General features: G+C 41.0%; 2 protein-coding genes across 4 annotated transcripts; both read left to right on the top strand.

Moving 5' to 3' along the window:
- The first annotated feature begins 15813 nt into the window (after positions 1-15813).
- Positions 15814-67470, top strand: LOC136675509 (bromodomain and WD repeat-containing protein 3-like). 2 transcript variants are annotated; one of them, XM_066652067.1, is made up of 44 exons: positions 15814-15928; positions 16121-16186; positions 16268-16326; positions 30806-30835; positions 31344-31403; positions 31684-31834; positions 31913-32011; positions 32181-32341; positions 32995-33216; positions 33584-33684; positions 34854-34924; positions 35006-35106; positions 35206-35246; positions 35448-35549; positions 35776-35929; positions 36050-36184; positions 36602-36730; positions 37497-37722; positions 46578-46745; positions 46981-47164; positions 47409-47499; positions 47739-47864; positions 48519-48586; positions 50117-50336; positions 50632-50748; positions 50835-50942; positions 51362-51486; positions 51804-51886; positions 52153-52264; positions 52334-52395; positions 53467-53622; positions 54067-54187; positions 54408-54533; positions 54633-54702; positions 54879-54932; positions 55611-55736; positions 55826-55978; positions 60829-60998; positions 61245-61423; positions 61579-61719; positions 61955-62101; positions 62274-62543; positions 62956-63087; positions 64280-67470. In XM_066652067.1, exons 2-44 carry the CDS (start codon positions 16150-16152, stop codon positions 65587-65589), a joined length of 6498 nt encoding a protein of 2165 aa, XP_066508164.1. In that variant the 5' UTR covers positions 15814-15928; positions 16121-16149; the 3' UTR covers positions 65590-67470. The 2 variants fall into 2 exon arrangements, with proteins under 2 accessions (XP_066508164.1, XP_066508163.1); XM_066652066.1 differs by having other exon boundaries at positions 62271-62543.
- Positions 67471-68974: 1504 nt separating this feature from the next.
- Positions 68975-70724, top strand: LOC136675924 (retinol-binding protein 2-like). Of its 2 annotated transcripts, none has more exons than XM_066652736.1 (4): positions 68975-69047; positions 70214-70392; positions 70468-70569; positions 70671-70724. In XM_066652736.1, the coding sequence occupies exons 1-4, from the start codon at positions 68975-68977 to the stop codon at positions 70722-70724; spliced, it is 408 nt and encodes a 135-aa protein (XP_066508833.1). The 2 variants fall into 2 exon arrangements, with proteins under 2 accessions (XP_066508833.1, XP_066508834.1); XM_066652737.1 differs by having other exon boundaries at positions 70214-70404; positions 70480-70569.
- The last annotated feature ends 327 nt before the right edge of the window (positions 70725-71051 follow it).

The raw sequence follows: 71051 nt of genomic DNA, 5'->3' as shown, positions 1-71051 counted from the left end.
TAAAAATTATTATCACTGGAGTAAAAGACTAGCCTGGTCATAGTGAGGCCTCTGGTGGTAGACGTATCACTAGGGTAACAAAAGGAAAAGAGTAGCCTGCTCATATCAAGGCCTCTAATTGTTAGACGTACTTTTAGAGTAACAGGTCTGGACCGTGTGAAGGAGTGCTAGTGTTAGGTACAGGTTACCTAAGTGAATAAATAGATAAAGGGAGGTGAGACATTGTTGTTGGGGCTAAATTTATCTGAGTCACTAAATCAAGTAAGAGAGCAAGATGGGATCCCAGTTAACAATTTTTTGTTTTTAATTATACTATATATATATATATATATATATATATTATAAGATTCACACTGCGACTCTTTTTAGTCAGATGAGCTAGGATTGTGGCACTGATAGTGTAACATATGTCCCATTGCGGATAAGATATTTCGGATTCCTGACTACTGGGAACCTCAGTGTGAAATATTTAAATGAGATCAAGGACAGGGTGAAACAACCACCCGTGAGGTGCCCACGAGTGGTGATTAAACACTATGCAAAAGAAAAGAAAAAAGTACCTGTGGGGTGCCCACAAGCGGTGATTAAATATTTGAAAAAAAAAAAAAAAAAAAGGGAAGGGGGCAAAACCAAACCAGTGTCTCAGTGTTCCTTTTTCCAACCGATCCTGACCTCGATGCCGCCCCGCCCAAAAGAACCACACCAGAGAACAACCAAGCTGCAGCAGCACCTGAGCAAGTGGCAATGCAACCACCTCCACCCACCGGAACACCAGGCCTCAGTGGATCCGCATCCAGCACCCGGCCACTATGTCAATCTGCAGCAGGAAATCGAAGTGTTGGACAGAGAGCAGGAGGGAATCGGATACTGGACTGAAAAGGACATGATAGAGTTACCTCTGATCTGTCCGACCCCCTACAAGTAGGAGGACGGAAGTTCAGAGAAGAATTTGAGGATTTTTGCAAGTCATGTCACCCGACTGAGAACGAGATAAGGAAAAAAGAAAGAAAGAAAGCGGGTAGACACTTTGGTTCAAGCAAGTCGATGATGGTAAAAGCAAGTTGATGATGGTAAAAGCAAGTTGACGACGGAAAACAGCAAATTGACGATGGTACAAGCAAGTTGTGCCCCCGCCCCCAACGTTTCACGTGAAGGAGACAGAGGAAGAGGACAAAGGAGGGGTCGAGGGCAAAACAGAGGAAGAGGATTTGCAGGCAATGGGCCAGTTTTCCAGCCAAACGTGTTTCGGAGAGATACATGGGTGAATCGGTGCTACAATTGTGGCAAACAGGGACATTTTGTCAGAGACTGCCCGGAGTAATATGCTCAGGAGGAAGAAAAGCCAGAAACAGCACACTGCAAGAAGTGATGGGCGGTGGAGAGGAGATATATATATATATATATATATATATATATATATATATGCATTTAGCATGACGTATAGATTTATTTATATAGACTGTATGCAAACATGTCTATATAAATTAAAAAAAAAAAAAAAATCCCCTATTTTGCCGCATAGAGGCCATTGCGGGACAAAAAAGCGGGATTCATTTGATTAGGTGATTCGGTTGAGTCATTGGTTTGATTCAGATTGAATCACTGAGTTGATTCAATGAGGTGACAATTTGATTCATTTGAACCTTACATTTGAGTCATAGGTTTGATCCAGATTGAATCACTGAGTTGATTCATTGAGGTGACAGTTTGATTCACTTGAACCTTGCATTTGTTTCATTTAAGTTTATGATACTTTGTTTCAAATTTCAACTTGTTGAAATTGATTCATTAATTATTATCGAATTTGTTGAGTTTGGTGATGTTTTGATTGACTTTTATTCTAAATATTTGAGATTTTAAAATTATTATTAACAATGAGATTCATCTTATCCCCAGTTTGATTAATGGTTACCAGTTATTGATATGAATTGAGTCCTTATTGATTCGAGCCAACCAATTAGTTTAATATAAGATCTGATTTAACATGTTTTAGAACATGTTATAACTGAGAATATAATATATATCACATTTTGATTAATAAATTTATATCACACGAGTCAACATGAGTCAACATGAGTCACATGAGCAAAAGGAGGGAATGATAAAATATGATAGCCAGGCATTGTTATGCACCCATACTCTCTACATTCACCCAAAAGTTTTGTTCAGCATGCCTCACGTGTGCACAAAACACACACAGGCACAAACAACCACTGTCACAACAACCTATAGGTCACCCCCCAGCGACAGAGCCATTCCATTGGCAGATTGATTTTGTGGAACTAACACCAGCAGAAGGGAAGCGGTTTCTCCTGGTCTGTGTATGCATGTTCAGTAAATGGGTTGAAGCTTTCTCCACAGGTATTCAAGATGGCGAGGCAGTAGCCAAAACATTCCTCGGAGAAATAATCCCCAGATGGGACCTGCCACAACGCGTCTCGAGTGATAATGGCACTCCATTTGTACATACAGGCCTAATTAGTCTAACTAAGTACCTAGAAATGGGTACCGCCGATGCTGGGGCAATAGAAAGGGTTAATGGAACCAAAAAAAAAAAAATGATCTTGCAAAATGACACAACAAACAGGCCTTAATTGGGTCAAGTGCCTCCCTCTGGTCCTCTGGCAAAGCAGAACCAGACCACAGAAAATATCTGGTCTTAGTGCCTTTGAGATAGTGTTTGGCAGGTCTCCCAACACGGGGTTAGGTCCACCTCCACTTGATAATCAGTTGCTTGACCCACTCTCTCACAATGTATTGCGTCTCGAGATGATTCTGTCCATATCTAAGCAGGTGAAAGCAGTGCTGCCGCAACCAGCCGACCAGCCCTTCCACGACCACAAGCCAGGTGACTGGGTGCTGATACGAGACCTCAGCAGACAAAGGTGGAACCAACCCAAGTGGACTGGACCACACCAGGTGCTCCTAGTGACCCACACGGCCGTGAAAGTGGCAGGATGAGGGACGCGGGTGCATCATACTCACTGCAAGAACGCTCCAACCTCACCTGAAGAAACAACAACCTTAAGAGTACCCCAAAAGGACGAGAACGTGAACGAAACTTTGTCTCATCATGTTCAAGCGAGATACCAGCTCGTGCAGATCACAAAGGACCTGATGAAGTAGATAAAGACCTGGGGCTGGAACATTTGTTTGATGAAGATAATCTGTAAAAATGATTGATTAAGAATCAAAGGAGGGAATTGTGATGGAAATTTGTTTATATAAATGATTCATAATCAATAGAGATATTTAATATTTAATCAGCAATGGCCACGCATGTTTGTGTAAACTGAAATTGTTTTATTCCTAATTCTCTGTGTGAGACCGCAGACTTGTGTGTGTTTCAAATAACATATTGACACCTCCCTTTGTCTCCAGACCAAGGAGATAGAGGGGGAGGCACAGGCCACGTCTGGAAAGGTGTGGGGGAGATGGGAGGTGGGAGATGGGGGAAACAAATGGTGGGAAACTCTGAGTTTTGGGAACAGGACACAGCGAAAGATGACTGAAATGTAAAAGAGCGAACAGATGGTGTACTTCAAAGGGTTTTCCATGTATAAAAAGACGCTGATCAAAAATGGTCAGCAGAGAGGTGAAAAACAGCGTTGCGCGCACGTCCCTCTCTCACGTTAATTAATAAATGCTGTCTCACTTGATGCCGACTCAGAGACTCAAAGAGCTGTCTTATTTTCTGTCATGATTTTTCCACCACACCAGAGAAGCGGAAGATTTCTTGGCAAGAATTGTGGGTGATTTCATATTAAGTTTTTGCTGGGAGCAACTTATGACGTGCTTCTAACACTGCAAAATCTTGGACAGTGGATAGGTGAAGACCCTAGTTGTGGATTATGTACAGGGGTTGGCACACTGAAGCATATTCTATCAGCTTGTAAAGTTAGTTTGTCACAGGGTCGGTATACATGGAGACATAATCATGTGCTAAGGGTTTTAGCATGTTTTTTGGACAGCAAACAACTAGAGGTTAATGTATTGACGAGTAGCTGTAGTAATAAAATAGTTAGGTTTGTGTGTAAGGGGGGAATGTTTTTCGAGAACATGTGCAGACTACAAGTATTGGTAAATGGGGTGAAGCACAAGATTAGAAATTGCTGATGGATAAAAGCTGCAGGTCCCAAAGTGCATTGCGTTAACTACACTGAGGCCAGACATGGTGTGCTATTCTGAAAGTAAATGGATAGTTTATTTCATAGAGTTAACAGTTCCATTTGAAGATGCAGTAGATGAAACATTCGAAAGGAAGAAGCCGAAGTATGCAGACTTGGTGGCTGAGGTGAGGGAACATGAATGGCACGCACATGTAAGATCGGTGGAGATAGGTGTTAGGGGATTTGTAGCCAAAACGTCTACATCCCTGCTTGAGCAGTTCTGCATCAGGGGCGGGGAAATAAGAGCAGCTGTGAAAGAGTTATCAGAAACAGCTGAAAGTGGTTGTGGATAAGGAGAGCACAGATTACATGGGGAAATGCACTGTAGAGATGCTATTGGGATTGTTGGTGATGTTGCATGTAAAGTTTACATGGAACTGGTGGCGCTGAGCACGCATTAACAGTGTCAGTGGGGCTAGGTACAGCCTTAGTCACCAGGGAGGCCAGTGTGGATTTACGGTTGTTGATGGTAAAGGGTAAGGTAGGATTGTAAAACTGGCTTGGATTGGGGTGGGTCTGGGACACCAAACTTCACTGTTGAGCCTTCTGGAGGTTGTGGGCTTAATTCAGGAAAACACCAAAGAGAGGAGGTGCCTACCTGATGACCCCTGTGAAGAGCTAGTGGGCCCAATGAGTAACTGTAATTGTTACGGACAGCTGGTTGCTGATCCGATCATAAACGGTCACAACAACCATAGTGTTGAGGTTTAGGATTCAACAGGAATTTTGGTGACTGCAGATAGGAAGAGGGTGTGGTGGGCCCTATGTGAAGCTCTAATGTATTGGCATAGGATATTTTACATCTTATCTTGTGTAAAATTATAATATCATTCATTCATTGCCTGTAACTGCTTATCCAGTTCAGAGTCGCGGTGGGTCCTGAGCCTACCCGGAATCATTGGGCACAACATACATTCACTCACACACACACCCACGAATATATTTTGAGTCACCAATCCACTTACTAACATGTGTTTTTGGACAGCGGGAGAAAACCAGAGCACCTAGAGGAAACCCACCTGGACACGGGGAGAACAAACCAAACTCCTCACAGACAGTCACCAGGAGCGGGACTTGAACCCACATCCTCCAGGTCCCTGAAGCTATATGACACAGCCGTATGGACATATGTTTATAATTATTATTAATCGCAAGGGGATATGGATGACATTTAAATTCTACTTTACTGGCTAGCTATCACTAAACTAGCATGCTAACTGAAAGAGCAACTAAGGTTGAACTATGATTATAAATCACAATTAATAATCAAAGTATTAATTAAATACAGGGTGGGCCATTTATATAGATACACCTTAATAAAATGGGAATGGTTGGTGATATTAACTTCCTGTTTGTGGCACATTAGTATATGGGAGGGGGGAAACTTTTCAAGATGGGTGGTGACCATGGTGGCCATTTTGGATCCCCATTCCCATTTTATTAAGGTGTATCCATATAAATGGCCCACCCTGTACATTGAATACATTGTATTCAAAGACCAATGTTTTAAAAGATGTTATTTTCGTACTTACAATATTTGTGAGAGTCTGTGTATCGATCCAGGTGCATGCACAGTCACACCCAGCAATTCTATATGCCGCTTCTAAATTTTATTTACCCCCAATGATAAATGATGCTAAATAACACTACCTAACATTAACTACAGTAACCAAAAATAGACCTGTTTACTCTTATTTTTCACATGAAAATACCAATTGTAAAAAAGTTGAGAGGACCAATAAAGTGTCCAGACAGTAAAACAAAATGTAAGAAACTCTTATCTTTGCAAGGACATCTTGTCCTAACAAACATAGAAAAATGCCACCCCACACACAAAAACAGTGTTCATTAATTACACTAAAAACATAATCTAATCTGTAAATGCAACCAAATATCTTTTTAACCAAATATCAATTCAACTTCTGTTTGAAATAATAGTAATGAAATAATAATAATAATAATAATAATAAATACATTGTGGCAATGTAGCTAACTTCCTCATGGTGATAGCTCATTCCTATGGTGTCAAAAAATGGTCAAAAAGATTTTGTGAAACAATACTCACAAATGTAACGGACTTTGTAACTGCATTTGAGCAACTACATACACGTAAAACTAAAATCCATAAATGTACTGGAATGCACAAATTTAAAACAACAACAACTTCAATAATAATTTAAATTCACAAATATGAAAAAAAGATTTGCATTTGTAAATCAAATGTCGTGAATGTGTGTGTCACGCCTTCGTCCTGTCATGTCTGTTGTCCCCGGCCATGTGCTTTTAGCACATGGCTATGTTTTGTTTATGTCCTTGTCTCCGCCCTCGTCCCGCCTCCTCGTCCGTGTCATGTGTTAACCCGTCCTCGTTATCTGTCCAGGTGTGTCTCGTTTGTGTCTGTATTTAAGCCCTCTTGTGTCACGTCCTGTTTGTACGTACATTTCTCCTTTCACATTTCTCATGTCTAGTCGGTCGTGTTTTCGAGTCTGTCCGTCTGTCTCCACAGCTTCTCCGTGTCTGTTTCCCTAGTCGTTGTTTCGTGTCGTAGTTTCTTTTCCTCTCTCGTTCCTTCGTTTTCTCTTTAGTCTGTCAGTCCCGTTTGCACTGTTTAGCTTCCCTTGTTTAGTTTAGCCTGGTTAGCTCCCTGTTTGTTTTCGTTATGTTAATGTATCTTTGTTTTGTTATTCTCCTTTATTAAAAAGCTGTGTTTTAGCGAGTGCGTCCGCCTCCCTCAATCCGCCCCTCGTTCCTGACAGTGTGAATCAGTACCTTCTCAAATGGCTTAAAATGTGCAAGAGCAAACCTTTTTAAGGTTTCAAATGTTTTTGAATGTGGTGGAAAAATCCACACATCCACCTTCTCTGCTGTGTGTGCGAATCTCTTTTTGCAGTTGCGGATTTAAGACCCTGTTTTGTTTGCCAATTGATGGACCAATAGGAAAGCTTTAGCTGGACCAATCAGATCATGAGGTTTATTTAACCAATCGGAACACTAATTTGTTGCTGTCAGCCATAGCGCTTTTCCAACAAATGAACTCTGGTTCTTGAATCAGTTCCGTTCCTGATTCTTGGAACCTTGGTTCTTTCCATTGAACCTATTTTGTTCAATAAACTGCTGCTGGAATTTTACATTCCACCTTAAGAATCCAGCCACATATATCTGGGGCTTCCTTTTGTCAGTGGGATATACTGTTATTCCTATTCATTAGGCTCTATGAGTCTGTGTGTATTGTCTGAGTGTCTGTGTGAGACTGACAGTTAAATGTCAGTGTTTCGGAAAGTTCTGCTATAGATTTCCTGCAAGAAGACGATGTCCTGTTTGAACAAGCGTTATATGAAAACCGTACCCCACATTAAAAAACTAATCACATGGTACAAGAGAGAACCCTTCGGCAATTGATTTGGTGCAACTTTGCAGATTGAGCAAGAATTGTTTGTTTTATGGCAGTGTAAAAACAAACAAGCGTTTTAAAAAATGTTGTGCACACCCGATCAAAAAATACATTGAAGTCTATGGGGCCTGGGACCCTCCCTTTTAAAAATTCATCCTTAAAAAAATTCCACTTAAAAAATGCCCATTTAAATGAGACTTCCACCTTAAATAAATGGCCACTTCAAATAACCCTTAAAACCTTAAATGACAGTCCATTTTATATATATATATATATAGCATTTGATCTCTCCTGTTCATTCTTTATTTACACATTACGGCCATGTTAAACATTAATAGTTAGAGGAGGGAGTGAATATTTTTAATCAGACAAAACTCCATTTGTTTTAGCTGAGTGTGTTTGGAGCAGCACATTCAGCTGGAGGTGGGACAGTGGGCTCCTGTTGTGCGGCACATAGACACAGCCAAAATCTCATTCTCAAACAAACTATTCAATTAAATCCAATTAATCTGCCATTGTCATTTTTTTCCAAGAATGAATGTTTTATAAAATGAATAAAAACATAAAAAAATATGAAAGCTGGAACTATCCACTTTCAATTGGAGTAGTATAATGTGAATATTAATTAATTACAAACATACATTGCATGCATTGTGTTATGGACATGACATATTGGGCAATAGTAGGTTCTGAAAAGCAATAATGGACTTACAAGGTCACAAAACCCCGAAGTGTCAAATATTGAATGAGGTGTCAAATTCAATCTTAGGACCCTCTTGTGGACGATAAAAAGTATTGCATGATATTGTCATTTTCCTCAGTTGAGAAGCCCCGTTAGGTTTTATTTTATCTTCATGTGGTAATTGATAAGTAATGACAATAGCAGATAAATTGGATTTCACTGAATAATTTGTTTGAGAATGACATATCATGTCACCTGAACTATCATTGTTTTAGTTTATAAACACATAGTTGTAACGTGTAAATAAGGAATGAACAGGAGATCAAACGCTTGTGTCAAGCCTATGTCATGTCTGTCTGAAAATAATTTTTAAATTGAGGGTATGGATTATAAAATTGAGGGAACGAATTAAATCTGTATATAATATTTTTCCACAATAAGACTTTAGGGGCTCCAACTCAATATTATTATATATATTATTATGTAATATTGGTTTGGGTGAGTTGTTCATTTTTGAGTAAGTAGACTCAAACTTACTTAGGAATCTGTTGGGAAACACAGCCCAAATTAGCTGATTCAGATTTGTGTTAAATGTGTTGGTGTCCAAAGCTCTGCAGTTCTGTGTGTAGCATTGTGACACAGGAATCTGTCTGACCTGACCTAAATCTGACAATGTTTCCCAACTTATAAGCATGAAAACCTGGCTTTGGTTCAGTTTCCACAAAAGAATCATGTCATTGTTTAAAGCATGTATGTATAGATACATTCTTTCCTTAAAATATGCTCTCCTACTTTCATCACTCTTCTTTACACTTTTTCAATATGCAGCTCTCCTTACTACCCATCAGTGTATCATAACGATTTTGAAGCTGTTATTTTTAGGTAAAACGCTACATAGTATTGCTTTAAATAAGACAAGACGTTTTAAACATTGGTGTCATTGTGTTATTTTAAATACAGAAAACAATATTTTATCCATAACCGGGCATACAAATATTTCAGCTCACTATCTTTTAAAATAACACAATGTGGTGTCCCCTAATAAACACACTGATTTGTCTAGGTAAACTGATTATTTTATCTGGAACCTCAGTTGAATTATTTTTGATGTGGAAAAAATAGGAAATATTAACTGTTAAACATATATATATATATATATACTGCTGTCAAATGCTGCTGTATCTGTAGCAGTAAGGTGAAGAAAAATCACCCATCACTTTCAATGAGAGTTCACATGATTTTTCAAGTTCTGCATGGTCTCAGAAATTTATTACATGAAACGGTTACCAATATGATACCTAAGACATTGTGTGCATATATGTAAAATGTACTGTTTTAAGATCAAATGTTGTTTGTATATAAGGTACAGATAAATTTAGTGTGATTTACATGGTCACTAACATACCGTCAGATGACGTAACTGCAATATGCAAAAGAACAGTATATTTAGGGCTGGTGAGGGTAAATATATGTTCAATAACTGGTCAGAAGATGGTTTTTTTTTCCAGTAGCTGTAAAAATGTGGAAAAGTGTCAATTGCTGGAGGGCGCTTTGAACTGAACTGTAGGAGCAATTGCAAATAAACAACTTTGTCGCTCGGGAGTTTCAAACGGCAAATGGAAACGTTTTCGCCAATAGCGGCCGTGGGATCTGTGATTGACAGCCAGCTTCACCACTCGTTGATTTGTTTCGGTTTAAAATTTTGTCGCTTGACTATTTGATCCAATCAGATACTGGAGGTGAGTCGGAGAGCGTTCCTGGCTGCTGATTGGCTTCGGAAGACGCAAATGATCTGTGAGCTCGGGGCTATAGAATAAGAGCCGCGACTAGTTTTTAATGTTTTATTAGGGGTCCAAGCACTGCAAGTGCTGGAGCCCTATTGTTTTTGTTCTGTTTTTTCTGCTTTTTTTTTTTTTTTCTTTTTTTTTTTTTTTTCTTCTTCTTTTTCTCCGATGAAACGCGATGGGCAGCCCAAACCGTAGGTCCTACAGACTTGTCGTTTGGTCAACTGGTAGTAAACCCTCCCGCTACTCAGGCGCAAAAAATCAGCCCGATCAGCCTGATGGTGGCGCTATAGTGACGCGTTCCGCGTCGCTCCCTATATCTCCTACCCCGTGTGGCGTAGAGACGAAATTCTTTTTTTCCCTGATTCCTCAGGTCAGACCCTACAAAAAAGCCTCAAGAACCCATAAGCTCCGCCTACTTAGATTTTGAGCTAATTTGCATAATATGCAAAATCGCACACATTTTTGAGCACGAACTAGTCTCTGGTAATGTACCCAATATGGACATCTGTGGTATCAGCAGAATCCTAAGAACCTGAACTTTAATAATTATCCAAAAAAAGTTGGAATTTCATCACTGCTTTGCTTCCAGACTCCGCCTAAATACAGGGGTAGAGCTCGCATTCCAAAAATCAGACAAATACAGCCATAACTCGCAAACGCTTTCTCCAAATGTTACGATACTTCACATGCTTGATCCCTATAAGGGCCGGAAGACATGAGTACTTGGTTGTGCAACTGCAAGCCTAGGGGGCGCTATAACAACAAAAAATTTGTTACGTTTCACAGGATTGTCCCATTGACATGCCGCTTGGTATGCATGTAGTGTGTGATGAGCTGACTTAGATTCTATGACGATGATGTCATATTCGAAAAAACGTGTCCACCATCGGCCAATCAAATTTCAGCAGCTGTTTCATGACCTTAACAAGGTCCTATCATCATGACACTTGGCCCCACTTCCTGAGCACATAAAAAGTTTCATAACTATAGCCACTAGGGGGCGCAATTCAATTTTTTAACATGCAAATATGGAATATCTCAGCGAAATATAAACATATTGACAAGCAGTTTGCTTTATTTCATACTCTGCAAATTGCCTTACAACTTTGCAATTACATCTATTGTCAAAAAAGGCATACTTTATCCACAATAGTCAGGTATGTGAAAATGGAGCTTTTCGCACTCCTCCCTGGAAATTTGTCTTATCAATAAACAACTGGTATTTTTGAAGTCTGTATAGACTGTAGGTAAATAATTATCAAAATAATCTAGAACTTTTGACACGCTGTTGTGGCAGTTATTTAACAAATATGCATGGGCGGGCCTCAATGCACTCTTTGAGCTATAACTACAACAAACTTCACCCAAATCAAACACAACTTGGTACACATATGTACGTCATTACTCTGAAGTAGTGTGCCAAATGTGACCACATTGCATAGAAAGGGGGCGCTACAATTAGACAGCAAATGGTTGCACAGGTTAATAATTGATTACACCGCCACCTAGAGATGCAGTACCAGCACAATGAGATAGATATATTCTGAACATCATGGAAAAGGACCTTGTGCATTTTCATAACATATGCCTAAAGCATTTTTGAGTTATAGCTGTTTTTTACGTGATGTTTCAACGGCAAGCTGCACATCTCTATTTAAGCAGAGGCTGCAATCACACAGTAATGAAAGTTCCACATTTTTTTGATAATTACTAAAGTTCAGGTTCTTACGATTCTCATGATACCACATATGTCTATATTGGGTTTTGATCCAAGGACTAGTTCTTGATCAAATATATGTCCGTTATATCTCATTTATACCCACACCTGCAGACTCACTATACCCTCAGCCCCTCCCTCTCCTTCTCACACACAAACTCTCACCTCTCCCCCTCCCCTCCCCCCTGCCAGTCAGAGAGGGCCAGAGGACAGAGACAATTGAAAGCATATCTAAACAAATCAACAATAACATCATGACTGGTTCCTTATTTTTGTTTCAGTGTCCAAGTTTTCAGCTCCACTGTCCGAAGGAGCACTTTACAGAAAGTGGTGCACCTCTTGCTCTGCATACTTTCATTGCTCCCTTTCACATGTGCTTCAATGGTCAGGACACACACACAGCAGATATGCTACAAATGTATGACCTACTGTCTCTGCCTTTTTTATCTATAATGTGGACCAACAGAGTATGTGTGTGTAACTGTGTAGACAGTGAGTGGAAACAGGTTTTAAAATTATCCAGCAGCACTGTTCTGTCTGATCCACTCATGAGAGCACAATAAACACTGACATAGCATCACAATGTCAGTGTCACTACAATGCTGAGATTGTATGAGCAACTGTGTCTGAATTTATGTCTATAAGTTTGACCAATAAAATATATGTATCTCAGTGTGGACAGTGAGTTGACACAGGTGTTAAAATCTCTAGCAGCACTGCTGTGTCTTATCCACTCATAAGAGCACTACAAACACTGACCTATCACCACAATGTCAGTGTCACTGCAGTGCTGAGAATTATCCACCACCCTTATTAAATATACTTTGTGGATGTCCTGAACATTGGGTCAGAATCCAGGGTGAAATTCCAGATTCAGTTCTGTGCTCTGTGCTGTCTCTGTAACCCAAGCCCCATGTTCACCTGCCTGCAGACCAGAAATTCACCCACTCATCTACTACCCCTTCTTCTTACAATCCAGAGCACCAATGATCACATTTTAAAGCACTACAAAATCTATATTAAAGTGTGGCTCCTGTATCAGGAACTGTCATATGCTACGCTCCTGCTCTGCAAAGACTGCTCGCTTTCACCCTGCTCTTCAATGGTCTGGACACCCATACCTCCATACAGCAGGTATGACTCAGGTGTTGGCATTTTAAATCCCTCAGCATCACTGCTGGACAGAGAGTAGTCCACAACCAAACACTGCCAGCAGAGAGTGTCTTCTGTCCACTGATGACTGACTCGAGTACAAGCTACTCCACATCATATCTGCTGTTTGGGGGTCCTAAACATTAGGGTGAGAAACCAGAGTGCAACTCCAGAGTGACTTCTGTGCTCTATGCTGTCTCTGTCATCCGCTACTCCTCCATCTCATGCTACACCTCCAAAGAGATGCCAGAACAGCATGGAACACCTTATAAACACTACACAAACTTCCCCAAAAGCCCCTATTATCTCAGGACAGCTCATATTGCGGCTATATTTTCTTCTTTTTTTTTTCTTTTTCTCCGATGAAAAGCGATGGGCAGCGCACAACGTAAGTCCTACACCATGCCGCCCCTGGACTTGTATTATGCTTTTTAATTGTACACAGTTCAAAATGATAAATGATAAAATATACAGATATTTTTTTTCTTCTGATACTGTTTTCAGTCACAATTTCTCTGATATGTTCTTATGAGTGACTTAAAAAAAAGTCACTCATAAGAACATATCAGAGAAATTGTATGTATATATATATATATATATCCTGCTCTGATTGGACATAAAACAATACATTTGATGTTCAGTTAAGTTGAATAAAATTTCCTGTGTTTAACATTATCTGCTGGTTCACTATGTTCCGGAAGTTACCGTGTCTATGTTTTATCTAAGCATGAGCTGAACTTTCATGGATGTATGAGCGAATTGTTAATGTGACGTGTTTCTGATGATCAGCTGTTAATGATCTGTGCTACCCTTAATCGACTATTAACCTTATCAGTTCTGTTTCAGGCTGAAGCTAGAGCTTCACTCACTTCAGTGTCACTGGGTTTATTTCCCTGATACATCCATTTAATTGTTCTGAAACACTGCAGTATCATTTTCTGTAATTAGAATATGCAGTAATTTGCTCAGCTGTAAAGGCAGTGATTTGATGAATGTGGCAAATAAAGTAGTTTTTTAGTGTTGTCTATATAAAGGGCTCAGTGAGCTTTGGAATAATTTCTTTACTGAGAAAATAAACGTTTTTGTTTGTGAATGTTGTATTTGAGCTGTGTTTTTGTGATTGGTTTTTATAATAAACCTGTAATAACGGAGAAGACCATGTGTTTGTGAAGAGTCAGTTCTGATCTGTTCCTGAACACCGTGGCCTGGAGAGAGTGCTCGATGGCCTGAAGATCTTGGACACAACTGTTCAATCCTGAGGATTAGGGCTGAATAATTAATCATTATAATTATACACAGGAAAAGATGTAAAATATCCTATGCCAATCCAATAAAGCTTCACATAGGGCCCACCACACTCTCTTCCTACCTGCAGCCACAAAATTTCTGCTTTTTGAATCCTACATCTCAACACTAAGTTTGTTGTGGCCATTTAAGATCTGATCAGCAACAAGCTATCCTTAACAATTACGGTTAGTCATTGAGCCCAGCCCATGAGTACCCAAACCACCCACTTTATCACTAGCTCTTCACAGGGGTCATCAGGTAGGCATATCCCCTCATCAGTGTTTTGTTGAATTAAGCCCATGACAACTCCAGAAGGCTCAACATTGAAGTATGGCTCCCAGACGCACGCCCACTCCAATCCGCTTTACAGTCCTACCTTACCCTTTAACATGAACAACCATAATCCACACTGGCCTCACTGGTGACTAAGGCTGTACCTAGCCCCACTGGCACTGTTAATGCGTGCTCAGTGCCACCAGTTCCATGTGAACTTTACATGCTATATCACCAACAATCACAATAATACCTCTATAGTGCATTTCCCCAAGTAATTTGTGCTGAATGGCCAAACGTATGCTGTCCACCTGAGAGGAAACATGAACATCTCTTAAATGACTGCGTTTAAATTATAATTTTTTAAACAATAGTTTTTATTAGACTGAATGGAGCATAAAATTGTTTTGGAAAAAAATCCTGGTTAACATTGTCATAATTCATGCATGAAAGGGTTAAAAACTGCTATTTTATTTAGGCTTCCACAATAAGTGACAACTTCATAGAAACAGTCACATTAAAATAAACACCACCTTAAAAAGTTTACCATTATATTTTGCCAGTCACATTAAAACATTTAAATGACCATTTTTCCAAGGTGGATTTTTTAAAATGTTGATTTATTTTTAAGATTTCAGTCAGAATAATGGTCATTTTAAGGTTTTAAGGATTATTTGAAATTGTCATTTATTTGAGGTGAAAGTCTAAATAAAATGGGCATTTTTAATGTGGATTTTTTTATTAAGGTGGCAGTCAAAATATATTGGCTTTTTAAGCTTGTGGCATTTTAAAGGTAGCATTAGATAGATTGTTCTATAAACGTAACACCATGGGATCATATTTGAAATACATAAGTTGGATCGCAAGCAACTCAAGTTGGTATAGTTTTGTGGTTCTAGGTTGAATAATATAGGAGGAGCAGCATTTTACATTTTGAGCGCAGAACATAAGAAGAAAAGAAAAAAGAGAATAATAATAAGATTTCGAAGAACAGTAATTTGGCTTTGACAAGCCAAATTAATAATAATATATAAGATGAATAAAAACAGTGTTTTTCAAGTAATATAATAATAATAATAATAATAATAATAATAATATAAGAAGATGAGGAATAATAATAATAATATTAAAATATAATCAGAAAAGTAATGACAACATAGTGCTTTTCAAGAACTATAATAAAATATAAGATTAGGAATAACAATATATTGCTTCTCAAGCACTATAAATGGATTTGCATTTCCTGAAGGAAATACATTGTGCCTGAAAAGAGCTGGAAGTGTGTGAGAAAGACTGTGTATTTGTGGGTGTTGGGGGTATAAAACTGGTCAGACCCGGAGTCCCGCACATTGACGGGCCAGTGACGTCATCGACTTGCTCGCTGGTCGACCTTGTGAGATTCGGAGCTGAATTCGGATTTAAATCGGAGAGATGGAGGCCGACGCGGCGGTTCTGTTCCTGAGAGCGAAGGTGAATTGTTAAGGATGTAGATTTTTACACCACGGCATTTAATGTGTATTGTCTTTGTTTGGGGGACTTTTATTTCCCCACCCCCTGTTTCCTGTGTTGTGTGTAGCTGAGGCCTGCTCCAGGGCCGAGACCAAACTGAACAGAATTTCACTTTTCTGCCGAAATCTCTCTGAAATAAACTCGGTTTTACAGGAATAATTTCCCGAGCCGCAGCCGAGAATATGGACAGGAGTAGGGCGGTTTCTCCGCTGGAGTCGGGTGAGTTCAGGTTGTTTCAGAGATAAATCGACGGTGTTTAATAAACCCGGTTTAAATCCCGTGTTTGTGTTGCTTGTGTAGAGCTGTATTTTCTCATCTCTCGGTTCCTGAGCACCGGACCCTGCCGGACCGCGGCACAGGTGGGTTGTGTCTGTGTAGGTTTCATTAAATTGTTTATTGTGGAGTATGTTTGGTGCTGGACTGTGTGGGATTAAGGTGTGTGTGTGTGTGTTTTTTTTTTTTTTCGAGTGAGTGACTGTGTGTGATTAATATGTAGGCAGGTGTGTTATTAACGTGTGTGATTTAGATAGGTGTGTGATTAAGGGGTACGTGTGTGTGTGTGATTAAGGTGTAGGGGTGGGTGTGTGAGATTAAGGTGTGTGTGTGTGTGAGAGAGAGAGACAGTGATTAAGGTGTAGGTGTGTGTTATTAAGGTGTTGGGATGTGAGTTATTAAGGTGTAAGTGTGTGTATGATTAAGATGTGTGTGATTAAGGTGTAGGGGGGTGTGTGTGTGATTAAGGTGTAGGGGGGTGTGTGTGTGATTAAGGTGTAGGGGGGTGTGTGTGTGATTAAGGTGTAGGGGGGGGTGTGTGTGATTAAGGTGTAGGGGTGTATGTGTGTGATTAAGGTGTAGGGGTGTATGTGTGTGATTAAGGTGTAGGGGTGTATGTGTGTGATTAAGGTGTAGGGGTGTGTGTGTGTGATTAAGGTGTAGGGGGGTGTGTGTGTGATTAAGGTGTAGGGGGGGGTGTGTGTGATTAAGGTGTAGGGGGGGGTGTGTGTGATTAAGGTGTAGGGGGGGGGGTGTGTGATTAAGGTGTAGGGGTGTATGTGTGTGATTAAGGTGTAGGGGTGTATGTGTGTGATTAAGGTGTAGGGGTGTATGTGTGTGATTAAGGTGTAGGGGGGTGTGTGTGTGATTAAGGTGTAGGGGGGTGTGTGTGTGATTAAGGTGTAGGGGGGTGTGTGTGTGATTAAGGTGTAGGTGTGATTAAGGTGTAGGGGGGTGTGTGTGTGATTAAGGTGTAGGGGTGTATGTGTGTGATTAAGGTGTAGGGGTGTATGTGTGTGATTAAGGTGTAGGGGTGTATGTGTGTGATTAAGGTGTAGGGGTGTATGTGTGTGATTAAGGTGTAGGTGTGTGTGTGATTAAGGTGTAGGGGGGTGTGTGTGTGATTAAGGTGTAGGGGTGTATGTGTGTGATTAAGGTGTAGGGGTGTATGTGTGTGATTAAGGTGTAGGGGTGTATGTGTGTGATTAAGGTGTAGGGGTGTATGTGTGTGATTAAGGTGTAGGGGTGTATGTGTGTGATTTAAGGTGTAGGTGTGTGTGTGATTTAAGGTGTAGGTGTGTGTGTGATTAAGGTGTAGGGGTGTGTGTGTGTGATTAAGGTGTAGGGGTGTGTGTGTGTGATTAAGGTGTAGGGGTGTGTGTGTGTGATTAAGGTGTAGGTGTGATTAAGGTGTAGGGGTGTGTGTGTGTGATTAAGGTGTAGGGGTGTATGTGTGTGATTAAGGTGTAGGGGTGTATGTGTGTGATTTAGGGGTGTGTGTGTGTGATTAAGGTGTAGGGGTGTGTGTGATTAAGGTGTAGGGGTGTATGTGTGTGATTAAGGTGTAGGGGTGTATGTGTGTGATTAAGGTGTAGGGGTGTGTGGGTGTGATTAAGGTGTAGGTGTGTGTGTGATTAAGGTGTAGGGGTGTGTGTGTGATTAAGGTGTAGGGGTGTGTGTGTGTGATTAAGGTGTAGGGGGGTGTGTGTGTGATTAAGGTGTAGGTGTGATTAAGGTGTAGGGGTGTGTGTATATGTGTGATTAAGGTGTAGGGGTGTGTGTATATGTGTGATTAAGGTGTAGGGGTGTGTGTATATGTGTGATTAAGGTGTAGGGGTGTGTGTATATGTGTGATTAAGGTGTAGGGGTGTTTGTGTATATGTGTGATTAGGGTGTAGGTGTGTGTGTGTGTGATTAGGGTGTAGGTGTGTGTGTGTGTGATTAGGGTGTGTGTGTGTGTGTGTGTGTGATTAAGGTGGTGATTAAGGTGTAGGGGTGTGTGTGATTAAGGTGTAGGGGTGTGTGTGATTAAGGTGTAGGGGTGTGTGTGATTAAGGTGTAGGGGTGTGTGTGTGTGATATTAAGGTGTAGGGGTGTGTGTGTGTGTGATTAAGGTGTAGGGGTGTGTGTGTGTGATTAAGGTGTAGGTGTGTGTGTGTGATTAAGGTGTAGGGGTGTGTGTGTGTGATTAAGGTGTAGGTGTGTGTGTGTGTGTGTGTGTGTGTGATTAAGGTGTAGGTGTGTGTGTGATTAAGGTGTAGGCGTGTGTGTGTATATGTGTAATTAAGGTGTAGGGGTGTGTGTGTGATTAAGGTGTAGGGGAGTGTGTGTGTGATTAAGGTGTAGGGGTGTGTGTGTGTGTGTGATTAAGGTGTAGGGGTGTGTGTGTGATTAAGGTGTAGGGGTGTGTGTGTGATTAAGGTGTAGGGGTGTGTGTGTGTGTGTGATTAAGGTGTAGGTGTGTGTGTGTGATTAAGGTGTAGGTGTGTGTGTGTGATTAAGGTGTAGGTGTGTGATGTAGGTGTGTGTGATTAAGGTGTGTGTGTGTGTGTGATTAAGGTGTGTGTGATTAAGGTGTGTGTGTGATTAAGGTGTAGGGGTGTGTGAGATTAAGGTGTAGGGGTGTGTGTATATGTGTAATTAAGGTGTAGGCGTGTGTGTGTGTGATATTAAGGTGTAGGCGTGTGTGTGTGATATTAAGGTGTAGGTGTGTGTGTGTGTGTGATTAAGGTGTAGGTGTGTGTGTGTGATTAAGGTGTATGTGTGATTAAGATGTAGGTGTATGTGTGTGATTAAGGTGTAGGTGTGATTAAGGTGTAGGGGTGTGTGTATATGTGTGATATTAAGGTTTAGGGGTGTGTGTGTGTGATATTAAGGTTTAGGGGTGTGTGTGTGTGTGATTAAGGTGTAGGTGTGTGTGTGTGATTAAGGTGTAGGTGTGTGTGTATGTGTTATTAAGGTGTGTGTGTATGTGTGATTAAGGTGTAGGTGTAGTTGTGTGTGTGTGTGTGTGTGTGTGATTTAGGTGTGTGTGTGATTAAGGTGTAGGTGTGCGTGTGTGTGTGAGTGATTAAGGTTTAGGTGTGTGTGTGTGAGTTTAAGGTGTAGGTAGGCGTGTGTGTGTGTCATTAAGGTGTAGGTGTGTGTGTGTGATTTAAGGTGTGTGTGTGTGTGATTAAAATGTAGGGGTGTGTGTGATTAAGGTTTGTGTGTGTGTGTGTGTGTGTGTGTGATTAAGGTGTAGGCGTGTGTGATTAAGAGGTGTGTGTGTGTGTGTGTGAGATTAAGGTTTAGGGGTGTGTGTGTCATTAAGGTTTAGGTGTGTGTGTGTGTGATTAAGAGGTGTGTGTGTGTGAGTTTAAGGTGTAGGTAGGCGTGTGTGTGAGTGATTAAGGTTTAGGTGTGTGTGTGTGTGTGTGTCATTAAGGTGTAGGTGTGTGTGTGTGTGTGATTAAGGTGTAGGTAGGTGTGTGTGTGTGATTAAGGTGTAGGTAGGTGTGTGTGTGTGATTAAGGTGTAGGTAGGTGTGTGTGTGTGATTAAGGTGTAGGTAGGTGTGTGTGTGTGTGAGTGATTAAGGTTTAGGTGTGTGATTAAGGTTTAGGTGTGTGTGATTAAGGTGTAGGTAGGTGTGTGTGTGTGAGAGTGATTAAGGTTTAGGTGTGTGATTAAGGTTTAGGGGTGTGTGTGTCATTAAGGTTTAGGTGTGTGTGTGTGTGATTAAGATGTAGGGGTGTGTGTGATTAAGGTTTAGGTGTGTGTGTGTGTGAGTAATTAAGGTTTAGGTGTGTGATTAAGGTTTAGGGGTGTGTGATTGAGGTGTGTGTGTGTGTGATTAAGGTGTAGGTATGAGGGATTAAGATGTAGGGGTGTGTGTGTGTGTGTCATGTGTGTGTGTGTGTGAGAGATTAAGGTTTAGGGGTGTGTGTGATTAAGGTGTAGGTATGAGGGATTAAGATGTAGGGGTGTGTGTGTGTCTCATTAAGGTGTTTGTGTGTGTGAGAGATTAAGGTTTAGGTGTGTCTGTGAGTCATTAAGGTGTTTATGTGTTTGAGAGATTAAGGTTTGTGTGTTTGTGTGTGAGAGAGATTAAGGTTTGTGTGTGTGTGTGTGTGATTTAAGGTGTAGTTATGTATGTGTGTGATTAAGAGGTGTGTGTGATTAAGGTGTAGGTAGGTGTGTGTGTAATTAAGATGTAGGTGTGTTTGTTATTAAGGTGTGTGTGTGTGTGTGATTAAGGTGTATGTGTGTGTGTGATTAAGGTGTATGTGTGTGTGTGATTAAGGTGTATGTGTGTGTGTGATTAAGGTGTATGTGTGTGTGTGATTAAGGTGTAGGGGTGTAGGTGTGATTAAGATGTAGGGGTGAGTGTGATTAAGAGGTGTGTGTGTGTGTTTGTGATTAAGATGTAGGTAGGTGTGTGTGTGATTTAAGGTGTAGGTAGGTGTGTGTGATTAAGGTTTAGGTGTGTGTGTGTGATTAAGAGATGTGTGTGATTAAGGTGTGTGTGTGTGATTAAGGTGTAGGTAGAGGTGTGTGATTAAGATGTAGGTGTGTGTGGGTCATTAAGGTGTAGGTAGGTATGTGTGTGATTTAAGGTGTAGGTGTGTATGTATGTGTGAGTGATTAAGATGTAGGTGTGTGAGTGATTAGGGTGTAAGTATGTGTGTGTGTGTGATTAAGGTGTAGGTATGGGTGTAGGTGTGTGTGATTAAGGTGTAGGCGTGTGTGTGTGTGATTAAGGTGTAGGCGTGTGTGTGTGTGATTAAGGTGTAGGCGTGTGTGTGTGATTAAGGTGTAGGCGTGTGTGTGTGTGTGATTAAGGTGTAGGTGTGTGTGATTAAGGTGTAGGTGTGTGTGTGATAAGGTGTAGGCGTGTGTGAGTGATTAAGGTGTAGGTGTGTGTGTGTGTGTGATTTAGGTGTATGTGTGATTAAGGTGTGTGTGTGTGTGTGAGATGAAGAGGTGTGTGTGATTAATGTGTAGGTAGGTGTGTGTGTGTGATTAAGATGTAGGGGTGTGTGTGAGTGATTAAGATTTAGGGGTGTGTGATTAAGGTGTAGGTGTGTGTGTGATTGAGCTGTATGTCTGTGATTAAGGTGTAGGTAGGTGTGTGTGTGTGTGTGTGAGTGATTAAGGTTTAGGTGTGTGTGTGAGAGATTAAGGTGTAGGTGTGTGTGTGTGTGTGAGAGAGAGACAGTGATTAAGGTGTAGGTGTGTGTGATTAAGGTGTTGGGTTGTGTGTTATTAAGGTGTAAGTGTGTGTATGATTAAGGTGTAGGGGTGGGTGTGTTTGTGATTAAGGTGTAGGTAGGTGTGTGAGATTAAGGTGTATGTGTGATTTAAGGTGTAGGGGTGTGTGTATATGTGTGATTAAGGTGTAGGGGTGTGTGTGAGATTAAGATGTAGGGGTGTGTGTATATGTGTGATTAAGGTGTAGGTTGGTGTGTGTGAGTGATTAAGGTTTAGGTGTGTGATTAAGGTTTAGGGGTGTGTGTGATTAAGGTGTAGGTAGGCGTGTGTGTGAGTGATTAAGGTTTAGGTGTGTGTGTCATTAAGGTTTAGGTGTGTGGGTGATTAAGGTGTAGGTAGGTGTTTGTGTGTGTGATTAAGGTTTATGGGTGTGTGTGTGATTAAGGTGTAGGTAGGTGTTTGTGTGTGTGATTAAGGTTTATGGGTGTGTGTGATTAAGGTGTAGGTAAGTGTGTGTGTGAGATTAAAAGGTGTAGGTAGGTGTGTGTGATTTAAGGTGTAGGTAGGTGTGTGATTAAGGTGTGTGTGTGTGTGATTAAGATGTAGGTGTGGGTGTGTGTGATTAAGATGTAGGTGTGGGTGGGTGTGATTAAGATGTAGGGGTGTGTGTGTGATTAAGAGGTGTGTTTGATTAAGGTGTAGGTAGGTGTTCGTGGGTGTGTGATTAAGGTTTAGGGGTGTGTGATTAGGAGGTGTGTGTGTGTTTAAGGTGTAGGTAGGCGTGTGTGTGAGTGATTAAGGTTTAGGTGTGTGATTAAGGTTTAGGGGTGTGTGTGATTAAGGTGTAGGTAGGCGTGTGTGTGAGTGATTAAGGTTTAGGTGTGTGTGTCATTAAGGTTTAGGTGTGTGGGAGATTAAGGTGTAGGTAGGTGTTTTTGTGTGTGTGATTAAGGTTTATGGGTGTGTGTGATTAAGGTGTAGGTAAGTGTGTGTGTGATTTAAGGTGTAGGTAGGTGTGTGATTAAGGTGTGTGTGTGTGATTAAGGTGTAGGTATGTGTGATTAAGATGTAGGTGTGGGTGTGTGTGATTAAGATGTAGGGGTGTGTGTGATTAAGATGTAGGTGTGGGTGGGTGTGATTAAGATGTAGGGGTGTGTGTGTGATTAAGAGGTGTGTTTGATTAAGGTGTAGGTAGGTGTTCGTGGGTGTGTGATTAAGGTTTAGGGGTGTGTGATTAGGAGGTATGTGTGTGTGTGTTTAAGGTGTAGGTAGGTATATGTGTGTGTGATTAAGGTTTAGGTGTGTGTGTGATTAAGGTTTAGGGGTGTGTGATTAAGGTTTAGGGGTGTGTGATTAGGAGGTGTGTGTGTGTTTAAGGTGTAGGTAGGTATGTGTGTGAGTGATTAAGGTTTAGGTGTGTGTGTGTGTGAGTGATTAAGGTTTAGGTGTGTGTGTGTGATTAAGAGGTGTGTGTGTGAGTATAAGGTGTAGGTAGGCGTGTGTGTGTGTCATTAAGGTTTAGGGGTGTGTGTGTGTGATTAAGGTGTAGGTGTGTGTGTGATTTAAGGTGTATGTATGTGTGTGTGATTAAGGTTTAGGTGTGTGTGGGAGTGATTAAGGTTTAGGTGTGTGTGTGTGATTAAGAGGTGTGTGTGAGTTTAAGGTGTAGGTAGGCGTGTGTGTGTGTTAAGGTTTAGGTGTGTGTATCATTAAGGTGTAGGTGTGCGTGTGTGATTTAAGGTGTGTGTGATTAAAATGTAGGGGTGTGTGTGATTAAGGTGTAGGTGTGTGTGATTAAGATGTAGGGGTGTGTGTGTGTGTGATTAAGGTGTAGGTGTGTGTGAGATTAAGGTGTAGGTAGGTGTAAGTGTGTGTCATTAAGGTGTGTGTGTGTCATTAAGGTGCAGGTCTGTGTGTGTGTGATTAAAGTGTAGGTTGGTTGTGTGTGTGATTAAGGTGTAGGTGTGCGTGTGATTACGGTGTAGGTTGTTTGTGTGTGTGTGATTAAGGTGTAGATGTGTGTGTAATTAAGGTGTAGGTAGGTGTGTGTGTGTGTTTGTGTGTGAGATTAAGATGTAGGTGTGTTTGTCATTAAGGTGTGTGTGTGATTAAAGTGTAGGTAGGTGTGGGTGTGTGTGGTGAAGATGTAGGTGGGTGTGAGAAAGGGGTGTGTGTGTTAGATAACGGTGTGTGTGATTAAGGTTTAGGTGTAGGTAGGTGTGTGTGATTAAGGTTTATGTGTGTGTGTGATTAATGTGTAGGTAGGTGTGTGTGTGATTAAGATGTAGGTAGGTGTGTGAGATTAAGGTGTAGGCGTGTGATTAAGGTGTAGGTGTGTGCGTGTGATTAAGGTGTGGGTGATTAAGATGTAGGGGTGTGTGGGTGATTAAGGTGTAGGTGTGTGTGATTAAGATGTAGGGGTGTGTGTGATTAAGAGGTGTGTGTGATTTAAGGTGTGTGTGTGATTAAGGTTTAGGGGTGTGTGATTAAGGTGTGTGTGTGATTAAGGTTTAGGGGTGTGTGATTAAGAAGTGTGTGTGTGTTTAAGGTGTAGGTAGGTATGTGTGTGAGTGATTAAGGTTTAGGTGTGTGTGTGATTAAGGTGCGTGTGTGAGATAAAGGCGTGTGAGTGATTAAGGTTTAGGTGTGTGTGTGTGTGAAAGAGGTGTGTGTGTGATTTAAGGTGTAGGTAGTTGTGTGTGAGTGATTAAGGTTTAGGTGTGTGTGTGTCATTAAGGTTTAGGTGTGTGTGTGTGATTAAGGTGTAGGTGTGTGTGTGTGATTTAAGGTGTATGTGTGTGTGTGATTAAAATGTAGGGGTGGTGTAGGTGTGTGTGATTAAGAGGTGTGTGTGTGTGATTAAGGTGTAGGTAGGTGTGTGTGAGTGATTAAGGTTTAGGTGTGTGTGTGTGTGATTAAGGTGTAGGTAGGTGTGTGTGTGAGATTAAAAGGTGTAGGTAGGTGTGTGTGTGATTTAAGGTGTAGGTAGGTGTGATTAAGATGTAGGTGTGGGTGTGTGTGATTAAGGTGTGTGTGATTAAGGTGTAGGTAGGTGTTTGTGGGTGTGTGATTAAGGTTTAGGGGTGTGTGATTAGGAGGTGTGTGTGTGTTTAAGGTGTAGGTAGGTATGTGTGTGAGTGATTAAGGTTTAGGTGTGTGTGTGATTAAAGTGTGTGTGTGTGTGTGTGTGATTTAGGTGTGTGTGTGTGATTTAAGGTGTAGGTAGGTGTGTGATTAAGAGGTGTGTGTGTGTGAGAGTTTAAGGTGTAGGTAGGCGTGTGTGTGTGTCATTAAGGTTTAGGGGTGTGTGTGATTAAGATGTATGGGTGTGTGTGTCATTAAGGTGTAGGTGTGTGTGTGTCATTAAGGTGTAGGTGTGTGTGTGTGATTAAGGTTTAGGTGTGTGTGTGTGATTAAGGTGTAGGCGTGTGTGATTAAGAGGTGTGTGTGTGTGTGTGAGATTAAGGTTTAGGGGTGTGTGTGAGATTAAGGTTTAGGTGTGTGTGTGTGTGATTAAGAGGTGTGTGTATGAGTTTAAGGTGTAGGTAGGCGTGTGTGTGAGTGATTATGGTTTAGGTGTGTGTGTGTGTGTATGATTAAGGTGTAGGTGTGTGTGTGTGTGTGTGTGTGGTTTAAGGTGTGTGTGTGTGTGATTAAAATGTAGGGGTGTGTGTGTGTGTGATTAAGGTGTAGGTGTGTGTGATTAAGGTGTAGGTGTGTGTGTGATAAGGTGTAGGCGTGTGTGAGTGATTAAGGTGTAGGTGTGTGTGTGTGTGTGATTTAGGTGTATGTGTGATTAAGGGGTGTGTGTGTGTGTGAGATGAAGAGGTGTGTGTGATTAATGTGTAGGTAGGTGTGTGTGTGTGATTAAGATGTAGGGGTGTGTGTGAGTGATTAAGATTTAGGGGTGTGTGATTAAGGTGTAGGTGTGTGTGTGATTGAGCTGTATGTCTGTGATTAAGGTGTAGGTAGGTGTGTGTGTGTGTGTGTGAGTGATTAAGGTTTAGGTGTGTGTGTGAGAGATTAAGGTGTAGGTGTGTGTGTGTGTGTGAGAGAGAGACAGTGATTAAGGTGTAGGTGTGTGTGATTAAGGTGTTGGGTTGTGTGTTATTAAGGTGTAAGTGTGTGTATGATTAAGGTGTAGGGGTGGGTGTGTTTGTGATTAAGGTGTAGGTAGGTGTGTGAGATTAAGGTGTATGTGTGATTTAAGGTGTAGGGGTGTGTGTATATGTGTGATTAAGGTGTAGGGGTGTGTGTGAGATTAAGATGTAGGGGTGTGTGTATATGTGTGATTAAGGTGTAGGTAGGTGTGTGTGAGTGATTAAGGTTTAGGTGTGTGATTAAGGTTTAGGGGTGTGTGTGATTAAGGTGTAGGTAGGCGTGTGTGTGAGTGATTAAGGTTTAGGTGTGTGTGTCATTAAGGTTTAGGTGTGTGGGTGATTAAGGTGTAGGTAGGTGTTTGTGTGTGTGATTAAGGTTTATGGGTGTGTGTGATTAAGGTGTAGGTAAGTGTGTGTGTGAGATTAAAAGGTGTAGGTAGGTGTGTGTGATTTAAGGTGTAGGTAGGTGTGTGATTAAGGTGTGTGTGTGTGTGATTAAGATGTAGGTGTGGGTGTGTGTGATTAAGATGTAGGTGTGGGTGGGTGTGATTAAGATGTAGGGGTGTGTGTGTGATTAAGAGGTGTGTTTGATTAAGGTGTAGGTAGGTGTTCGTGGGTGTGTGATTAAGGTTTAGGGGTGTGTGATTAAGGTTTAGGGGTGTGTGATTAGGAGGTGTGTGTGTGTTTAAGGTGTAGGTAGGCGTGTGTGTGAGTGATTAAGGTTTAGGTGTGTGATTAAGGTTTAGGGGTGTGTGTGATTAAGGTGTAGGTAGGCGTGTGTGTGAGTGATTAAGGTTTATGTGTGTGTGTCATTAAGGTTTAGGTGTGTGGGTGATTAAGGTGTAGGTAGGTGTTTTTGTGTGTGTGATTAAGGTTTATGGGTGTGTGTGATTAAGGTGTAGGTAAGTGTGTGTGTGATTTAAGGTGTAGGTAGGTGTGTGATTAAGGTGTGTGTGTGTGATTAAGGTGTAGGTATGTGTGATTAAGATGTAGGTGTGGGTGTGTGTGATTAAGATGTAGGGGTGTGTGTGATTAAGATGTAGGTGTGGGTGGGTGTGATTAAGATGTAGGGGTGTGTGTGTGATTAAGAGGTGTGTTTGATTAAGGTGTAGGTAGGTGTTTGTGGGTGTGTGATTAAGGTTTAGGGGTGTGTGATTAGGAGGTGTGTGTGTGTTTAAGGTGTAGGTAGGTATGTGTGTGAGTGATTAAGGTTTAGGTGTGTGTGTGTGTGTGAGTGATTAAGGTTTAGGTGTGTGTGTGTGATTAAGAGGTGTGTGTGTGAGTATAAGGTGTAGGTAGGCGTGTGTGTGTGTCATTAAGGTTTAGGGGTGTGTGTGTGTGATTAAGGTGTAGGTGTGTGTGTGATTTAAGGTGTATGTATGTGTGTGTGATTAAGGTTTAGGTGTGTGTGGGAGTGATTAAGGTTTAGGTGTGTGTGTGTGATTAAGAGGTGTGTGTGAGTTTAAGGTGTAGGTAGGCGTGTGTGTGTGTTAAGGTTTAGGTGTGTGTATCATTAAGGTGTAGGTGTGCGTGTGTGATTTAAGGTGTGTGTGATTAAAATGTAGGGGTGTGTGTGATTAAGGTGTAGGTGTGTGTGATTAAGATGTAGGGGTGTGTGTGTGTGTGATTAAGGTGTAGGTGTGTGTGAGATTAAGGTGTAGGTAGGTGTAAGTGTGTGTCATTAAGGTGTGTGTGTGTCATTAAGGTGCAGGTCTGTGTGTGTGATTAAAGTGTAGGTTGGTTGTGTGTGTGATTAAGGTGTAGGTGTGCGTGTGATTACGGTGTAGGTTGTTTGTGTGTGTGTGATTAAGGTGTAGATGTGTGTGTAATTAAGGTGTAGGTAGGTGTGTGTTTGTGTGTGAGATTAAGATGTAGGTGTGTTTGTCATTAAGGTGTGTGTGTGATTAAAGTGTAGGTAGGTGTGGGTGTGTGTGGTGAAGATGTAGGTGGGTGTGAGAAAGGGGTGTGTGTGTTAGATAACGGTGTGTGTGATTAAGGTTTAGGTGTAGGTAGGTGTGTGTGATTAAGGTTTATGTGTGTGTGTGATTAATGTGTAGGTAGGTGTGTGTGTGATTAAGATGTAGGTAGGTGTGTGAGATTAAGGTGTAGGCGTGTGATTAAGGTGTAGGTAGGTGTGTGTGTGATTAAGGTGTAGGTGTGTGCGTGTGATTAAGGTGTGGGTGATTAAGATGTAGGGGTGTGTGGGTGATTAAGGTGTAGGTGTGTGTGATTAAGATGTAGGGGTGTGCGTGTGTGTGATTAAGAGGTGTGTGTGATTAAGAGGTGTGTGTGATTAAGAGGTGTGTGTGATTTAAGGTGTGTGTGTGATTAAGGTTTAGGGGTGTGTGATTAAGGTGTGTGTGTGATTAAGGTTTAGGTGTGTGTGTGATTAAGGTGCGTGTGTGAGATAAAGGCGTGTGAGTGATTAAGGTTTAGGTGTGTGTGTGTGTGAAAGAGGTGTGTGTGTGATTTAAGGTGTAGGTAGTTGTGTGTGAGTGATTAAGGTTTAGGTGTGTGTGTGTCATTAAGGTTTAGGTGTGTGTGTGTGATTAAGGTGTAGGTGTGTGTGTGTGATTTAAGGTGTGTGTGTGTGTGATTAAAATGTAGGGGTGGTGTAGGTGTGTGTGATTAAGAGGTGTGTGTGTGTGATTAAGGTGTAGGTAGGTGTGTGTGAGTGATTAAGGTTTAGGTGTGTGTGTGTGTGATTAAGGTGTAGGTAGGTGTGTGTGTGAGATTAAAAGGTGTAGGTAGGTGTGTGTGTGATTTAAGGTGTAGGTAGGTGTGATTAAGATGTAGGTGTGGGTGTGTGTGATTAAGGTGTGTGTGATTAAGGTGTAGGTAGGTGTTTGTGGGTGTGTGATTAAGGTTTAGGGGTGTGTGATTAGGAGGTGTGTGTGTGTTTAAGGTGTAGGTAGGTATGTGTGTGAGTGATTAAGGTTTAGGTGTGTGTGTGATTAAAGTGTGTGTGTGTGTGTGTGATTTAGGTGTGTGTGTGTGATTAAGGTGTAGGTGTGCGTGTGTGTGTGTGATTAAGAGGTGTGTGTGTGTGAGAGTTTAAGGTGTAGGTAGGCGTGTGTGTGTGTCATTAAGGTTTAGGGGTGTGTGTGATTAAGATGTATGGGTGTGTGTGTCATTAAGGTGTAGGTGTGTGTGTGTCATTAAGGTGTAGGTGTGTGTGTGTGATTAAGGTTTAGGTGTGTGTGTGTGATTAAGGTGTAGGCGTGTGTGATTAAGAGGTGTGTGTGTGTGTGTGAGATTAAGGTTTAGGGGTGTGTGTGAGATTAAGGTTTAGGTGTGTGTGTGTGTGATTAAGAGGTGTGTGTATGAGTTTAAGGTGTAGGTAGGCGTGTGTGTGAGTGATTAAGGTTTAGGTGTGTGTGTGTGTGTGTGATTAAGGTGTAGGTGTGTGTGTGTGTGTGTGTGTGTGGTTTAAGGTGTGTGTGTGTGTGTGATTAAAATGTAGGGGTGTGTGTGTGTGTGATTAAGGTGTAGGTAGGTGTGTGTGTGAGTGATTAAGGTTTAGGTGTGTGTGATTAAGGTGTAGGTAGGTGTGTGTGTGTGTGAAAGTGATTAAGGTTTAGGTGTGTGATTAAGGTTTAGGGGTGTGTGTGTCATTAAGGTTTAGGTGTGTGTGTGTGTGTGATTAAGGTGTAGGTAGGTGTGTGTGATTTAAGGTGTAGGTATGTATGTGTGTGTGATTAAGATGTAGGGGTGTGTGTGATTAGGGTTTAGGTGTGTGTGTGTGTGAGTAATTAAGGTTTAGGGGTGTGTGATTGAGGTGTGTGTGTGTGATTAAGGTGTAGGTATGAGGGATTAAGATGTAGGTGTGTGTGTGTCATGTAGGTGTGTGTGTGTGAGAGATTAAGGTTTAGGGGTGTGTGTGAGTCATTAAGGTGTTTATGTGTGTGAGAGATTAAGGTTTATGTGTGTGTGTCATTAAGGTGTTTGTGTGTGAGAGATTAAGGTATAGGTGTGTGTGTGTGTGTGTGATTTAAGGTGTAGGTATGTATGTGTGTGTGATTAAGAGGTGTGTGTGTGTGTGATTAAGGTGTAGGTAGGTGTGTGTGTGTAATTAAGATGTAGGTGTGTTTGTTATTAAGGTGTGTGTGTGTGATTAAGGTGTAGGGGTGAGTGTGATTAAGAGGTGTGTGTGTGTGTGTGTGTTTGTGATTAAGAGGTGTGTGTGTGTTTGTGATTAAGAGGTGTGTGTGTGTTTGTGATTAAGAGGTGTGTGTGTTTGTGATTAAGATGTAGGTAGGTGTGTGTGTGATTTAAGGTGTAGGAAGGTGTGTGTGTGTGATTAAGGTTTAGGTGTGTGTGTGTGTGTGATTTAAGGTGTAGGTGTGTGTGGGTCATTAAGGTGTAGGTAGGTATGTGTGTGATTTAAGGTGTAGGTGTGTATGTATGTGTGAGTGATTAAGATGTAGGTGTGTGAGTGATTAGGGTGTAGGTATGGGTGTGTGTGATTAAGGTGTAGGTATGGGTGTAGGTGTGTGTGATTAAGGTGTAGGTGTGTGTGATTAAGATGTGTGTGTGTGTGAGATTAAGGTGTGTGTGTGAGATTAAGGTGTAGGTAGGTGTAAGTGTGTTTCATTAAGGTGCAGGTCTGTGTGTGTGTGATTAAGGTGTAGGTGTGTGTGTGTGATTAAGGTGTAGCTGTGTGTGTGTGATTAAAGTGTAGGTAAGTTGTGTGTGTGATTAAGGTGTAGGTTGTTTGTGTGCGTGTGATTACGGTGTAGGTTGTTTGTGTGTGTGTGAGATTAAGGTGTAGGTGTGTGATTAAGGTGTAGGTAGGTGCATGTGTGTGTAATTAAGGTGTAGGTGTGTGTGTGTGATTAAAGTGTAGGTAGGTGTGTGAGTGGTGAAGATGTAGGTGGGTGTGAGAAAGGGGTGTGTGTGTTAGATAACGGTGTGTGTGATTAAGGTTTAGGTGTAGTTGTGTGTGTGATAAAGGGGTATGTGTGTGTGATTAAGGTTTATGTGTGTGTGATTAAGATGTGAGAGATTGATTATGGTGTGTGTGTGATTAATGTGTTTTTTGTGGTGTGTGAGAGATTAAGGTGTTCATGGTGGTGTGTGTGATTAGGGTGTTTGTTGGGGGGGGGGTGATTAAGGTGTACATAGTGGTATGTGTCTGTTATTAGGGCCTTTAATATGGTCTTTGGGGTATTGTGTGTGTGTGTGTGTGGGGGGGGGGGGGTCTTTGTGCATGCATGTTAGTGTGTGATTGTTATGGTGTTTTTTTGTGGGTGTTGATCTGTGCTGTTTTGCAGGCTCTTGTCACTGAACTGGAGGGATATCAGGTCAGTAAATATTTCAAACCTCTTTTTGTAATTCTTCCTTATTGCAAAATTCTGGTTTTGAAAGAATCCACCTTTAATTGATCAGAACCTGAGCTAACTTAATTTTAATTGTTTTTTGAAGTGTTCTTCCATAAATTTGCTATGACATGTTCTCTCTGGAGCAGGGCTGGGCAATGAGCTTTGTTTATATCATGATTGCAATTTGGAAGACTGCTAATCTAAACTCTGAACTGCAAGTGTAACTCTGACTCAGACAGTTTTAAACATTCAGCTTCTACAACCAATCAGAATCCGCACTGCTCTGTGGACATGACCACAACCACTGACCATCTGACCGTGTGGGTCAGCACTTAGCTCTCACATACAGACACACAGGTCTTGGTGATAAACCAATCCCAGTTTAAATCGCAGGGCAGTGTCGATCAGAAACAGTGATTATAGACTCTTCCTGAATCAGTCAGCGCTACTTCCAGTTTCCTTCCTTACCTAAGGTTCTATTTTCTTTCAGCTGCTTCCACACAGACTGGACTGGGAAGGAAATGAACATCCCAGATCATACAAAGACTTGGTAAGTTTTAACTTTTTTTGGGGTCTGTCTCCTGGCATTGTAAGCAAAAAACAAAACAAAAAAACAATCAAAAGCCCCTTGTCTCTGCTTTAGTGACTTATGTTTTTCTTAATGTATAATGTGAAGTTTAGAGCCAGGGTGTGTGTGTGTATATGTCTCTCTTTCGAGCTCTCTCTCTCTCATGTCTCCTTGTTCACACACATCTGAAAAATTAAATATTGTATGTAATGAAAATGTTGGGACATTATGATTATTTTCACCTGCTGTGATGTACCTATAGGTTGCTGCCAATCAGCACATAGCTGCAGATCACCTGCTGCAGATCTGTAAGCGGATTGGCCCCATTCTGGATCAGGAGATTCCATCCAGCGTTCCAGGAGTGCGTTCCCTCTTGGGCACAGGGAGACACTCTTTACTCCGGAAGGCTAAAGGTGAGGTCCTATTAATTCTTGGTTAACCCTCTGTGCGGTATCCGAATGTGTGACGTGTTGTGCACTGTTTTGGTGCAGATTGTGGCAGTAGTCGATGGAAGGCCTCATCGTTCGCGGCGCTCCACAGAGGGAGACCACCGGAGTGGCCTTTAACTCCCAGGAATGCCCCCAACGTGGGTGAGTTTTGTTTCATTGACACAGCTCCAGGGTCTCTGGATCCTGTTCTTGGGTCACTGTCTGCAAGTGTGGCATGTTCTCCCAAGTCAAAAAAATTGTTTCTAATCATAAGCAGTCCTTTTTTAAATTCTGCTGTAGTTTTAAGGGATCTGTGTGTGTGTGTGTGTAGTGGAGGTTTTCCGAGGCAGGGAGCTGACGGGCGTTCAGCGTTTCAGCGCAGTTCTTCCTGTCAGCACCTATCAGCACATGAAGATGCACCGCAGGATCCTAGGACATCTCTCCTCTGTTTACTGCATAGCCTTCGACAGAACAGGGGCCCGAATCTTCACCGTCAGTGTTTCCCTCTTTTAAAGCTTTACACTTTGGAATATTGACATACCTCATCCTACTTAAAAACTATTGGGCAATTTTTAATATTTTATTTTAACTTACATTTTTTTTTTTTTTTGGAGAAATCAATTGTCTGCACTTGTATTTTCTGCAGATGTATATATGCCATTTTAAATATAAATATCTTATAGAATATGCTTACCATTTATTTATATCAGAGACACACCAAAATCTAAATACTTCATTAAAAAATTGTCAGCAGCAGTAAGATTGTGATAAAGAATTTTTCATTATTTACAGTTTCCTGATGAGGTGTTTGTTTGTTTGAGATGAGACCATGTGAACCCTTGGTATTAATTTTTATAACAATATATACATTTATTCTTAACAGTGCATATTATCTAGAACATTTATTTAACAGTCTGACAGAGTTTAGAACAAAGACATAATTGCGGAAATATGAAGACTTCAGGGTGTTTTGGTGATAAATATTTGCTTTATAGTAAGAGTTTTGCGTTTGCTTTTTTTTTTTTTTTTTAAACCTCATATATCGTTCCCCTGTTCTTGGAAACCTGTTTCAGAACAGTCTTGAACCCTTTTTCTGCCAAGGGTATTGGCTCCAGAAAATAATGTTATTTCTTGTCTTTCCTCAGGGTTCAGATGATGCGCTAGTGAAGATCTGGAGCTCTTTTGATGGGAGGCTCCACTCCACTCTTCGAGGGCACCATGCGGAGATTTCGGACCTTGCTGTAAACTTGGAGAACACAATGATTGCGGCAGGAAGCTGTGACAAAACCATACGCGTGTGGTGTCTTCGTACCTGCGCACCCATCGCAGTGCTACAGGGCCACAGCGGATCCATTACCTCCCTACAGGTGAGCACAGGTGCAAAAATTATTGCAGGTTTATTGCCCCTGGTGTTCTCTCTCTTATCAGGTTAGCCAGTGTGTTAAAGGGAGTTCCCTCTGTTACATCTAGTCAGGTCTGTGTTTGGGTGGTGACAGGATGACTGTAGGAGGTGTGTGTTCCAGGGCACAAGTTCTTTGTGATTATGGGAGATGATGGTAGTGATTCTGTTGGAACTGGTCAGTGTGTTTTTTAAACCAGTAATCATCTCCCCCACCCTAACCCCCCGTTGCCCCCTTACTTTTCCTGGAACTGAAATATTTAGCACATAGATCTTGCATTTTATATCAACTGACTGCTTCGACCCCTTTTACCATTTTAATTTCTCTTCTTTAGTTTTCTCCATTTGCAAAGGGCTCAAAGCGGTTCCTGGTCTCCACTGGGACGGATGCGACCGTCTGCTTCTGGCAGTGGGATGTATACAACACCAGTTTCAGGTGAGTATGGTACTGACCTGCTGGACTGAATTTTGAACTTTCATACAGTGAGAGTGTGGCATTTTATGGTAGATTTTTTCAGTGAAATTGAGTGAACCCATCCTTGAAGTTTAATGCACTGAAGGTTTATTTGCTGATTGTAACACTAAAGTGGGAAAACCAACAGTGAATAGAAATTAGGCAAGCCTAGATTTGCTGGACTGCCATTAGCTTTTCAAAAACAGGAAAGCCCAAAACACATACCATTGTTATTGGAAGGTCTGGAGAAGCTTTGGTGCTTCATATCAGTGTCTTTGTTTACATGTGGTTTATATTATTTGATTGTGTTGTACAGGAAATATAGAGAGCAGGACTAACAAATGCAGAAATTAAAAACACAGCACAAAGTTTTGTTCATAATATATAACAGCAGCATCAGTGTTGTTTTTTTTTTTTTTTTTTTTTCATTTCATTTAAAAATGAATACTAGATCTACCACCAAAGAAAAGAGAAGACCAACACCATTTTGTTGATTTTAAGAATTACAATTACTTATTTATTCAATGTAACAGGTTATAGCATGTTTAAGTTGAAGTATAAGCTATATCGAGTATAATAAACACACTACCGTTTACAGTATTTCATGCAAATGCACACACTCATGTGAAATAAGACAAATTCAGCAGTCCCCCTCTCTCTGTGAGATATAATACGTGTATAAATGTTGCAGAGTTCTGACCTGTCCTGCTGAGCTTGTGAACTAACCAACCCTGAGACAATGTACATGGTGTCTTGCCAAATACACACAAATGGAGCGTGTTTCTGTCTTCGCTAACCAGTTCTAGTTTGTTAGTTCACTAACTGGAATGTGAAATATGGCTGCACTAACAACAGAGGGTGTAGTAGCACCACCTTAAGTTCTCTCTTTCAAAAAATATGGCTGAACTAAAAGTTCATACTCGCTCATGCTCTTTTCAACATTAGGGTCATTCAGTCAGTAAAATGCCTCTTCTAGGCCAGTCCATTTTATTTATCCAGCAAAAGCATATGTGGCCTCTTTTGCAAATGTCTTTTTTTCTTTCTTGTATTTAGTATTTGTTTAAATTAATAAAACCTCTAATTTTTAGAGTTTTGTGTCTGCCTGAAACTTTACAAAGGATTTAATTCTCCCTGCTGTCACTCTTCTGCAGCGATCGTCCTCAGAAGTTCACAGAGAGACCGAGACCAGGTGTTCAGATGGTGTGCTCCTCGTTCAGCCCAGGTATGCTCGAAGGGACATGCCTTTTTCTCAGTTTACGTCCACTTTTTTGGTGAATGCTGAAGACCGGCTGTTTGTGCACAGGGGGGATGTTCCTGGCCACAGGCAGCACAGACGATGTGATCAGGATCTACTACTTGGGCGGTGGGAGTCCGGAGAAAGTAGCAGAACTTGATTCACACACGGTGAGTTTTTATTTAAAGCCAGCCTATCTTCTCCGGTGTCGCTGATCCTGACACCAGAGACAGAGCGGCTCTAACTCCAGCATTTGTGTTTGTTTTAAGGACAAGGTGGACAGTATCCAATTCTGCAATGCAGGAGAGAGGTAAATGCTGTTTAAAATCCCTCACTCAAGCAGGACAGCGTTCCAGCATCACATTAAATAACTGTTTACTGTTTATATTCTGATTTAATAGAGCGGATATCTATGTATTTATACTGCACGTACCTTCTTTCTAGGTATGAGCACTGACTAGATGTTTTGTGTGTATATAACAAATAAATTTAAAAAATCATTCTCTTTCAGGTTTGTGAGTGGTAGTCGTGATGGCACGGCTCGTATTTGGCAACTCCATCAGAGGTATCAGTGGAGAAGTATTTTGCTGGACATGTCTGCAACTCTGCCAGGGTGAACCTTCCTCACTTTATGGATGATTGAGGAATAATACATATTATACAGAAGAATTTATACAGAAAGCTATAGTACAGTTTAAATTATATCCTTACATTATTCACTCAGCACTCTCTCTCATTATGGAATATGTAACTGTTAATTGTGGTTAGGGTTAGACTTGATCTCCACAGTGTTCAGCTATATATCATTCCCTTTTCTTGCCCCTTGGTTTTGATATCAGCTCTGGTGCATTAAATGAGGACGAGAGCTTTTTTAAACCCAAGGTGACCATGGTGTCATGGGATCGGCATGACAACACCGTCATCACAGCGGTCAACAATCACCACCTCAAAGTGTGGAACTCTTACACAGGCCAGCTGCTGCACATCCTGAAGGTAAAAATCCAGGAATTGCTGCTCTGAATAAATTTTAAATGGTGATGGTCCATGCTGAAATGTACCCTGTGGTGTCTCTGGTTCAATCTTTCACCTTAAAGAGTAACTTCTCCTCTTCAGGGTCATGAGGCTGAAGTTTTTGTGCTGGAGCCACATCCTTATGATCCCCGCGTCATCCTGTCTGCGGGGCATGATGGGAACATTTTCATATGGGACCTCATGAAAGGCATCAAGACTCAACATTACTTTAACATGGTGCAGTATCCATGTTTATTCATTTATACAACGTTGAATTATTTTTAAATGAGTGAAGTTTACTCGGATCCAGTTTCTTAAAAGCTTAATTTATTCAGCTAGGATTCACCATCCTAGAATTTTAGCTGTTTTTTAATGAACGAGAGCAAATATACAAATATGTGAAATCTCTAAGGTGTGTGTGGGGGGTATTTTTTAAAGCATGCAGTAATAAATTATTAATCAAGCAATCAAGAATCCTCTGGAAGACAGACTTGTCCACAGTGAGGAGTATGATTCAAGTGACAAAAGAGTGTCTGAGGAATTTAGCTGTTAGGTCTTGATCAGGAAGGCAGTCATGGACTCCACAGGTTGTCATGCATGACTTTCTGGACAGTGTGTAAATGTTTGTTGTATTTTACTGTTTTTTGTGTTCAGATTGAGGGCCAGGGACATGGTGCTGTATTTGACTGTAAATTCACCCCTGACGGTCATCGTTTTGCCTGCACGGACTCTCATGGTCATCTGCTGATTTTTGGATTTGGAAGTTCTAAGCCTTACGAAAAGGTTTTGATGTGTCTTAAACTTGTGTGTTATTAATGATTTGAGTAAAACCCAAAGATGAGGCCTTAAATAAAATAATTCTGTGAAGTTTGATTTCCCTCAGGAGGAGGAATGCTGCCTTGTGCACTGATGTGTAACACAGTATTTTCTTAACATTAACTGATATTACACTGTACATTACACCCCCCACCCCTTTCTTAGTTTTTAGTGTATTTGTGTTGTCAGTAGCAGCAAAGGGATTCTCAGTGTTTCATTGTCACAGGAGTAACATCATAAACTGCACAAAGACTTAAATCATGGGCCGTACACCGCTTCACCTCAAATTATACTTAACATTTACATTTTGTAGTTTTATAGCGGGTTTTATTTATGTAGAGAATGTGGATAAAATTAATATTTACTTTAGTTATGTTTGTACTAGTGTGTTGGTATGGTTTAAACAAAATTAATCTGTCAGTAAATAAACAAAAAAGCCAGCAACTGTTTGCAATAACAGGTTCTGCCAGGGATCCCCATTCAGAAATAGGGATTAGGTGAGCTGTGTTGAAGCTAATAAGTCCATTCTGTGATCCATTCCCTGAATAAAGAACGCAGATGTAAACATTCTTAATTTGTTTGTACAGTCATTAGTTGATTTATGTTTTTTTCCCCTGTATTAAATCCTAGGGTTAGGGTTAGTTTCCTTGTTAGTCAACTGAACAGATCTGAGTGCTTTTAAGGAACCAGGTGATGAGCGTCGTATTCTGAACAGTTGTTTGTTTGTATGCAGCTTCCAGACCAGGTTTTCTTCCACACGGATTACCGTCCTCTGATCCGGGACTCAAACGGTTTTGTACTGGACGAGCAGACACAGCAGGCTCCTCACCTGATGCCTCCACCGTTCCTGGTAGATGTGGATGGAAATCCTCATCCTCCTCGGTTCCAAAGGCTGGTTCCAGGCCGAGAGAACGTCATGGACGAGCACCTGATTCCTCAGCTCGGATACGTTGCCACCAGTAATACACTTACTTCACTTTACTCCCAGAGTTTATTTTTCTCTCTCTCTCTCTCTCAGTCCAGGTCTCAGAAGCTGTTATATTATAGATTTTAGTGCCTAACAGAAATGTGTTGTTCCCTGAGACCTGGATTTCTTCTTAAATGTCATAAAGTTTTGTCAGTTTTATGTTTACTGTCAGGGCCCAGTTCTGGCGGCATTACTCCGGCAAGTCCAGGTTCTGCTGTAGACCCTGTTCTGTTGGGGACAGCAGAACCCTGTCATCTGCATAGAGCAGGAATTTGATCTGAGTCGTGTATAGAATGCTCCAGAGTCATGGCCAATTAGTTAATATACACGTTGGGCTTAAGCAGCATCCCTGTCTCACTCTGCGCACATGAGAAGAGTTTGTTGTGGTGATTTAGTAAAAATCCAATTTGACTTTTACTCAAGACACTGTGCTTCATATGGAAGTTTAATAGTCTAAAGTTGATGATGCTACACATTTAAATTCAGTGTTACTGTTCACACAGATGCCTTGGTAATTATTCTGGTAGAATTTATCTCTATTCTTAAAGATAGCTGTTCAATCCACATTCCAGATCTCAGGGAAGTAATCGACACACTAAACCAGATTGAAAAGCTTTAAAGTAGCCAGTTGGAATTTTGAAATTATAATAAATTCCTGATCGAGTGCAAGAGTGGACACACTGTGAGGAAGTGCAGTTCTGTCTCTATCGCTGCAACATCACAGTGGGGGCACAGCCGGGCCGCTCTGGATCTCCAGCTCTGTCCGTGCCATATTTTCAAAGCCCGTGTCACAGAGAAGCTCTCCAGAGTTTCTCGTCTGTATTATAGTCCCTTTCTCATAGGTGACACTAAGACTAGGGCGTCTGTGTAGAGGAGACATTTAATTTTGTTGTCATGCATTAAGAGACCAGGTATGTTACTGGACTAGTTTAGTTTTTCAGCCAGCCAGTCAGTCCATTTGATTAATTAATGTATTTATTTAAATATTTTAATAATCGGGAAAGGTTTAAGTTACAAAAATCACATTACATTCAAGTCAGCTGTATTACATCAATTAAAAACTCTTATAATGAATAATAGACAATGTTTTCCTGTTGTACATAGAATACTCAGCCAGTTCAGTAATATATAAATTAAACAGAGTGGGACTCTGTTCTTCATTATCCAATCTTTACTGCACATTTACTGTGGGAATGCATTTATTTAATGACATCATACATGCGCCCCACCACCACCACCACCATTCTTAAGTTTATTAAAATAATCCATTATGTCAAATTAATTAAAATAGATTAGGCACCAACTCTGAAAAATGAGATCTGAGGCTTACTTTGAAGCTGTCTCACCAAGAGGAAGGATACAGCAGGTCTGTTTGCGTGGAAGATGAGCTGGCAGGTTGTTGATGTGCCTTGTTAATCAGTTTCAGAATTGGTGTCTGGAGTCTGTAGATCCCTATCTTATCTATCGACTAATCTCAGATGTGATTCCTTATTCTGGCCAATAAATAAGTTTCACATACTTTAATCCACCTTAGAAAAAACACATGGCAATAAAAGAAAACAAAAACAGACAAATACAGTAAGTTGCAACTGACAAAGTTATTTCCCTTAAGAAGGCTTAAATAAACATAGCACAAAGTAAGGAAATTCGTGTTTTCTTTGTTGTAACGATGCTTCTTGGCAGTAAATCTTATACAGTTGTAAAGCCTGTTCATTTCCCTTTTAAATGGTGCCACATTTGTAAGGAACATTTGTGGGATGAGCAGTAGAAACGGAGTATGTGGGTTACTCCCATGGAAAAATTTGCCAAATCCTCTCTGCCAGTGCCAAACAGCTTGTTTTGTGTGATGGTGTGGGGTGGCATCTTCCTCACTGGAAAAATGAGGCTCTTCTTCATTGGAGGCTTCTCAATTCAGAGAGATATCAAAATGAAATTCTGCAACCAGTGGCAATCCCATATCTCCACAGTCTGGGACCGAACTCTATCCTCCAATAGGACAATGCTCGCCCCACGGATTAACGGGGTTTATCAGGCTATCTTCAGAATTTTGTTAGTGAAGAGGATGGAATGGCCTGCCAGCAGTCCTGACCTCAGCCCCATTGAACACAAATGCTGGTTGAAGAATTGGATGCCATCCCACAGCAGTTGGTGACCCGCATGAGTGACCAGACTGTTGTGGCTGTGTATGGTTCTTCCACACTTGTCTTGTTTCCTCAGACTTCAATCATCCAGTACACCAAATGAATCAATGTCAGAATAAGCCATTTAGCATTGGCAGAGAGGATTTGGCAAATTTTTCATGGGCGTAACCCACATACTCAGCTCTAATGCTCATCCCACAAATACACGTTCCTTACAAATGTGGCACCATTTATATGGGGAATTAACAGGCTTTCCAACTGTATAAGAGTTATTGCTAAGAAGCATTGTTACAACATAGAAATAATCTACCAAACACAAATTTCCTTAAGTTGTGCTAAGTTTTTATGGAGCTCAGTATGACTAAAATGTTTTAATTAATGAACTGGTAAGAGCGTCCTCTTCCTCACACGTGTCCTTTTCCGAGCGTGTAAGAGATGAATCTCAGAGCACGCAAGATCTCGATAACTTTCTCTCTCTCGCTCGTTAATACTATGGGTGGTACTTTAACGTGTTAATTTCGATGAATTAATTATGGGGAAAATAACGAAATAAAAAAATAATGCATTTTAATCGCACTTTGCACTGTGAAACGTTTCTCAGTGCATGAGTTCCAAGCATACAAATTATAACGACGCACAATGTGCTGAACATGATGAAGATGACGGAAGAGACTACGCTGGTGGATGGGAAATTTAAAAACAAGAAACTTCCAGATTGAAGTACAAGCAAAAATGTTGTTATATGCACTTAATGCAGGAAGGAGTTTGCTTATCACAGGAGCACTTCCACTGTTCGTTACCACCTCAACGCAAAACATGTTGGGGCTAGTGCGCAGCTCAGTAATGTTAAAAGTGCAGTGATCCCTCGTTTTTCGCGGGGGATGCGTTCCAAGACCACCCGCGAAAAATGAATTTCCGTGAAGTAGAGGAAAGAAATATATATATACCAGTTAACACTCGACCACATGTCGAGTCCACTTCAGACAAATTTACCAATTCACTGGTAGTAGACTGGTGGGAAAATAAACAAGATTTTGAATTTAAGCTTATGTTCGTTGATTTATTCATCAACCAAACTTAAATCAATATTTCTCATGCTAAATATTGAAATGTGATTAATTTCAATTAATTAATTACAAAGCTAATTAATTTTTTTAATCAAGTCCTACCCCTAGTTAATACAATGTGAGTGCGCTAATTTTAACATTAGATTTAACTTGTGATTCTGGTTCAGAAACCAACATGAATACAATTTACTAATTTTGCTTATAAAGATAATGGTGGATAAAACCATATTCTAGTATCGTATTTCCTTTTCTGTATGAATAACTTGAGAGCATTAATACAGGTATACAAAGATTATTTGGGGTTAGTATTGATTAAATCATACACATTTAGATTGAGGAAGGAATTAATCTCCTACTTGTTACAGGCATTTTGGAAACCATACAAGCAGGGTTACATACATTTAGATTACATCCCCAATTCCAATGAAGTTGGGACGTTGTGTAAAACATGCATTAAAAACAGAATATGATGATTTGCAAATCCTTTTCAACTTATATTCTATTGAATACACTACAAAGACAAGATATTTAATTTTCAAATTGATAAACTTTATTTTTATTATTTTTTTGCTAATATTCATCCATCCATCCATTATCCACCACTTATCCGGGTCCGGGTCGCGGGGGAAGCAGTCGGAGCAAAGAAACCCAGACCTCCCCCTCCCCAGCCACTGCCTCTAGCTCCTCCGGGGGTATATCGAGGCGTTCCCAGGCCAGTCGAGACATGTAGTCTCTCTAGCATGTTCTTGGTCTGCCCCGTGGCCTCCTCCCCATTGGACATGCCCGAAACACCTCACCAGGAGGCATCAGGACCAGATGCACGAACCACCTCAACTGGCTCCTCTTGACGTGTATGTATGTATGTATGCTCCTAACCCTATCTCTAAGGGAGAGTCCAGACACCCTGTGGAGAAAACGCATTTCAGTCGCTTGTACCCACGATCTCGTTCTTTCGGTCACTACCCAAAGCTTGTGACCATAGGTCAGGGTTGGGACATAGATTGAACGGTAAATCGAGAGCTTTGCTTTTCTGCTCAGCTCTCTCTTCACCACAACGGACCGGTACAGAGCCCGCATTACTGCTGACGCTGAACCGATCCGCCTGTCAATCTCATGCTCCATCTTTCCCTCAATCGTGAACAAGACCCCGAGGTATTTAAATTCCTCCACTTGAGGCACGATCTCACTTCCAACCTGGAGAGAGCACTCCACCCTTTTCTGGTACTTTTTCTGAGTACCATGGACTCGGACTTGGAGGTGCTGATCCTCATCCCTACCGCTTCCACACTCGGCTGCAAACTGGTCCAGCAAGAGCTGGAGGTCCCAGCTCGATGAAGCCAACAAGACCACATCATCCGCAAAAAGCCGACCTGGAATACTGAGACCACCAAACCGGACACCTTCCGCCACTTGGCTACGCCGTGAAATTCTGTCCATAAAAGTTATGAACAGAACCGGTGACAATGGGCAGCCCTGACGTAGTCCAACTCCATTCTGGTTTCTAACTCCTTACTGCCAGCCATACGAACCAGACTCCTGCTCTGTTTATACAGGGACTGGATGGCTCGTAGCAAAGAACCCAGTACCCCATACTCCCCGAGCACCCTGCACAGAATACCCCGAGGGACACAGTCGAATGCTTTCTCCAGATCCACAAAACACATGTAGACTGGTTGAGCAAACTCCCACGCACCCTCCAGGATCCTAGCAAGGGTAAAGAGCAGGACCTGTGTTCCACGACCGGGGTGGAACCCGCATTGGATTCCCCCGTGGGGTGGAGCCACCCCACGGGGTCCCCGAACTCTGCTTCCTCTGCGGAAGACTTGCTGGTGGGATTGAGAAGATCCTTGAAGTATTCCTTCCACCGCCTAATGACGTCCCCAGTCGAGGTCAAGAGTTCCCCACCCCCACCATATACAGTGTTGGTGGAAAACCACTTTCCCCTCCTGAGTCACCTGATGCTTTGCCAGAAACTTCTCGGAGCCGACCGAAAATTGTTTTCCATGTCCTCACCGAACTCCTCTTACACCCACGTTTTTGCCTCAGCGACAGCCGAAACCTCGAGCTGCTGGGCTGCTTCCGGAGTCCCCCGAGCCAACCAGGCTCGATAGGACTCTTTCTTCAGGTTGACAGCCCCCCTCACCCGGGGTGTCCACCACCGAATGCCACCCTGACAGGCACCGACAACCTTGCAGCCACAGCTCCGTTCAGCCACCTCAACAATGGAGGTCCGGAACATGGCCCATTCAGACTCAATGTCACCAGCCTCCCCCAGGATGCAGTCGAAGCTCTGCCGAACGTGGGAGTTGAAGATCTTTCTGACAGGTTTCTCCGTCAAACGTTCCCAGCAAACCCTCAGCACACGTTTGGGCCTGCCAGGTCTGTCTTGCATCCTCCCCCGCCATCTGATCCAACTCACCACCAGGTGGTGGTCAGTTGACAGCTCAGCACCTCTCTTCACCCGAGTGTCCAGAACATATGGCCACAGGTCCGATGATAAGACTATACAGTCAATCATCAACATGCAGCCTAGGGCATCCTGATGCCAGGTGTACTCGTGGACACCCTTATGCTCGAACATGGTGTTCGTAATGGACAAACTGTGATGGGCACAGAAATCCAATAACTGAACACCACTCGGGTTCAGATCAGCGGGGCCATTCCTCCCAGTCACGCCCCTCCAGGTCTCACTGTCATTACCCACGTGAGCGTTGAAGTCCCCCAGCAGAACAATGGAGTCCCCAGAATGAGTGTTCTCCAGCACCCCCTCTAGGGTCCCCAAGAAGGCATGGTACTCAGAACTGCTGTTTGGTGCATAAACACAAACAACAGTCAGAGCCCTTTCCCCAACCCGAAGGCGCAGGGAAATTACCCTCTCGTCCACTGGGGTAAACCCCAACGTACAGGTGCTAAGCCGGGGGGTTATGAGTAAGCCCACTCCTGCCTTACGTCTCTCACCCTGGGCAACGAGGTCCAGAGTAGATATAGTTGGGTTTACCTCGACACACAGTATGGGCTCTGGAACCAATCTCCTTGAGAGGGGCTGGATGCTCTTTCACTCAAGAGTGAAAGAGTGAAAGAGCATCCAGCCCCTCTCAAGGAGATTGGTTCCAGAGCCCATACTGTGTGTCGAGGTAAACCCAACTATATCTACTCTGGACCTCGCGCACCAGCTCGGACTCTTTTCCCCCAGAGAGGTTATGTTCCATGTTCCAAAAGCCAGTTTCAGTAACCGAGGATCAGAACGCCAGGGCCCTCAACCCTGGCTGCCACCCAATCCACAATGCACCAGACCCGGACTACTATCTCTCCCACAGGTGGTGGGTCCATGGGAGATTTTGAATTTGAGGCCTGCAACACATTCCAAAAAAGTTGGGACAGGGATATGTTTACTACTGTGTTACTTTCCTTTTAACAACACTCAGTGTGTTTGGGAACTAGGGATACTAATTGTTGAAGCTTTGTAGGTGGAATTCTTTCCTATTCTCACTTTATGTAGAACTTCAGTTGCTCAACAGTTCGGGGTCTCTGCCGGCGCAGTTTCTGGGTCTTGTTGATATATGGCTTTCGCTTTGCATGGTAGAGTTTTAACTTGTACTTTTAGATGGAGTGACAAACTGTGTTCACTGACAGTGGTTTTCTGAAGCGTTCCTAAGCCTTTCTGGTAATATCCATTACAGAATGATGTCGGGTTTTAATGCAGTGCCTGAGGGATCAAAGGTCACAGGCATTCAATGTTGGTTTTCAGCCTAGCTGCTTACTTGCAGAGATTTCTCCAGATTCTCTGAATCGTTTGATGACATTATGGATTATAGATGATGAAATCCCTAAATTCCTTGCAATTGTACATTGAGAAACATTGTTCTTAAACTGTTGAACGATTTGCTCATGCAGTTGTTCACAAAGTGGTGAACTTTGCCCATCCTTGCTTGTGAATGACTGAGCCCCTCAGGGATGCTCACTTTATGCCCAATCATGACACTCACCTGTTTCCAATTAACCTGTTCACCTGTGGACTTTTGCTAGCCCTGGCATCAGTCAGTGTAAGTGAAATGCACGCTCCGCATATATGCAGTTTTTGCAGGGGGGTGCTAAAATATGTTTACCCATGGTTATCCAACTTTGTCTCCCTGTGGAGCTTCAGGCATTTAATCCTCCACCATTTACCTCGACAGACCAGCAGCAGCTGAATATGCTATGTCCTGTGAGAGCGCTGCATGGTTATGTAGATAAAATTAAGGACTATAGGAAAAGATTAAGAGTCCCAGCCTTTGAGGCCTAGCTGGTTGACGGTAGGTTCAGGACAGGCTTGTCCTGTAACCCCAGTTCTGATAGCATGACTGAGGTGTCTCACCAGAACCCCACCCCCCCATTGGAGCATGATGTGAGGAAGAGGTGTGCCTGTTTTAGAATGAGTTTATGATGTCATGCCACCGTATTATATACAGGGTGCAGTGCACGAGCATCACAGCTGTCAGCCAGCACAGGGGCTGCTCGCGTAGTGTAATAGAGCTTCTGAGGTACAAACGGTGGGGGCAGTATTCCGTAGTGAGACACCTCAATCGTGCTATCAGAGAACCGGGGTTACACTAGTAACCTAATGTTTTGTCACCTTTAGCAGCTGGTCTGTGAGGTCATGATCTGTCTCTTCTCTTGATGCAATTCTTAAATCAGTTCTGACAGTCGTATTTTCTCTCTGGAGCAGGTTTCCAGTTTCTTCAGTCCAATTTTCAGCTCTGTGTCTTTTGTGTTGAATTATTTCAGCTTTCAGCTGCTGCAGAAGCAGTGGATGGTGATGCAGGAGGCTGACTGGGTTTGTTTTCTTCAACAAGTGACTTTAGTCTGAAAATATTTTCAAAATATTACATTTGATTCAGATCCCTGGATCATAATAGTTCCAGGTTTATAAAAATAGATGTTAAATTTAGGCATGGTGTCCAAGTACAGTAGTCTAATAGATTTATTTCCACACATTTTGTCATTTTTATGGTCCGCCAGAAGAGTAGAGTGCCAGATATCTGGGTGTAGAACACCAGGTCAGATTAAGTTACTCCTCCATTGACCAGTGCAACGTCTGCTTGGGGTGTTATCTCAGTATTTCTGCTTTGAATTTTCTTCTTTTTATTATCACTGTTAATCTCTGTGTAGTAGCTGATACCTAGAGAGCTGAGGTTGTGCTCAGTTTTGCTGGCTCTGTGTTGTTTTTAAAGGAAGACAGCCACAAAGAACTGAAATTAGAATCTTTGCCTAAGTAAGAGCTAACAGACTTTAAAAATGTTTATGGGGTATTACAAAAATAAGTTTACCCCTTTTCTTTTTAACCAACTCAGCATTTTTCTGTTGTTCTGTCCAGATATCTCCACTTATTTAATTGGTCAGTCTCTGTTTTAATTTGAATGAGGATGTCTGAGTTGATAGCTGAAAGATTGTTAAATGTATTTTTTTCTTTTCTTAAAGTTTATGGATATATGTCAAAAAACAATCAACAAAATGTTTAAGGTTTTAGACGTCATAATGTTGTTCAGAACTCTCTGTTGTTCCCTGACTAATGAGTGGTCCATATCTGTTCTTTAATGACTGTGAAGGTCATTTTCAGGGGCTTCAGACTATGTGACTCTCTGTTCCTGTTATGTGTGTAGGTGATGGAGAGGTGGTGGAGCAGGTAATCAGTCAGCAGTCTGCTGAAGGTGAGGATCCTCAGGTTCGCCGCAGTGTTCTAGATGATGCAATCCGACAGCTGCAGGAACAGCAGGACAGACTGATTGGAGAACCTGCTGTAGTTGCAGGTCCAGGAACTCCAAGGAGAGGTAAAGGTTCCCAAAATCAACAGTCAACAGTAGAATATCTGATGCACTGCAAATATTTACTTGGAAGTTCCATTTCCTGCTGAGGCAGTAGCTGCACATCAGACTCAGATTTACTGTTAGACCTGTGTGCCCTCCGCTGCTGGTGTCGGTTCTGCAGTTTCTCTTGAGGTCAAAAATGGTAGCTGTTTCGTTTTATATGCGGTATAATGTTTTTTGTGTGTGTGTGTGGGTATAGTGTCTGTGAGCGAGCGTATGGAGGTTCAGTCTCCCCCGAATGTGGGTTTGCGGCGCAGTGGGCAGGTGGAGGGAGTTCGACAGATGCACCAAAATGCCCCCCGCAGTCAGATTGCCACAGAGCGAGACCTGCAGGCCTGGAGACACAGAGTTGTGGTTCCAGAACTCTCGCACAGCGCATACAGGTCAGAACTTCCCACACAATCATGTTCTTATGTTTGTAATGTAAGAACCTAAAACCCAGGGGGGGTTTAAACCTCCCCAGGTGATAGATAGATAGATGACTATGATTTATGTTCTTTCTTTTATTTGTAGTTGGATTTTTATTAACACTGTTGCTGTTTTCTTTGTATTTGTACTCATTCCATCCATCCTGTAATTAAAAATTTGTGTGGTGTCTTATAGTGACGACGAATTTCTGTGTTTCAGGGCTCAGGAATCTTACCGTTTAGCGAAGGGAGAAGAGGAGATTATTCTCTACAATTCTAAGAAACGCAGAATTACAAACAGCACTTTCAGGGTAAACCTCTCCTCCACTGCTTTCTTCTGGAGCTGTTGTGAGACAATAACATGCAGCTACTAGCTAGGATTTTAAGAAAAGCATGTTTTTGGTTCAGATCTAAACTTTGGCTGTTGGCCTTCACTGCTTTTGCAACTTATCCACTATGGGATAATTCTGTAACACTGAACATTTCTACCACAGTTTATTGCTAATTTTAATATAAATTATATATGAACTAGCAATTCTTCGGTGTGTAGGATGACTCTGATGATGAGGGGGTGTGTAGTAAGCGTGGCCTGCGAAGGCGTGTGCAGAGTGGAGACAGTGTGGAGGATTTTATAGATTTCTCCTGTGAGGAGGGTGAGGAGACGGCATCTTCAGAGGTACAACACACATCCACTATACACACTCATTCACCCACTTACTCTCTTTGTATTTATAGTCAGGAATCCATGAATTCTGAAATGTAGTTCAGGCATGTTTTAAAGATGCACTAAATACTCAGGCATTGTTTATACTGAGTTTCTACAGCACACACTTGTTTAAACTTGTTTCTAAAGCAGATTTCATACAAAATATTTTAATAAAAACACATTGAGTAGATTTACAATATAACAATAGAACACAGACTATAAAATAGCAGTGCTCGTACTTTGAGAAGGTTTTAGCAGAACCACTCAGTTCTAGCAGACTAGAGCTCATGAAAGGTTGAGACACATGGCATCAGTGAAGGATCTGCCTTTTTCACTCATGCAGACTCCATACAGATTCAGTGCTGATAGAACAGGGACCAGAAAAATTTTTTATGGTGTTGCGCAGAGAATGAATAATAAGAAAACAAATCCTATAATGCCCTTATCTGGAAAATTCAGTGTTGGCAACAAAGGCACAGCAAGGCACTCAGCAGTAGAAATGGCACTTTTATTTTCATGAGCGTAGATTAAAGTATAGGGTTCTTCTAAAATGTCTGAGAGGTGAGAGACTGTACTGTTCTGAGTGTTTTTGCTGTTTGTCAGTGATGTTTGTGATCTGCTTAGAATAATGAAGAGGATGGCAGTGAAGGGGACTCTTCAAATGATGAAGAGTGGAGAAGTGACAGCTCAAGGTAAATCACACGGCACTGTTTTGAGATACGTTTTAGGTGTACTGCACTGATATGGGACTAATAAAATGTCTAATTGCATAATTTAAACTTAAGAGAATTCAAATTTAAATTGTGATTAATGTATTGTGTTCTACAAGGATGTACACGAGAAAACAAATGTATATATTATATATACACGCAGAGGTTGGACAATGAAACTGAAACACCTGGTTTTAGACCACAATAATTTATTAGTATATTTATAATATATTAGTAGCCTCCTTTTGCGGCCCTACACCATACAGCATCAATTTGTCTTGGGAATGAAATATACAAGTCCTGCAAAGTGGTCAGAGGGATTTGAAGCCATTCTACTTGCAGGATAGTGGCCAGGTCTCTACGTGATGCTGGTGGAGGAAAACGTTTCCTGACTCGCTCCTCCAAAACACCCCAAAGTGGCTCAATAATATTTAGATCTGGTGACTGTGCAGGCCATTGGAGATGTTCAACTTCACTTTCGTGTTCATCAAACCAGTCTTTCACCAGTCTCGCTGTGTGTATTGGTGCACTGTCGTCCTGATACACAGCACCACCTTCAGGATACAATGTTTGAACCATTGGATACACATGGTCCTCTAGAATGGTTCGGTAGTCCTTGGCAGTGATGCGCCCATCTAGCACAAGTATTGGGCCAAGGTAATGCCATGATATGGCAGCCCAAACCATCACTGATCCACCCCCATGCTTCACTGTGGACATGCAACAATCTGGGTGGTACGCTTCTTTGGGGCTTCTCCACACCGTAACTCTCCCGGATGTGGGGAAAACAGCAAAGGTGGACTCATCAGAGAACAATACATGTTTCACATTGTCCACAGCCCAAGATTTGCACTCCTTGCACCATTGAAACCGACGTTTGGCATTGGCATGAGTGACCAAAGATTTAGCTATAGCAGCCCGGCCGTGTATATTGACCCTGTGGAGCTCCCCACGGACATTTCTTGTGGAAACAGGAGAGTTGAGGTGCACATTTAATTCTGCCGTGATTTGGGCAGCTGTGGTTTTATGATTTTTGGATACAATCCAGGTCAGCACCCGAACATCCCTCTCAGACAGCTTCCTCTTGCATCCACTGTTAATCCTGTTGGATGTGTTTCGTCCTTCTTGGTGGTATGCTGACATTACCCTGGACACCGTGGCTCTTGATACATCACAAAGACTTGTTGTCTTGGTCACAGATGCACCAGCAAGACGTGCACCAACAATTTGTCCACTTTTGAACTCTGGTGTGTCACCCATAATGTTGTGTGCATTGCAATATTTTGAGCAAAACTGTGCTCTTACCCTCTGCTAATTAACCCTTCACATTCTGCTCTTACTGGTGCAATGTGCAATTAATGAAGATTGGCCACCAGGCTGCTCCAATTTAGCCATGAAACCTCCCACACTAAAATGACGTTGGTGTTTCAGTTTCATTGTCCAACCCCTGTATATGTTTGATAGATGATCTCTAAATGGCACTAATAATGACTGATATGTACCTGATTAAAGCCGCTCCTCCAGTGAGTACTCTGATTGGACAGCGGATGCTGGAATCACAGTTAATCCAGGATTGTCTTCTCGGAGACGAGCTTGCAGACAAATCAGCAGCTCGGAGGAGGAGGAAGAGAACACTGCAGAGGAGGAACAAACTGAGCAAACACAGGATGAAGAAACAACCAAAAGCTCCCCTTCCAAACAGAAGAAGAAAGTAAAAAGCAAAGTGCAGAAGGTGAATGGTGTTGATTGCCCTGTAAGAGCTGTTGGGCTGTGGGTAGTGTTGTGTGGCGTTTATTGTTGCTGTGTTGTGCATATTTGTAGGTGGTGGTGTTCTGTTTTGTGTGGTGTACAGACAGAATATTTTTATGAGACTGGTGCAAATAGAGAACTGATGGAAGGATAGATTTGTTTGGTTTTAAATATGCTGTAAATTTAATTTTGTTTACAATGTTTAATTAATGTTAATTTGATTGTTTGTTTACTTTAGCTGAATCTCTTTAACATGTTTCCATTTCTGAAATTTACAGTGTACAAAATCAAGGCCATCTATAAACAGAGAAGTGTCCATCGAGTTTCGTCCCTCGCTCTGGATCACTGACATCTATCCTCGGAAGTCCCCCTTCGTCCCTCAGATGGGAGACGAGGTTTGTTTTCAGTTGCATCATCCTTGCTGTGTTCTGCTTTCATCTAAAAGCTGCATGTTTAAATGTTTTTGTGTTGTTTTCTGTAGGTGGTCTATTTCCGCCAGGGTCATGAGGCATACGTAGATGCTGTTTGCAGGAATAATCTGTACCCGATCAACCCGGACAAACAGCCGTGGAAGAAGATAGAGCTCAGAGTCAGTGCATCATCAGAATTTACTCAACAGTTCAGGTTTAATCTGGAGAAAACAAGCCTATTTGTTTTGTCTTTACATTTTACAAAAATTTCACCAGTAAAAACAAAAATCTGCAAAAATCTATTTAAGTCCTTCCTTAATTACAAGCTTCCTGTCAAAGTTTTCTTAACTTTGAATCAGGTTGCATATCTGCTACAAGATTTGATTCTGAGCTGTGAGTTTAATCTTCCCCAAAACTTAATGCAAATCCTTCAGCAGTAGGAATATAATAATAGACCCATCCTCGAGAAGATCAGGAAAAATGTACAGGAACTAGACAATACCTGTTTCTAGAAAAGTCGAACAGTGTATAAACTGCAGTAAAAGCAGATTTGGAGGTTTTAAGTGTGGTGTTTTGGGTTTTTTGGTGTTTTTTCCAGGACCAAGAGTTTGTTAAAATAACTGGAATCAAGTACGAGGTATGTCCTCCAACTCTCTGCTGTTTGAAGCTGGCGCTCATCGACCCTGGAACTGGAAATCTTACAGACAAGTCTTTCTCTGTGAAGTAAGATTTAAGTGTTTAGCATGTGCTAATGTTTAATTTCAGCTGCTTGTAAGGTTGATAAGCTTGACCAGTGATATTGAAAAAATGATCTGAACAATACAATTGTATTATATTAATCAATTTACACAGTGAGCTCATTTCAGGTACACTGGAACAGTTCTGTTATTAAACACACTGAATCCATATTGAACTAATGTCTAAAGCTGGGGTTAGATATGAGGTACATTAATGCCCTGATAAACATTATTCACTACCTTTGTCTCCTTACTGCTGTAGAAGATCAGCGAGTCTTGTGTGTGATGTGGTTGTTTTTGCAGGTATCATGATATGCCGGATGTCATTGACTTTCTCGTTCTCCGTCAAAGTTATGACGAGGCTCGCAACAGGGTTTGGAGACCAAGTATGCCAGCAAACTTCTTCCTTTAAAGATTATACTCTCATTAATCTCTACCAAGTGAACAAGTAATAAATAAATAGACACAGACCCAATGCCACTGTTTACGTGTTTCATAACTGTATTTCAGACTAATTCAGCTAGTTTTAACTAAACTAACTGTGGGTCCATGTTGTTGTTGTTGTTGTTTTCATTTATTTATTTTGCTGCTGACCCCATCAGTAGTGTACTGTGTTTAGAGAATCATGTTGTTTGTTTGTTGTTTATTTTAGACAATCGGTTCCGGTCAGTGATTGATGACGCCTGGTGGTTTGGGACCATAGTTTGTCAGGAGCCATATCAGCCAGAGTATCCTGACAGCCACTTCCAATGCTTCAAAGTCAAGTATGTATTTATTCACTGCTTTTATTTATGTGTTTGGACAAGGTTTGTGAAGTGGTGGTCTCTGTGCAGGTGGGACAATGGAGAGACGGAGAAACTCAGCCCATGGGACATTGAGGCCATTCCAGAAAATGGTAAAAAAAAATTAATGTGATTGGTTTTACTTTTTACATATGACGAGTCTTATCTGGGTGTTTTTAATTTGTGGACAGGCTAATAATGTGCGTCTTGCCAGTCTGAGGGCAGCACAGTGGCACAACAGGTAGTATTGCTGTCACACTCCAGAGTCCTGGGGTTGTGGGGTTCAAGCCCCGCTCCGGGTGACTCTCTGTGAGGAGTTCGGTGTGTTTTCCCTGTCCACATGGGTTTTCTCCAGGTGGTCCAGTTTCTCCCTATGGTCCAAAAACACGTGTTGGTAGGTGGATTCGCTACTCAGAAGTGTCCCTAAGTGTGAGAGTGTGATTGACTGTGTGTGTGTCACCCTACGAAGGACTGGCACCCCCTCCAGGGTGTGATTCCTGGATAGGCTCCGGACCCATTGTGACCCTGAGCTGGATAAGGGATTACAGACTATGAATGAATGAAGGACACTTTGTGTTGAGAAATAGTTGTTGTCTTTTACATTTGTTCTTTTGTTCTTGCTTTCGTCGCTGGAAGTTGTTGTTTTTTGAAATTAGAAGAGAAGACTCAAAAAGTAGAGAGAAAATTAGGTTTATTGGGTGTGCACAGGTCTCTTCTTAAAACAAATCTCAAAACTGTGTACAAAACCCTTTTGAGAAAAGCACAATGCTATGGTAATTTAGGAGGTGTGGCGAGGATCAATCAGTCTAACCGACCCCCAAAACAGACCCTAAAATGGTATCATTCAAACATTTGCATACTGAGAGATGGCGAACTCTGAAGGTACTTAACCCTTTGGATATCAGCATACAAATGTTAGCATTATACAGGATATCCACTCTTGTGTTGGAGTCAACCAGTCTGTCTTCAGCTTGGCCCAAATTGCTGGAACAAACACGCCTCATGATAATTACATTATACAAAGGCACCAAGGTGGTTGTATTGAATTATCTAGCAGAGTTTGTGAGGAAGAGAGTGTAAGAAAAATTATTTACAACATTGTACAATAGAAGTACTTTTGTTTGTAACAGCACCCTTTCCCTCTACTGCTTTTCTTTTTTTTTGTTCATGTCTGGGTTCTGCAGCTCAGCAGCCAGAGTGTGACGGTGCTTCTGTAGCAGTGACGGATGAAGAGATGAACGATATTCTGTATAAACCCCGAGAGGGTGAATGGGGACAGAGAAGTCGAGAAGAGGAAAGTGCTCGCATAATCACAGGAATTGACCAGCTCATCACCGTGGGTATGTGTGACCAGACTAAGGACACCTCTTCCTTATTTCTCCACTCTCTCAGCTCCACTGTCCCTCTGGTCACAGATAGCCTATAGTCCATCTATTGTTATACTTTGTTAGCCCCATTTCCCCCTTTTCTTAAACTGTCAGGACCCTCAGCGTGCAGACAGAATGACTGTTGTGGATAATGGGCAGTGAATGTAGTATTGTTATTGCTGATTTTATTTTATTTATTTATTTTTTGTGAGATATCTCGGACCTGTGCAGCTTTTGAAATAGATGCTTGAATGACTCAACCAAAGACTGTCGCACTGCAGTGCATCAACTATTTCTGGCATGGCCTTTTAAAATCAGGATGTTAAATTTATTTTTTTTCTCCTCCATTATGCCTTTACCAAATAATATTTGTTTGTTGGTTATCTGTTGAGAGAGCAGTATGTAAATGTGTTACAGATATCACTGCCCCATTCTCCGGACCTGTGGATCTGACTCAGTACCCGACATACTGCACAGTAATTGCCTTCCCCACTGACCTGGGCACCATCCGTCTGAGACTCCAGAACAACTTCTACAGGTCACACTTCACACAAACTCACTCACACTTCACACACCTGTTCCAACACACACACGCTTCCACTTCAGTCAGCTGGTAAAACCCCACTCTGCCCGCTTACCCTGTGCAATATGGTTAAGTGCTGTTTTGAATTTTAACTAATAAAACAAGTGAATTCCCTTCGTGAGGAAAACTACTGAATTATTATTAGTTTTATTTATTGAGTTTTGTTTGTCCACAGGAGACTTTCGGCACTGATTTGGGACACAAAATTAATTTATTACAATGCGAAGACCTTCAACGAGCCACAAAGCAAGATTGCACATTCAGCCAAACTTATCACAGATGTTCTTTTAAAGTTCATCAGGTTGGTCTGTTGGTGAAATGTTTTGTGTTTTATGAATAAATTAGATTTTCATTCCTTTTTACTTTTTTTTTTTTTCTTTTTCTTTTTTTTTGTTTTAAGTAAACCACACTGCATAGATATCATGGAGATCTACAACGCAGTGGAAAACATGGAGTACAGCGAGGATGAGGTGAGCTGTGTTGTGAATTGTTACCCTGGAGCAATTTTAAATGTAAACCGGATTAAACATTGTTAGAACTTGGATTGCACTCCAGTCTGATACATGCTTTCTTGTTCTAGAGTTTTACCTCCTGGTGCTCTTCCTTCAGTTTGTGCTTTACAGTATTTTTACTGCTTTATTTGTAGGATCTGGAAGATGTTGATGCTCCAGGCACTTCTTCTGGGCAGAGAGCACACCAGGTAATGTCTCATATTTCATGTTTAAAAAATAAATAAACAAATACTGCACAACATTAAATTATAAGATTTTTCCCTTTAGAGTAGCAGTTGCCAGTGTTCCAGGCTAAGGTCTTTGCCATACTGTGTTTTTTAAACAGCTGGTAAGCTGATGACATTAACTGATAACTGGGATAATTGAATTAAATTTTAGTGTTCATGAGGACTGGATTATTTATTTTTTGTTGCAAAGCAGCTTAAATCCAGACATACACCCCAGGTTCACTTAAGCAGCGGTGACGTAGACATGAGATGGAGTGTTCGGTGGCACAGCATTCTTAGATCTTTTCTCAGAAATACAACAGTTTAAGCAAAGACCAGGTAGAAGGCCAGTGACAGTAGAATTTAATTAAAGGAAAAAAAATACAGTGGGTTTTTTACAGGTGTAAATCTTAAAGTGGAATGTCGTTAATTAGTGCAGTTAGCTGAGCTGTGTTTAGAGTCAAGACAAGTGAGGTCATGGCTGTGCTGTAGGCGAACCAGGGTCAGAGGTCAACATTGAAGTTTCTTAATGTTAGAAGTGATCTTATTATATGCTGAGAAAAAAAAAAAAAAAAAAAAGTTAACTCCACACGTTCAGGTGGTGGACAGAGTGAAGTATACATGCTAAAGATGGAACTCCCCTGTCCTCTCTCTGTCCAGTTTCCAGTAGAGGTGACACAGGACAGGGATTCCTGGAAGGAAGCGTGTAAACAGCTCCTGGACTACATGTTCCAGTGTGAGGACTCTGAGCCCTTCCGGCAGCCTGTGGATCAGAACGAGTATCCTGTGAGTTCAGTTATGGACTGTATTGTCACTGTTTTAAATCCACATTGGTCAGTGCTCTTGTTAAGTTGTCCGGTGTGTTTCTGCTCCAGGATTATTTAGATATCATAGATACCCCCATGGATCTAGAGACAGTCCGGAAGACCCTTGAAGAAGACCGCTATGAAAATCCCACCGACTTATGCAAAGACACCAGGCTCATTTTCGCTAATGCTAAAGCCTACACCCCAAACAAGAAATCAAAGGTTGAGTGCCCAGTTTCACACACTCTGCTTTTCTTCAAGAGTTGGGTAAAGTAACCAAAAATTTTACTCTAGTAAGAATATTGTTACTTTATAATATTAATTAATATTCTAAAGTAACAATATATTAATTATTAATAATTACTATTAATAATTAATAGTAATGACTTGAGTAAGAGTAAAAAGTACTAAGTGAAAGAACTACTCAAGTACTGATTAACTGCTGAGTAATCAATTTACTTAAGAATCAGGATGTCAAATAATACACCTGAATTCACAAAAATATAAAACAGCAATGAACAAATTTAGAGCCAGAGAATCTCTCTTAAACGACTAAAACAATAATCAATCTATGCAAAGTAACGTAAATTCAATTCAGCCACAATAACTTAATAACAAAACAATGGGCTCAATTCGCAGAGGTTACATAGAACAAGAAAAAAGGCAGTCTGTACATACGTTTATGCAAACCATAAACTGTGTATGTAGTTATGTGCATTTACATGTTCACTAACAAAAAATGGGCTCAATAGGCAGAGATTATAAAGAATAATAACAAGAAGAACAAGGCATTCTTCACATAAATGGTGTGTGTATTTGCATGTTCTATCTGTTAATTGACTATTCAGCTTTAACAGCAGCTGGCTCTCAAAAAAAAAGAGATTGTGCTTTGGACGGAAACAAAAAAAAGTAGCAAACAGAATGTAGCTCAATGTAACGGAGGAAAGTACCTCTTCTTTACAAATATAAGAGTCATTTTAATGTAGCATAGTTTTCACTTGAATATAAGTGCAATTTATGCAAAAAGTTACTCAAGTAAATGTAGTGTGTTACTACCCACCTCTGACAACAACTTTGTCAAGGAGACATGTACGCAGAAGAGCTATGGGTGCAGGTGTGAGCCCAGTTAAAGGCTCCTTGAAAGTACTATTGTGAAATCAAGTCTCTCACCCCTCTCTCCTCTCTCGCTCGCTTACTTACTCTAATGTTAAAAAGCAAGCTAATCCAGCTAAAGTTAGCAGCTGCAAACCCTGGCTAACTGCACAGTAACTCTCAAAAACCAGATTATAACCCTTTCGGGTCCCACTTTATATTAAGTGTCTGTAATAACTGTGTAGTTACACATTAACAACATATGCAACAACAATGTAACTACTGATGAATTAGTACCTGTTACAGATTAATTACAGTAGTACAGCTTATGTAATTACATGTGTATCAACTTCAGTTGTTCCAGAAGCCTTTTATGGCAGGTATGTATTAAATTACATAAATCATTAAATAATCATTAAATTGGATTTGCCATAGTTTCTACCATTCAGCTAATATTTATGGTATTGTTAGGACATTGTAACCAGTTTAAGCTTTAACTGATTTTTTAATGTGATACTACAGCAGATGTCTATTATTTCACAATGTAACATTTATGAAATTATTCAAATATGTTGCATTATTATTACATCTAAGAAATCTCAGAATTATGTAATACCTACATAACTACACAGAAACTTTCCACTAATTTGAACTATACATTGTGTAACTTTTACATTATTACTGAGGAATAACTGTGTTGTAACATGGTGAGATAATCATATCGTTATACCTTTCTGTAATAACACAGTACTTACATACCAACTACACAAGAACTGTCCACTTATTTTAAAGTGGACAAGAAACAGTAGATGTAGTTCACATAATTTATAAGACGAATCCCATTCTTTAAAAAAAATCTTGTGTTTAACACTAAAATAAAAATAACAAGCAGTTTATATGCCACTTATTAGACAAGTGTTGCACCATGTTGTGTCGTTGAATATGACGTCATGAGGTTGGTTGTCTTGGGGTAACTGCATTAGTTTATATTAGCTTGCATTAGTAAACTCAATGAAAAATAAAAGACAAACCGAAAAACACTTTTGAAAGTAAATAAATAATTAATACATAATAATAATAATAATAATAATAATAAAAGCAGTCCACTTTCATACATGCCTCTTAAATGTAGAAGTTCTTTGGTGTTGGCTAGCTGCACTGAAGTGAAAGAATCCCCCACTTAGCCCCCACAATGCTAGGGTTCGTAGCGAGCACTTTGTACATGGAGGAGAAAAAAATAAAATAATATAGGCGGCACAGTGGCGCAGCAGGTAGTGTGGCAGTCACACAGTGCCTCCAGTTCTTTACCAGGTGTGAGTGAATGTGTATGTGTGTCTGTGTTGCCCTGTGAAGGACTGGCGCCCCCTCCAGGGTGTATTCCCGCCTTGCGCCCAATGATTCCAGGTAGGCTCTGGACCCATCGCGACCCTGAATTGGATAAGCGGTTACAGATGAATATATATATATATATATATCTCAGATGTCCCCCAGAGTAGCAATAACAGAGGCCTTTTGGTTCCTATTATAGGTCAGTGGAGTATCGCAGTGATTTTGAATCTGTAATTTTAAGGTCAAAATGTTACACTGTTTCTTTAATCAAGTTGTTGTTTTCTTTAAAGAAACATTATGTAATAATTTTTACTATATAATTACAGATTCAAAATCATTGCATTGCTCCACTGACCTGTAATAGGGAGAACAGGGCATATTTTATTGCTACTCTGTCCTCTGCACTGCATAAACTGCACTATGAGTTGTGGAAGAGGGTAGGGAACCACCGTCTTCCCAAACCCTCCCGACTGATTTCAGTACAGTGCTGTAAATATGAATTACACTAGGGGGTGTTCCAGAAGCAAAAAAAAACTTTACTTAATGTTCCTTTGAACAGTTGGTTAGTTATAGTTAGTGTGCTCCTGCTTGAATGGAGTGTAAGTCTGCAGCCACCTCAGCCCTTTGTGAAAACTGGTCACCCCTGCTGTTGGGGACAGGTATGCCTTTCTGCTTCTTTGCTTGTCCTCTTGCCACCATGAAATGGAATAAGCTGAAAAGATGAAAATAAATAAGACAGACTTACAATATTCCTTTGTTTTACTGACAAGGTAGCTTAACTTGCAGTCCATTTTTGTAAATTAAGACATTATTATGCCGCTATACAGTAGTTTCCCAGTCTTATTCTTAGTAAACTAGCTTCAAAAACGTAAAACTTTACGTTTAAACTACAGATTTCACTAACATTTATATGGCTTTTTTTTAAGCCCTGGTAGGTGATACCACCACTGCATCTGCCTACTATAACTAGCAAGCTGGTGATTCTAAGTAGCAGGCCTACTAGCTGCCCAATTGAACTGCATTTATCAATCAGATATTGACTAGGGATATTTGCTAACATCGGCTTACTTGATGATTTAGTAAAATAGACTTTCACATATACTGACGTTTTAAGCTTTACTCTGTACCTTTTACATGTTAAATAGCTAAACAGAAATCGTTAGCTAAAGTTAGCTACAATACTTGCTGTTGATGGACTGCTCCAGGGTCTCCACACGGACTTTATGCACAGAGAGCATGGACTTCTCACTCACAGCAAAGCATCTGGTAAGTGCGGGTCAGGATTGTGCTGGAAAGATCCCGACCGCGAGTGTTCTCCCACGTCTAGTTCCAAATAACCAACCTCATGACTTGGTCACAGACGCAACAGCAATATGGCAGCGAGCCAGAGCGATACTATTAGACAGAAACAAATATTAATGTTTTATAATTTATTGTGTAATTGTTTTATATTTAAAATATTCTCAAAATAATTCAACTTATTTAGACAAGTTTTATTGAAAGACTGTATTTTATCTTTAGTAATATTAATGTAACAACAAAGCCCATAAAGATGACAGGATTTATGGATCTTATCAATCAGCAAAGCAATATATAAAACAACACACAATAATTCAAATATATCTATCCAGCTGGCAAACACAAAGCAGTAAATATGAATATTACAATACATTTTCAAGCTATACTAATATGTCTACTGTCATTATTAGGATACATGTACTAAATTACTTTTAGTTTATGAAATCTGGAGTAATAGCATATGTGTTACAATGAGATATGTACTCATGTAGGTACTATGTAATAATTTAGTGGTAATAATGGACATCTGCTGTCCTATCACATTTACAGAATGGTTTAAAGCTGAAACAGGTTAAAATGTCTCAACAATAACATAAATATTAGCTAAATGTTAGAAACTATAGCATATCCAATTTAATGTCTTGATGTAAGTTAATACATGCCTGCCAGAAAAGTCTTCCAGTCTCATTACAAATGTTATTTCACATGCTATTACATGTGTATAATTACATGAAGATCCACTCGTTTAATTACAAAAGGCAGAACTGAAGTTGATACACATGTAATTAGATAAGCTTTAGTACTGTAATTTATCTGTAACAGGTACTAATTCATCAGTAGTTACTTAGTTACTTTGTTGCTGCATATGTTGTACATGGGTAGCTACAGTTATTAGAGACACTAATATAAAGTGGGACCCACTTTCATAAACAAAACTTATCACTAACACACAAACACATGAAGAAAGTTACTACGCAACTTATTTAGTACTACACCTTGTGTCCTCATATCTGTTTCAGCTCACTCTAGTCCAGTAACTCTTGTATGGCCGCTTTTTTTTTTTTTTTTTTTTTTTCTTCTCTCCCCTCCCCCCCCCCCACTTTTTTTTGCTTTCTCTGCCATAATATCCATACTGGGAATACCAAGCTAGAGTCTTCTTGTAGTGAGGTAAACACCTGTGTGATTTGTGCCATAAAGTGCTGAGAGAGAGAAAGACCTCCACCCCTTGATTCAGAAGTTGCATAGGCTCTATTGGAACACTACACTCATTTAGAAGCTTTCATTTTAAGGTAGAAAAAATACATAAGTGTTCCTTTAACCAGATGTCCATGTTGCTCTTGTGTGATTTACAGATTTACAGTATGACGTTACGTTTGTCTGCGTTATTTGAGGAGCACATTCGCAGAATCATCTCCGATCACAGAAGTGCAGTAAAAAGCAGCTCACGTCTGCGCCGCAGTCAGAGGTTCAGAAGGAGACTTCAGCAGCAGGAACACATGCTCTCCAACCCACAGTCCATGAGGTGTGGCTTTATTTCTATGTAAAATGTATCCTACCTTGTGGGTTGTTTTTCAACAGATCAGAAAAGTAGTCAGCAGCTTGGATTCTTGCATTGCACCTCTCAATCACCAGGCAGTGGACCGGGCCATGGGACTTGATATTTACTCATATTAATTTTGCACAAAAACAAAACTTTTCCCATTGCTGAATTCAGTGATGCAGCAGACACCTGAGCTGTTAGTTTCTTTTCTTTCATGTCTCCCCTCAGTCAGAAAAGGGCTGCTATTAATACTCAGGAGCACACAGAAGCACCTACAATCAAATCCAACAAATCTACCTCAACCAAGACATCTGCCCAAGAGCGCCGTCGCAGGAACAGACGTAGCTCTGCACTTGCATCCGAGGACTTTATCTCTGAGGGCTCTAAGGGCGCGTTGTCTTCTTCAGGTACTGTTCCTCAACACAGAGACAGATTGTTCAGTCTGACAGGATTACTGAGTTTGCCTCCAGGTCTTTACCAGTACAGATGTGTTCCTTGTTTTTTACACTCACTTATTCAAAGAGAGGTGAACACTAACTGTGAATGTTTTAATCTCTCCCAGCTGTAGACTCTGATAGTGAGGTGTCTCTTCATGGTTTGGATGATGATAAGGGCCGTTCATCATTACGTCGGTTCAGGCGAGAAACGAGAGCCTCAAGGAGAGCCAGGGAGACCCGAGAGCCAAAAAAACCCAGAAAACGGGGTGAGAGTATGACTGTGTAAAGTCTAGTTTCATTTATCTGTGAATTTCTGAACACAGATCTAACTTGGACTCTCGATCCTGGATTCATATTCAGACAATCTAATTTCTCAAGTTCAGCAGATTATCCAAACAATATCCGCTCCCTCCAAACTCTATTAGAGAGGCTGGAGCTCAATGAGGGTTTTTTTGTGAGTTTTATCTTCTGTTGTATTATCTGCTGTTTTTGTTTTTGCAGTGGCTCAGACCCAAAGTGAGAAAGACTCCAGTGAAGAGGATGAGGAAGATGATTCTGAGAAATCCAGCTCATTAAAACGAGTTCAGACAAGCAGGAGCAGATCTACACGACTGACCAGGAACTCAACTGCTGACCACAGAAAAACAGGTTATTATTTGTTAAAGTAAACACAATATTAACTTACATTTTTTTAACAATACACGGTTTTTAAGAACTTTAATGCATTTTCTTTTTTTAACCCTTTCGAATTACAAGATTTTTGAAAACTCCAGGTTCATGAAGGTAGTTTAACCTCAGCACTATATTTGTGTCTCAGAAGGCGGTGCTGATGTGAAGGAGCTGAATAATTCGTCTCGTATGGAGCGCAGAAAGATGCGGCACAGCAGCAGTTCTGATGAAGAACATTCAGAAGGAGAGTACGCCGTGCGGAGACGGAGGAGAACGGCACTAGCTGCAGTCAGTAAAATGAAACTAATGGAAGCTTCTGAAGAAGATGAGGTTTCAGAGCAGGAGAACCAACCACTCTCTCGTTCCTGCAAACGCGCTGCGGTCCTACACAGCTCCGACTCCGAGGAACACCAGCATGAGAGTAAGACGCCCACAAAAATATGCTGACCAGTTAATTAGAAACACATCCATTAAGCTCCTCTGCCTGTTATTATTGTCCATCTGCCTATTATTATGTCCTTATGAAAGCATGTAACTATTAGCCACTAGAAGTGTCCAGTTTGGATTTATTTTTCTTTCCAGCTCCTGATTTAACAGTTGGGGTCAGTTTGGGAATAGATTAGCCATTAGCCATAAAAATATAAACTGGTGGATTTGTCTGTTTACTATAGATTATTTAGTTTATTACTGTTATACCAGCCACAATTTTCTGTTCTTCCTGTACGAACACATTCTGATTAACTCTTGGCTGAGCCGCTCTGTAGAAAAATGTTCTTTAAAATTCCAGGTGACTGAGCTCACTCTGATGAAATCTGTAATATTTTTGTGCGCAGAGTCCAGTGAGAGTGAAGGTTCTGAGAGTGAGGAGGAGAAGAGCGAGGCTGACAGTAACTTCTCTGTTTCACATCAGAACGGAGAGGATAGAGCAGCCAGCATCCGATCATCCAGGAGAACTGCACGGAAAGGTGAAGCTGATCCGAGATGAGACACAAATGGAATAGTTGTGCACACAAACTAAAGATAAAGATAAATCTCGAGTGCCTCTTTCACACATGTACATGTTTACCCGGAACCCGGAGGTGTGTGTGTGTGTGTATGTGTGAATGCGACCACTTGCAACATTCGTCCCAGACCTTACCCAGACCTTATCCTCCTCAAGCCCTAGTAAATGTTCCAGGTAAAGTCAGAGTATGCGCATGTGAGAACAGCGTGGGAAATGTTCCAGAGATTCTCCTGCACATGTAAAATCGCTGTGCACCACTCCTTAATCATGTTTCATCTCCCTTGTCTGAGGTAGAAAATCTCCCTCTGTGTGCTGCATGTGTGATTGACCGTTCCGAGACAGACCTGATACTCCGGAGTTTCTCAAGAAGAGAAAGATTGTGGGAAAAGGGGAAAAGATTGAAAAGGGGAAGAAGGTGATTTGGCTTTAAAACACAGGAAGTCTTATAGCCGGAAAACTGTGTGACCCCAGCTATGCGCTTCATTTGCAGAGCATAATTCAAACATATACATCATTTCCCATAAACTACAGACTCGAGTTCACAGAAAACACAGTATTAACAAAAAAGTGTGCTAATACTCCTGAATATTTATTTAATGACAAAAGCTCAAAAGAATGCCAATGTTGTCTCTGAGCAACTCTGCTGTATTTTGTAAATATAAACAGGCTCAGATGCCTGAAGCTTGCTTAAAAAATTCATGACAGAGGTGAAATAATAGAGTTTATTTTTAATAATTTTCCAGTTCCACCATTTTGTAACACTCCACTATAAACAGGAGAATATAAAATGAATAAAGGGAGCGGCCACCACAGTGTCTGACTTTGATGCAGAGAGGGGGCACGGTCACCACTTGGCCTGAACGATAATTCCAAGATTCAGGAATAATAGCAGCTGCCTAAAAACTTTTTATGTTTAATTTCTTAAAGTAAAAAGAAACCTAAGCTGTGTTTAGGTTATTTCATGTAGAAAAAGCACAAAGTTATTGTCACTTTAAAAATGAAATAGTTAATACTTAGATGCTGAAATTGAGTTCCTGCAGAAGGAAACCTAATGAGCAGCTGCAGGAATCTTCCACCTATGAACAATTTTATACATTTTTAGAAGATATTGATAAAGTTAAAGGATTTGTGGGTTTTTTGTGTCTTTTTTGCAGATGATTCTCCACAAGTTAACGGACATCGCAGACCCCTCCAAAAAGAGGACAGTGAAGATGAGGTCGATAGAGAACAAAGTGAATATGAAAGTGTAGAAGATGAGGAAGATGTTGAGGAGGAGGAGAAATATGAGGATTCCATTAGCCGAAGAAAGTCTGTCCGGAAGACGGCACGAGCTGCAGCCAGTAAAATAAAACAACTTACAGAAAGTGAGGAGGAGAATCGCTCCAGAATGAGGCGACAGAAGAATTTTACAAAGAAACAGGAGAGTTCCAGAAGCTCTGAAGAGGACTCTGATGCTCTAAAGCATGAGAAACACCTTCATCAGAATGGAGGAAAAGTGGACGCACAGGACCTTAAATACTCAGAGAAAACCAGTAATACCACCTTAAAAAGCCACAAACAAGCATCTGCCTCAAATGTATGCGCAGCAGGTGCCTATCTGTCAGGAAGACAGAGAACAGAGAACATCACTTCAAGGAGGAGAATCACATCTGATGATGATGATGATGATGACAATGGTGAAGTTAAAATAAATGGTGAGAATTCAAGCAGCAGTGAATATGAGATCCAAAACAAAAAACAGTTAAGAACAGTGTCAGAGTCAAAAGGCAGGTCAGACTCTTCTGATTCTGAAAGTGAGGAGGTGTCGAACTGGAGGCGCAAGAAGAGCCAGAACAAAAAGGAAGAGTCTTCGGAAGAGTGGCAGCAGAGCGATGAATCTGAACCAGAAGAGAAACCATCTCCCAGACGAAAAGCCACACTCCGAGTTCTCCCCAAGAAGAAGTACATCACAGAGACTGAGGAAGATGAAGAAGATCAACCAGGAAATGGGAGAAAACCTATTCCAGGTTCCTCCTCTAAACGTAAGTGTATCAGGTGTTCAGACTCTGAAGATGAAGAAGGCAGGAGAAGCAGTAGAAGGGAGAAGCCTTCTCAGAGGAGAAAAAAGCACCCTAAGCTCTCCAAACACAGTTCTGAAGAGTCTGATAGTTCCATGAGCAGACGGAAAGTGCAGAATGGCTCTTCATGCAGGCAGCACAGCCCATCCGAAGAGGAACACTCTGATCATAAAAGTATGCGGAGAAATGGGAAGCGGAAGCATAGTGAAAGTTACAGTAGCAGTGGCGAAAGTGAGTTCAGCTCACAGTCAAAGAGCAACAAGAAGAGAACCCAGAGGAACCGTAAACGTGGAACAGCACTTCACAGTTCAGACAGTGACGTCTCCTGTGAGAAACCTCTGAGAGCCAGGAAAATTCAGACCAGAAACTTAGGCAAACGGACTGTGTGTTATAGAGACAGCGAGTGAAACATTCGAACCCCAGTGGACATTTCTCACTGTGAGATCACTAAGAAAATGTGACAATTTTTCTCATTGATTGGAAGGGATTTTATCCTGAGCCATTTCCTTTTAATACAGAGGGTAATCAAAGCTTGACCCCTGTGCATCCAGTGAGCTCCAGTTTCTCAGTATTTGGTGTTGTTGTCTCTTTAACGTTTCCATGATTTGAGCCTAGGATGTCTTTTAGAAGAACCAGGTTCCTCCGCTCACTCACTTAAAACAACTGAAGCAAATCGTGTCCCATTTATTCCTCCCTCTCTCATTTGTTAGTGATGTCTCCCAAAATGTTTAAATGGAAAAAGGATTAGTTGCAAAAATACATCTTAAATGTCCAGATATAAAATAATCTTATGGTTCAGCGCTACCTTTGTGACATAGCATCCAGGTGGAAGTGTTTAATTGTCACGGAACACAGCTGGGCTTGGGTTAAGCATTTAAATATTTTTTGGAATAAAATTATTTGTATTATGTCTTAAAGTTTCTTATTAAGCCATTTCTACACATTGCATGCTTGAACCCTAATAAATTATATGCTAGGGTCAGGGTCCCAATGCTCATACAGAGTTCTTCAGTGAAGAATATACATCCACTGAGGGATCCATCCTTGTGTGACATGCTCCCTCTGGATTAACTGCCTTTAAACACATGAGAGAAATTTAATCAATTTTCTGACTGCAGGCTCACAGTGAGAAATATCAGAAATCCACCAGGTTTCCAGGGATTGGACCTGCTGAGATGAGATGAAGGACAGAGACACGCTGACTTGATTTTCTGAGACATTAAAGAAAAGCACTGGATCTCTTTATACTGTGAATCAGTTTCAGGGATATTTATATAATTTTGTGTCGGAATGGGGCGTTGTGTGTGCAGGTGCTGCCGGTTCAGTTGCTCCGACCTGTGTTCTGTAATTTGGACAACAGGAATGACTTCTTTTATTTAGAGGAGCATTGTCTGCTTGGGTGCTATTTATGATATACCTCCTGCTTCAATTAAGCATACTTTGCAGGCTTGCACTAAAATTTCACACTGTACTGAGGTTTTTCTACACTAGATCTGGTTTAGAAACTCAGGGGTCAACTACGTTTACCAGTTTCAATTTATTTTCTTGTTTTGCTTGTTGAGATTAAGAATGAAATTGTGTTTTTCAGTGGAACTGTGATGAATGTTCTTCCTTTTATTTTTTTGACACTCCTTGAAAATTATTGTTAACGTATTGCTCTTGTTTAAGGGATTTTTGAGCTGCAAAAGTTCAATTTTTTTTTTTTTTTTTTTTTTTTTGCTGTAAATATGAAATGATTTCTTTTTCCCAGTTTTCTGAGAATCACTTTGTAGCAAATATTTGCATATTTAAATTTGTTGAGCATTATTTTGTAAAACCTGAAAGCATTGTCTTGCCATAGTGTATAAATTGGTACATATTTGCTGAGTACAGGAAATCAAATCAGTACTTGCTGCAAAAATTGTGATTTCTCATATTGGGAAGCCATTTTAGCGCCTTGTACTTTTCAGTATTAATATTTTTTCCAACTTTTGAGCAGAAAAAGCCTTTTGTACCCAACGTAATGATAAAGGGGTGTTGGAGTTGATCTGTCCTGACCTTTTCTTAATTTCTTTTTCATAAAGCTGATGCCACTTCAGAGGTGAAGTCTGGAGTGAGAGAGGTTGAGTTTATGATAAATAAAAGCCTGCGGTTTAACAGCGGAACTGATTACAGTCTTTTGTCTTTATCTCTTCTCTGCATTTATTTATGACTGTGGTGTAACCTGACACTGACCTTTGTTCCATGTACGTTTTCAAACCTGACGTGTCAATCCCTCAGAATCATGCTGCTTTACAGCACAGGACAGCACCCAATTAAAGAGATTTTAAAAAGCTTGTAAGAAGGAAAACCCGCTTTCTTGTTGTGTGTTTGTAAGTTGTGAAACTTGAACATTTTTGAAAAAAAAAAACTGTGGTGTTGATCTGTTCCACCCACAGCAGTGTAGCTCCAACCCCTTCACTCCACCATTTCCACATGCGTATCCACTCCTCAACACACACAATCACTGTCTCTCACATTCCCTGCAGCCCTCTCTGCAGTGATTACCCTGGACTTATGGAAGATTGAAGCCAGGAGAAAGTTATAGTAGTCGAGATTTAAAATGACTAGAGACTGGACTAGCACCTGGGCAGCCTCCTGAGAAAGAAAATTTGCAGGACGTTGTACCGGAGAAATCTGCATCACACTGTCAGGTTTGCAATATGTGCTGCAAACGATAGCTGGCCATCCAGAATCACGACAAGTCATTTAGCATCTCCAGACGGAACAATTGAGGAGTTTTCACATCATAGCAAGATCACGATGAGGACCAGCCATCCCAGTAGCTCAATCATGATAAAAATGATTTTAAATGATAATAAGCTTTGTTACTGAATAAAAGTGCAGAGTATTTTAAACAGAGCTGTAACTGCTCAAAAAGGAATGTTTTAAGTCTTGATTTAAAAGTGTCTAAATTTGAGGGTCTTCTAATATTCTCAGTCAGCTGGCTCCATTTAAGAGCAGCATAGTAACTACTAGTGGAGGGGGCGGGGGGTGGCAGAAGTGAAAGACTGGTGGATTTTATTTATCTTCTCCACAAAGAAAGTGACAAAACGATATGGTGTTAAGGATAAGGATGGCGGGGGAGAGGAGGAATTGAGAGAGGAGAAAGATCAGATGCTCCTGCTTCCAGTCTCCGTCTGTAGAAAGACGACTTTGCGGTAGTTACTTTATTTGAGACCAGGAATAGGAGAGACCTATCCAGAGACCGCCACGACGTCAGTGTTGCTGTAGCGCTGAGAATTATTCACCACCCAAATCATACCTGCTCTGTGGGGGTACTGACTAATGTAGAACAGGGGTAAAGGGGAATAAGATGTATGCAGAGCAACAGATGTACGTGTGTAAGTGTAGAACTACAGAGTGACCAGAGTGGAGAGTGGGGCTGGGAGGGTTGACATTGAGGAGAGAAGCATGGAGGTGGTTTTAATATTATGGCTGATATTGAATTATGTATATATTCTGTTAGAGGATCCTGAGCCCCACGTCATCGTCCCTGACCCGGTAAATGATCCCTGTAAACTCAGAGGAGGCATTGAAGATGAATGGACTGTGGATCCAAGCCAAACTCCACTTAAAATAAAGCATTTTATCAGCTGAATGAACTCACCGCTGAGAGGCAGGTACAGACGTCAACCCAGTTATAAAAGACTGAGATCTGGACTCTGTCCACTGTCTCTGTCTCTGTAACCACAGTTTGACTCTCTCTCTCTCTCTTTCTCTCTCTCTCTGTCTCTCTGACCATAGTTTGACACTCTCTCTGTCAGAGTCACGATGCCCGCCGACTACAATGGACGATGGGAGATGGTAAGCAATGAAAACTTTGAGGAGCTGATGAAGGCTCTAGGTAAGATTCTTCCCACCTTCTTCCTTTCTTCAACAACACAAACACAGCTGGACTCTAAAAACAAATGACTGGAAATCTTTATTTCATGCAGAATAGAAATGGTGGGAGTGGGTTATGTGGGTGCAGAATGATATCAGGGAGATTTGTATTGTGGTTTTCACTGGAAGAGTTCCCCCACTTTGTGTTCTTCTGTTCAATTTTAGGTGTTCTAGAAAATTTCCATTCCATTATGTTCAATTCCATATGTTCTATTCTGGAAAGGTTCTATTACAGATGTTCTATTCTGGGAATGTTCTATTTCAGATGTCCTGATCCTGATGTTCTCTTCTGCATTTATAACCGAGCTTTGAGATCGCAGTTTGATTGGCTGAAAATTGTTCTTCTCTTATGACAAATATCAGTGGAGTCATTCCCCTGAACAGTTTCTAAACTCCAGATAATTGCTTTACCACCCATGGAAAACAGAAAGACAGGGAAGACAGAAAAACATTGAAGACAAGAAGGACAGTTAGTTGATCAATGATGAAGGAAATTTGTTTCTTATTCACCAGCTGCTTGTCTGAATTTTAAAATCTGATGCTTACCGTCTACTTTAAATGATATAGTTTACATCCCAGTGCCTCTGGACAACTTTAAATATGTGACAGGTACATGCCTCAGGTCCACATTAATATTTATGGATGTTTATGCAGCTCTTTTTATGGTGCAGCTCACTTTAGACAAAGGTCAAACGTTAGCTGGTGTCTTCTGAGCTACTACTGACTCTGGGCCCATCTCGGAGCATGGTGCCAGATTTGGGTTCCGCACTGAGGACTGTGGAAGGCATTTGTTTAATATTTAATATTTAAAACATTGTCCTATTTGATTTACAAATTTTCCTTTAAAGTCATAAATCACCAGAAGCTTTTCTTTACTGTGACTGTGGCTTCGTGATTTATGGCTTTAAGATAAGAGAGTCTTTATTGTCATTATACATGAGTATAACAGAATTTAAGGTGCTGAAGTAGGAGTCTCAAATATTCCATGACTATAGCAGTTGTTCTGTAGTCATTCAGTCTTTTGCTTTTTCTTTTGTAATGATAGAGTTATTAATGCTTGCAGGTTCAGCTGAGCAGCTAAGGCCAGATACTTCCCTGATCTTCTGTTATCTTCTCTCTCTCTCTCAGACATTGACTTTGCAACCCGGAAGATCGCTGCTCATCTCTCACAAACAAAGGTGATCGTCCAGGACGGAGACAAGTTTGAGACAAAGACACTCAGTACTTTCAGAAACTATGAGGTGAACTTTACAGTGGGGCAGGAGTTCGAAGAGCACACCAAGGGCCTGGACAACAGAATGGTCAAGGCAAGTGGGACAGTGTTTGTGTGGGATGGAAAGACGCTGGTGTATGTTATTTATTGTGCTTTTTGTGTGATTCAGACTCTAGTGCAGTGGAATGGAGAGAAGCTAGTGTGTGTGCAGAAAGGTGAGAAGGAGAACCGAGGCTGGATACATTGGATTGAGGGAGACCTGCTGCATCTTGTAAGTACCACTATTAGTATTAATCATAAATGATTATAATTATTATTACTGTTCAGATTATTGTTAATACTGTATGTGTGTGTGTGTGTGTGTGTGTGTAGGAGATCACCTGTCAGGACAAAATGTGTCATCAGGTGTTTAAGAAGAAACAGTGAAGTTCAGACAGAGGTCACTCTCCTGTGTCTGATCTGATCTTGGAGAATACTGTGCATATTCATACACGACTTTAATAAAGAGCTGCGGCTGGATCTGGAAGGACTGTGTGTGTGTGTGTGTGTGTGTATGTGTGTGTGTGTGTGCGCGCTCGCATACAGGTGCTGGTCATAAATTAGAATATCATGAAAAAGTTGATTTATTTCAGTAATTCCATTTAAAAAGTGAAACTTGTATATTATACCCATTTATTACACAGACTGATATATTTCAAGTGTTTATTTTTTTAATTTGATGATTATAACTGACAACTAAAGAAAACTCCAAAT

The sequence above is a fragment of the Hoplias malabaricus genome, chromosome X1, assembly GCF_029633855.1.
Source record: "Hoplias malabaricus isolate fHopMal1 chromosome X1, fHopMal1.hap1, whole genome shotgun sequence".
Lineage (NCBI taxonomy): Eukaryota > Metazoa > Chordata > Actinopteri > Characiformes > Erythrinidae > Hoplias > Hoplias malabaricus.
Note: the sequence above shows the minus strand (reverse complement) of the source record. Positions and strands in the feature narration are given on the sequence as shown.

Bases quoted from the DNA above. Each gene is read 5' to 3' on its own strand.
- LOC136675509 (XM_066652066.1), top strand. From the start codon at position 16,150: ATGGACAGGAGTAGGGCGGTTTCTCCGCTGGAGTCGG. The intron at 16,187-16,267 runs GTGAGTTCAGGT...TTGCTTGTGTAG, and splicing joins GGTTTCTCCGCTGGAGTCGG to AGCTGTATTTTCTCATCTCT. The intron at 16,327-30,805 runs GTGGGTTGTGTC...GCTGTTTTGCAG, and splicing joins CCTGCCGGACCGCGGCACAG to GCTCTTGTCACTGAACTGGA.
- LOC136675924 (XM_066652736.1), top strand. From the start codon at position 68,975: ATGCCCGCCGACTACAATGGACGATGGGAGATGGTAAGCAATGAAAAC. The intron at 70,393-70,467 runs GCAAGTGGGACA...TGTGTGATTCAG, and splicing joins TGGACAACAGAATGGTCAAG to ACTCTAGTGCAGTGGAATGG. The intron at 70,570-70,670 runs GTAAGTACCACT...GTGTGTGTGTAG, and splicing joins AGGGAGACCTGCTGCATCTT to GAGATCACCTGTCAGGACAA.